The sequence below is a fragment of the Oncorhynchus nerka genome, linkage group LG17 (genome assembly GCF_034236695.1).
Source record: "Oncorhynchus nerka isolate Pitt River linkage group LG17, Oner_Uvic_2.0, whole genome shotgun sequence".
In the NCBI taxonomy this organism is placed as follows: domain Eukaryota; kingdom Metazoa; phylum Chordata; class Actinopteri; order Salmoniformes; family Salmonidae; genus Oncorhynchus; species Oncorhynchus nerka.
This window is the reverse complement of record NC_088412.1, coordinates 42,246,505-42,318,593: the sequence shown is the minus strand read 5'-3', so window position 1 is coordinate 42,318,593 and position 72,089 is coordinate 42,246,505. Positions and strand designations below refer to the sequence as shown.

General features: G+C 40.8%; 1 protein-coding gene and 2 long non-coding RNA genes across 3 annotated transcripts; all 3 read right to left on the bottom strand.

The window, feature by feature from the left end:
* Positions 1 to 13,893: 13,893 nt before the first annotated feature.
* On the bottom strand, positions 13,894 to 44,010 carry adgrl4 (adhesion G protein-coupled receptor L4). Its single transcript, XM_029686716.2, has 16 exons — positions 43,919 to 44,010; positions 43,248 to 43,397; positions 38,701 to 38,850; positions 33,868 to 34,017; positions 33,510 to 33,580; positions 33,015 to 33,194; positions 32,537 to 32,720; positions 19,448 to 19,561; positions 19,003 to 19,202; positions 18,469 to 18,648; positions 16,358 to 16,561; positions 15,925 to 16,145; positions 15,771 to 15,837; positions 15,413 to 15,504; positions 14,962 to 15,130; positions 13,894 to 14,692 (listed from the first exon to the last, which is right to left on the bottom strand). The coding sequence occupies exons 1-16, from the start codon at positions 43,962 to 43,964 to the stop codon at positions 14,630 to 14,632; spliced, it is 2,241 nt and encodes a 746-aa protein (XP_029542576.1). The 5' UTR covers positions 43,965 to 44,010; the 3' UTR covers positions 13,894 to 14,629.
* Positions 27,644 to 29,874, bottom strand: LOC115145276 (uncharacterized). The gene is made up of 2 exons (XR_003865939.2): positions 28,375 to 29,874; positions 27,644 to 27,944 (listed from the first exon to the last, which is right to left on the bottom strand). It is a non-coding gene; the product is annotated as an uncharacterized LOC115145276 (long non-coding RNA).
* A 17,171-nt stretch (positions 44,011 to 61,181) lies between the features above and the next one.
* On the bottom strand, positions 61,182 to 62,813 carry LOC135561331 (uncharacterized). The gene is made up of 2 exons (XR_010459378.1): positions 62,478 to 62,813; positions 61,182 to 62,376 (listed from the first exon to the last, which is right to left on the bottom strand). It is a non-coding gene; the product is annotated as an uncharacterized LOC135561331 (long non-coding RNA).
* Between the last annotated feature and the right edge of the window lie 9,276 nt (positions 62,814 to 72,089).

Here is a 72,089-nt window from a genome sequence, read left to right as displayed (position 1 = left end):
GGACAGGCTACGCTACTCAGTCAGGGCAGATCAGCCCCCTCACCAAGAGCCTATTCAGTAGGTTGGAATGTTTAGAAAGATGCCGATGGATAATATATGGTGGAAATAACAACTTTCTGTGTTGTGGAATAGAAAATTGTTTTTGTGCAATGGAAGACTATTATGCTAAGAAGACAAAACTTTGAAACTTTTTGGACTAATGACGTCACTGGTGAGCCTGGTGCTGAGGCTGCTCTGAGCATGTGATCCTGTCCAGGGATGTCTGTGAATTATATGTAAGTCAGGTGCACAGACGGTTGTTGTCGTCAGAGTTTTCCTGTAACGATGAATCGTCGAAGCAGAAGTAAGCCGGGATGACGACGTAGTAGAGGGTAGTGGTTTCTTGTCTTTGTATTAGTTGTAGCATTAGGCTTATGTAATTTTGTAACATTGAATGAAATCAAAGACAGCAGGAGTTGACATACATTGCATTCGGAAAGTATTCAGACCCCTTCCCTTTTTTCCACTTTTTGTTTTACGTTAAAGCCTTATTCCAAAATGGATTAAAAAAAAAATATTCCTCAGCAATCTACACACAGTACCCCATAATGACAAAACAGAAATATCTTATAAGTATTTAGACCCTTTGCTATGAGACTCGAAATTGAGCTTGGATGCATCCATCATTTCTATTGATCACCCTTGAGATGTTTCTACAACTTGATTGTCCACTTGTGGTAAATTCAATTGATTGGACATGATTTGGAAAGGCACACACCTGTCTACATAAGATCCCACATTTGACAGTGCATGTCAGGACTTGAACCCGATCGAACATCTCTGGAGAGACTTCAAAATAACTGCAGCGATGTTCCCTATCCAACCTGACAGAGCTTGAGAGGATCTGCAGAGAAGATTGTGAGAAACTCCCCAAATACCAGTGGTGTAAAGTACTTAAGTAAAAATCAGTTTTAGTACTACTTAAGTCATTTTTGGGATATCTACTTGACTTTACTATTCATATTTTTGACATTTACTTTTACTTCACTACATTCCTAAAGAATACAGATATATAGATAAGTGTGATGGTATTCATTGATTACAGTGGGTGAGGTTGTACTATCAGGTTCTCATTAAACCAGTTTTCAAACATGTCTCTAGCAAATTGAGTTACAAAACTAACTGTCATTCTGAAGAGTAAGATGTCTAGTTTTTGGCAAACTCTCTTACATTTCCAGCAGAATTTTTTACATTTTTCACCCCAAATTCTCATTACTGAAATGCATCCAGATTAAAGTCTCGGGTCATTTTACACAATTTTACTTTAGAAAAACCTAACTTATTCTACTGAAATATGATTTTGCTGTTTATCCATAAACAATTGTATACTAGTTGAAGTTGACATTAAATTATGATATTTATTACGTAAAAACAGTGTCTCATTACGTGATACTTTTTCAAACTCCAATCATTAAAAAACAAGTTTTATTCACCAATATGCATCACCTAGAGGAGTAGTCTTTCGATATCCACAAGTGAATGTATTTGCCTATATGCCTTCAGAAGGAGGTTCTTATTCTCAAACAACACCTTTACCCCACTTGGCCTTCTCATGAGAAGAAACGACTAAAAAGCTCAAATGTGAGTGGAAAAAGTCAGAGAACCATTTCAGTGATGTGGTCAATTGTTTGCCAACTCATAATGTCGGTCTTCTGTTATTTGCAGATTGAGCTAATTGCTTCTCATTAACAAAACAGACATTTCTCATCCCCACATAATTTTTTAGGTTTGTTTCGGTAATGAGATGTAATTTTGGTGATGATATTCACACTTCACATGACTTCTTCCACATGTAGTTGTGTTACAGCCTGACTTTAAAACGTATTAAATTGAGATCTTGTCACTGGCCTACACACAGTACCCCATAATATCAATGTGGAATTATGTTTTTAGAAATGTCTACAAATGTAATAAAATAATTAAAATTGAAATGTCTTGAGTCAATAAGTACAATTATCTGTAAGGTCCCTCAGTCGAGCAGTGAATTTAAAACAGATTCCACAACAAAGACCAGGGAGGTTTTCCAATGCCTCGCAAAGAAGGGCACCTATTGGTAGATGGGTAACAATTTAAAAGCAGGCATTGCATATCCCCTTGAACATGATGAAATTATTCATTACAATTTGGATGGTGTATCAATACACCCAGTCACTACAAAGACACAGGCGTCCTTCCTAACTCAGTTACCAGAGAGGAAGGAAACTTCGCAGGCATTTCACCATGAGGCCAATGGTGACTTTAAAACCGTTACAGAGTTTAATGGCTGTGATAAGAGAACTGAGAATAGATCAACAATAATTCATTAATTGTTAGTTGGTTAGCAGCTGAAAATACATTTGACTGGTCATCAGTTAATTTGCCTAATTTCATGGAATTAAATTGGTGTCATAAATGAACAAATCTTGTCAGTCATAAAACAAGAACAGTGGGTGTTTCTCTAAGCATTCTACCGTGCTCCACACTTATGCTCCGAGTGCATTCTCCGACGACGTTCTCTTGAGTACATTCCTTCTAGGATGAGAGTGTGGAGAATGCATAAAACATAACATTTGAGAAGCATTCACACTCCCCCTACTATATTACCTTACACTTCACCTCCCCATTCACTGAACCTTTTCCCAGCCAGGACAATGGAAACAATAGATGAAGCAAGATATACACAAAGCAAACGTTTTACGTCATCATTATCAGCTAAATATGTGAATCGTAATAATCTAGCTAGCCAGCTAGTTAAACAGGCAAAAATTACTTAACACTAATGTTAAGCAAGGTAGATGTAAATTTTTCATGGGTAGCTACCAATTATTTGTGGCTAGTTAGCTATCCAGTTAGCCCTATTGACTTGTGGACTTGGGACTTAGCCATTCACTGTACTGTCTTCCAGTCAGGACAATGGCAATAGAGACGAAACAAGATATACACAAAGCAACCGTTTTACTTCATAACTATCAGCTGTATGTGAATCGCAATAATGTAGCTAACCGGATTACCAGCAAAAATGACCTAAAACGAATATTATGCAAGATGTAATTTCTTCGTGGCTATCTGGCTAGCTAACATTAGTAGCTAGCCAGTTAGCCCTATTGATTGATTATGGGGCTAGGGTACGTAGGCAGATAAACATGCCAAAATTGACACAGCATGTATTTAATAACGTATCAAGATAAAATATTATAGTCAAGCAACATATGAGATGTGAATAGGCAACATTTTAATCCGAATTCTGAGTTGTTTTCTCTTGCTTCAGTTCAAATAATGTCCGCCACTGATTTCAATCAATTTGGCATTGTTTTTTACATTGGTGCGTCATATTTCTTTGCCTACTTTCCGTTGAAGCTTGCATCGATGCATTCGTCAAAATATTTACAAACTGAGTACACATTCGAGAAGTGCCTTCCATGCTCGCTTTTCGCATACTTTGATACTCCGACCTTCCCATGCTCCAATTTTGCATCCTCGGAGCACGGTAGTATGCATTTTGAGGAACACCCTTGGTTGACCAGAATTATTATTTTGCTAAAAATAATGTACAGTGAGTTTATAGTAGCTCTCTTAACTCAACTAATGGCTGTCTCTAGCAGGGTTGCCAGGTCAAGCTAAAACAAATTGCCCAATTTCTAGCCCACCTAAAGGCCTGAAAACAAGCCCTATTTTTTCCCCACGGTAAGAGAGGAGTTGCCATATTTATAGAATAAACTCTTTTTCCATAACGTTACCAAGCCAATTAAGAAGGAATATCATAGTAACTTGTAATGATGTTAGAAGCTAAATTTGGGTTTCCTCATAATTATTGCAAGCTATGACATGACGTAAAAAGGAATTTGAATATGTGGCAAGTGAAAATATTTTCCAATGAATGTAGATTGAACTTGTTTGACTGCTATGCTTAAGCAATAAGGCACAAGGGGTATGGTATTTGGCCAATAAATCACTGCTAAGGGCATTTCTTAAGCATGACGCAATGCGGAGTGCCTGGGTACAACCTTTAGCCGTGGTATATTGGCCATATACCACAAACCCCCAGGTTGCCTTATTGCTATTATAAGCCGGTTAATAATGTAATTAGAACAGTAAAAAGTAATGTTGTATCATATGTCATAGAAATATTGGTCCAATAATATTTCTCAGATACTTTATTACAAAGTAACAAGCCAAGCTGGTCCATGGAGCAACTGTCTTCCCAGTCTCGGCACACTCCTTTTATACAGTTTCATCCTTACATCACATACATAGTCACTCCTCTTTATGTTAATGATTATATCCTTTGGCATTCAGCCACCATTAACTCTTTGTCTTGCTTCTAACTTGTTGACTCCTATCTTAACTTGGTTTTCCCTCCTCTTATTGGCACCGACATTAGGGCATAGATTCTATTGGTGGCGTAACCATAATACAAAAACAAATATGCAGACACATACTCCTAATGCAGGTGCATGTCTAATGGTGCTTAAAAATACTTATATTCCACCATAATTTGCAAATAAATTCATAAAAAATCCTACAATGTGATTTTCTGGATTTTTTTTCTCATTTTGTCTGTCATAGTTGAAGTGTACCTATGATGAAAATTACAGGCCTCTCTCATCTTTTTAAGTGGGAGAACTTGCACAATTGGTGGCTGACTAAATACTTTTTTGCCCCACTGTATATCCACGTAAATGTTTGAATAAACAAAAATTGTTCAATTCCAGTACCCTTTAAAAAAAATAATAGATACAAGTCAGCGAGTGTTTTCTATTGAAAATCAAAGATAAGCCCCGCGAGTGGCGCAGCGGCGTCACTACAGCGCCGGGTTTGATCCCAGGCTGTGTTGCAGCCGACGCGACCGGGAGACCCATGAGGATTCGCACAATTGGCCCAGAGTCATCCGGGTTAGGGAATGTTTGGCTGGCCGGGATGTCCTTGTCCCATCGCGCTCTAGCGACTTCTTGTGGCGGGCCATTTGCATGCACGCTGACTTCAGTCACCAGCTGTACGGTGTTTCCTCTGACACATTAGTGCGACTGGCTTCTAGGTTAAGTGAGCAGTGTGTCAAAAAGAAGTACGGCTTGGCGGGGTCGTGTTTCGGAGGACGCATGGCTCTCGACCTTCGCCTCTCCCAAGTCCATATGGGAGTTGCAGCAATGTTGTATTAAAGACAGTAACCACCAATTGGATATCATCAAAGATAATTATTCAATTTTGCCTTTGATCCAAGACATTTAGATTACCAACAAGATATTCACAGTGGATTGGAATACATTCACATCGATGCTGTGGACACTTACGTTGGCCCGTCCAGAGGACAGAAGAATGGCGAAGTGTGTGAGGTCATTGCAGGAACATATGGTGGCAGTGCTGTTGTCTTGGAATTGCTCACAGCCCTCCATGCTGGCCGTATCGTACTCCCAGAACTCCCTGGGAGTTGGGTGATTTTCCCTGCCTCTGCATAGCACATGTAGTCTGTAACACCAGGGTCAGTGTTTGGTTTCAAGATGTCACCAACACTGTCCTACTGCAGGAAAACTATGGACTATTTCCTGATGTACATAAAAAATATTGAATTTGAATGAGGTAATATTGAAGTTTATATCAGGTGTTGATACAATATGTGCTAGTGTTTGGTTCTACATTTGAAAAATGTAGAGGTTCCTGAAAAGGAACAACATTTGTGTTGTTACTTTGATAAGATTCTTGTCACATTTAAATGCATCTGTAGATGACAAAATGCCTTAACACTAAAACCACTAAGCAGTCATATTGACTGATAATCGCCTCAACAATTGCCTAGAAACTGAACCTAAACTATACCGAAACTAATTTCACACATAACAGATTAAATCAATTAAAGTATGAGGGCAGGTCATTCTATTGTATTGATCCATTCTAATTATACGCCTAATCTTAAAATGGTATGTACCCTATATCAGTTCACCAAATCAAAGCAGGTTCATCAGTCTACTCTGGCCTACTTGGAATAGGCTACACAGTAAAAACGTTCGTAATTGTACATGCTGAATGGCTTTCAATCTCTGGGAAAATATCCACATCGGTTAGCAGGCGTGAAAGTTGGAGAATGTGGTGATGAGGCTTGTGGAACCTTATGTTGGCAAGGGGAGCAATGTCACCATGGACAATTTCTTCACTTCAATGTCATTGTCAAACAAGTTGCTTGCAAAGAAAATAAAGAAAACATGAACAAAGTGAGATGGGAACTCCCTCCCTCTGTGCAAGATAATGCACCTACCTATACATTGCGGACCACAATGTCTTGCTCCCAGACAAACTAAACAACTTCTTTGCTCGCTTTGAGGACAACACAGTGCCACTGACACAGCCCGCTACCAAAACCTGCGGACTCTCATTCACTGCAGCCAACTTGAGTAAAACATTTAAACGTTTTTACCCTCGCAAGGCTGCCGGCCCAGACGGCGTCATCAGATCATGCGCAGACCAGCTGGCTGGTGTGTTTAGGGACATTTACGGATTTCAATCAATCCTTATCCCAGTCTGCTGTTTCCACATGCTTCAAGAAGGCCACCATTGTTCCTGTTCCCAAGAAAGTGAAGGTAACTGAGCTAACAGGTCCTCTTCATCATGAAGTGCTTTGAGAGACTAGTCAAGGACCATATCACCTCCACCCTAACTGACACCCTAGACCCACTCCAATTTGCTTACCGCCCCAATAGGTCCACAGACGACGCAATCACACTGCACACTGCCCTAACCCATCTGGACAAGAGGAATACCTATGTAAGAATGCTGTTTATCGACGTACAGCTCAGCATTTAACACCATAGTACCCTCCAAACTCGTCATTAAGCTCGAGACCCTGGGTCTCGAACCCACCCTGTGCAACTGGGTCCTGGACTTCCTGATGGGCCGCCCCCAGGTGGTGAGGGTAGGTGACAACATCTCCACCCCACTGATCCTCAACACTGGGGCCCCACAACGGTGCGTTCTCAGCCCTCTCCTGTACTCCCTGTTCACCCATGACTGCGTGGCCATGCACGCCTCCAACTCAATCCTCAAGTTTGCAGACGACACTACAGTGGTAGGCTTGATTACCAACAACGACGCGACGGCCTACAGGGAGGAGGTGAGGGCCCTCGGAGTGTGGTATCAGGAAAATACCCTCACACTCAATGTCAACAAAACAAAGGAGATGATCGTGGACTTCAGGAAACAGCAGAGGGAGCAGCCCCCTATCCACATCGATGGGACAGTAGTGGAGAAGGTGGAAAGTTTTAAGTTCCTCGGCGTACACATCACGAACAAACAAAAATAGTCCACCCAAACTGACAGCGTGGTGAAGAAGGCGCAGCAGCGCCTCTTCAACATCAGGAGCCTGAAGAAATTCGGCTTGTAACCAAAAACACTCATAAACTTTTATAGATTCATCCTGTCGGGCTGCATCACCGCCTGGTACAGCAACTGCTCTGCCCACAACCGTAAGGCTCTCCAGAGGGTAGTGAGGTCCGCACAACGCATCACCGGGGGCAAACTACCTGCCCTCCAGGACATCTACACCACCCAATGTCACAGGAAGGCCAAAAAGATCATCAAGGACAACAACCACCCGAGCCACTGCCTGTTCACCCCGCTATCATCCAGAAGCGAGGTCAGTACAGGTGCATCAAAGCGGGGACCGAGAGACTGAATAACAGCTTCTCTCTCAAGGCCATCAGACTGTTAAACAGCCATCACTACACTAACATTGAGTGGCTGCTGCCAACATAATTGCTCATCTCTAGCCACTTTAATAATGAAAAATTGATGTAATAAATGTATCACTAGCCACTTTAAACAATGCCACTTTATATAATGTTTACATGCATAACTCATCTCATATGTATATACTGTACTCTATACCATCTACTGCATCTTGCCTATGCCGTTCGGCCATCGCTCGTTCATGTATTTTTATGTACATATTCTTATTCATTGCCTAATACTTATGTGTGTATAAGATAGTTGTTGCGAAATTGTTTGGTTAGATTTCTTGTTAGATATTACTGCATGGTCGGAACTAGAAGCACAAGCATTTCGCTACACTCGCATTAACATCTGCTAACCATGTGTATGTGACAAATACAATTTGATTTGATTTACAGCTGTTGTACTCAACAACAGTGCTGAATAAGGACAAAACAGGACACAATCAAGAGAAAACAGGATACTATTACACACTAAAACCAAACAAAGGCATGACAAAATGTGTCAAGCATGTGAAAGTTGTATCAACTGTTAGGACAAAGATAACAGAAAATGAAATCCAACTAACGCTACTCCGTGAAGATGCACACAAGCACGAGTTGACAATTTATTTTTGACTGCTGTCATATCGACACATACTGTATTCATTATAATGCCATTATTGCTTTTGTGCCGAGTTTCACAATTTGTTAAGGCCACTTCGCGCTTATAATGATGTTTAGGGTACTGATGTTTTCATAATTTGACCACGCGTCTGCTATTGTGTTACTTGAAAAAAATACAAATGGTTTTCTAATGTTACCCAAGGCCTTCATAAACAAAACAAAATGATTATTTTTGCTTTAGCATATATGAATTACACCAAGAATTTTGCAGTCAAAATGACTTCTCATTAGCTTGAAGGGCGGGGTGGGGGGGGCATCGGCACCCAACTGTTCTAGTGTTAATGTTATCATACATTTGACATTTTAGTAATTTAGCAGACGCTCTTATCCAGAGCGACTTACAGTAGTGACTGCATACATTTTCTGGTCCTCTGTGAGAATTGAACACACATCCCTGGCGTTGCCAGTGCCATGCTCTCCAAACCTTTCATTTGATGTCTTACCATTTTTGGATTTAAATTGATATGATCTCCTCCCATGGAGACAGAGAGCTTGGTTTTCTTTGTTTGATGGACATCTGGCTCTTACACCCAGTAAAAGAGCATGAAGGCCACAGACACAAATAACTACAGGAGGATGATGTCATCAAGCAGCAATCAACCATTTGAGTGGCGATTTTTTTTTTTTTAAGTATTTTCTTCTGGCAATGTTCCTGACCGTCTTTGTTGTGATTTTTGCTTGTAGCTCCTGTCTGGCCTTAGTTATGTAAATCTCTGTTGTAAAAACCAGAACCTGTATTCATAAAGCATCTCAGGGTAGGAGTGCTGATCTAGGATCAGGTCCTCTATCCCATGTGATCTTATTCATTGTGATTGAAGGAAGGAAAACCGGAATATGAAATGGTGAGAGCATTATTGGATAGAGGAAAGATATACATTATTTTATGAATATTATCCAATTGACAGAGCTCCAGTAGAGGAAACCAATCCCCCCTTACAGTCTCACGTATGCCCCTTCAGTTATTTTGCCAACTTTGTGAATTCTAGCAAAATACACATTTTCATGAAGTCAGGGCAATGGGGCATTGGTTAGTGTTGAATTATTGTGCACTTTAAATACCACTTTCAGACCATGTAAGGAACTCTACAATTAAATAGTGTTATGTGCAGTTATAGTGATAGTTTCTAGTAGATGGTGCAAAATAGCCTTTTTCAGAAACCACCAGTCAGTGTCATTTACAGTGCCTTGCGAAAGTATTCGACCCCCTTGAACTTTGCGACCTTTTGCCACATTTCAGGCTTCAAACATAAAGATATAAAACTGTATTTTTTTGTGAAGAATCAACAACAAGTGGGACACAATCATGAAGTGGAACGACATTTATTGGATATTTCAAACTTTTTTAACAAATCAAAAACTGAAAAATTGGGCGTGCAAAATTATTCAGCCCCTTTACTTTCAGTGCAGCAAACTCTCTCCAGAAGTTCAGTGAGGATCTCTGAATGATCCAATGTTGACCTAAATGACTAATGATGATAAATACAATCCACCTGTGTGTAATCAAGTCTCCGTATAAATGCACCTGCACTGTGATAGTCTCAGAGGTCCGTTAAAAGCGCAGAGAGCATCATGAAGAACAAGGAACACACCAGGCAGGTCCGAGATACTGTTGTGAAGAAGTTTAAAGCCGGATTTGGATACAAAAAGATTTCCCAAGCTTTAAACATCCCAAGGAGCACTGTGCATGCGATAATATTGAAATGGAAGGAGTATCAGACCACTGCAAATCTACCAAGACCTGGCCGTCCCTCTAAACTTTCAGCTCATACAAGGAGAAGACTGATCAGAGATGCAGCCAAGAGGCCCATGATCACTCTGTATGAACTGCAGAGATCTACAGCTGAGGTGGGAGACTCTGTCCATAGGACAACAATCAGTCGTATATTGCACAAATCTGGCCTTTATGGAAGAGTGGCAAGAAGAAAGCCATTTCTTAAAGATATCCATAAAAAGTGTCGTTTAAAGTTTGCCACAAGCCACCTGGGAGACACACCAAACATGTGGAAGAAGGTGCTCTGGTCAGATGAAACCAAAATTGAACTTTTGGCAACAATGCAAAACGTTATGTTTGGCGTAAAAGCAACACAGCTCATCACCCTGAACACACCATCCCCACTGTCAAACATGGTGGTGGCAGCATCATGGTTTGGGCCTGCTTTTCTTCAGCAGGGACAGGGAAGATGGTTAAAATTGATGGGAAGATGGATGGAGCCAAATACAGGACCATTCTGGAAGAAAACCTGATGGAGTCTGCAAAAGACCTGAGACTGGGACGGAGATTTGTCTTCCAACAAGACAATGATCCAAAACATAAAGCAAAATCTACAATGGAATGGTTCAAAAATAAACATATCCAGGTGTTAGAATGGCCAAGTCAAAGTCCAGACCTGAATCCAATCGAGAATCTGTGGAAAGAACTAAAAACTGCTGTTCACAAATGCTCTCCATCCAACCTCACTGAGCTCGAGCTGTTTTGCAGGGAGGAATGGGAAAAATGTTCAGTCTCTCGATGTGCAAAACTGATAGAGACATACCCCAAGCGACTTACAGCTGTAATCGCAGCAAAAGGTGGCGCTACAAAGTATTAACTTAAGGGGGCTGAATAATTTTGCACGCCCAATTTTTCAGTTTTTGATTTGTTAAAAAAGTTTGAAATATCCAATAAATGTCGTTCCACTTCATGATTGTGTCCCACTTGTTGTTGATTCTTCACAAAAAAATACAGTTTTATATCTTTATGTTTGAAGCCTGAAATGTGGCAAAAGTTCGCAAAGTTCAAGGGGGCCGAATACTTTCGCAAGGCACTGTACATATGTTCTATTATATTGACCAGATACTCCATTAGTTGCTTTATCAAAGAAAATAAATGTCTTAAAAAATGAAAGGCAGTCGGGAGCAGGCAAAATCTGGTGGGAAACATTCTAGCCAATGAGAGGGCAGATGCACGTGTGAACAGCCACAACAATCCTTTTTATTCGGAATCCTACTGACGTCCCTACCCCATTGAACTTGACATTTGAAATGGTTCAGGTTAGGGTTAGGTAAGGATTACAGTTATGGTTTAGGGCTTAGGGTATGGAGGTCCCAAGGATCCTGGATAGCAATAACTTATATTTCTGATCAAATAAACCTCATGTAGAAAATAAGCCATTATATTTGACCTCCATGCAAAAAGTCCTCAGTTGCTTATAAAAAAACACCACCTGCTGGAGAATTTCTTTTTTTGCGCCAAGTTATCCCTCTCAAAGCTCCTCACACTCAATAGGATTTATTTTCAAAATCGAATGTGACCGACTGGCTCAAATCGATCTTATGTAGCAAAATTTGAAATCCTGTTTTTTACATTGGATAAAAGTAGAGATTCAGAGCTACACAATGGTTCATCAAACACTACAGTTGAGGAACAATGGGAAAGTCATTTTGTTTTGAAAGTTGATAAACTTGTAAACTCACATTTGAGAAAATGGCCTTTGAATGTTTTGGTACTACTACTGGAGAACCTTCTTTGTCTACACCCATTCAGCATCGTTCACACCTGTAATATTCATATGTGTAAACATACAGAATTATAATTGGATGCATTTTACCGCCGTATCATACTGTGCTATGATTGGTTAAGACCACCTAGATGGTTAGGTAATGGGCATTGATCATGGTTGGAGATACGTGAACAAGCTAGCTAATAAAGATCTACGTTAAGAAATATCCTGTAGTACTGCATTTTATTATTTTGTACAAAGCGTGCAAAACTAGACAACACCTTCTTAAGCTTTAGCCCCACCTATCTCTTTAAGTGTTGAGCCGAGCGTTCTGTATTAACAGCAGTGAAGAACCCCTGTAAAATACTTATTATACTCTGATGTTGTGGTTGTGACCCAGAGACTCGTGACCATTTATTTTGGGACTGTTCTTATGTCAGAAAATGTTGGAGTGAGTTAGAAGATCTTATTTTAAAAGAAACTACTATTAATGTTAATTTGAAAGACTGATTTATTTTTATCCAAATTATATGGACCCTGATTTAACTTTCATGGTTAATTTGTTCGTTTTTCATGGCAGATTCTTTATCCATGAAATTAAGTGGGGGAAGAACAAATCCCTCTTCACATTGTTTAAGAGAGAATTTAAATACTATTTAGAAATGATCAGTAAGTGTAAAACAATACATACCATAAAACTTTGACAAATTAAAAACGTATCTTGATATGTACTTTTGTTTGTAGATTTCTTTTTTTGTATTTATTTTGCTCATATTTTTTAAAGCACTCAAGCACCCAAGGTAACTTTCTAGCTACTCTAGACACAAATGAGAGAACAGCTCACTGAATATTACTCGGCCCAGCAGAGCTGGTTAGGCTGTTACTTTATCCAGAGTGTTGGTGACTGCAACTTTGCTGTCAGATTGTCCGTTTGTAAATTCAGAGTGTTTTGCTCTCGGAGTGTTCAGAGATCACACTGGACGCTTTGGCTAAGGGTTGATTCAAACGTTTTAACCTCATAACAGCAGTCAAGCACCCAAGCTAATGGGCTAATTGGCTAGCTTGCTAGTTACTTCCAGACACATGATGAGAGAACAGATCACTCTGACCATTTAACACACCCTAGCAGAGCTGGTTAGGCTGTATGTTAACTTGCAACTGTGCTGCTGGCAACAATTTAATTACGCTTTTTTGCCGATGTTTACTGACACCGGCCCTATTCAATGGGTATTGAGTGTTCATAAATTCAGTTATTCTGCACTCTGACACACTCAGACGAGAGTCTTTTGTTAAGACATTTAACTAGGTAAACAATAAAACATAATCCAACTCATGACGCTACTACCCTGCATGTATCTGCAGGTAGCTAGCCAACCAGGTTCAATGTTAGGTAGCTAACATTAGGCTATAACTAGTCAAGCAAATGGCTCTGAGATACGAATAAAAAGATCATACATGTAATGTTAGCTAGCAAGCTAGCCAGCTAACGTTAGCTAGCTAGCTAACAGTACACTAACTTGAAATGAAAAGACTGTTAAAATTATAAATGTGTAATATCTGTAAATGTCGCTAGCTAGACTATCTTATACATCATGGATGGACGCATCCCCTGTCGGATGTCATGGTTGCCCTTATTTGAAGATGTAATCCAGAGACAGGCGTTTTCTCCATCTCCTTAACTATCATACTCGAACCCCACTCATTTTAAAACTCGGTCCTCCAGAAAGTGGAGAGCATATACGTAATGTTAGCTAGTGAGCCAGCCAAAAAACGCGTTTTGATTTATTTATTTTTTCGGTGCAAACGGCTCTCCTGTGAAGTAGTGACCCACGACATACGCCTAGTTTCCAGAAACAGGTCACAAATAACTACTGTTAAAGGGATGAGAAGATAATGAAAACACCTTTAGGTTTTACAAAGTGGAAAATGTTCAGAAGAGGTCATTATGTCTATATTTTAATGCATTTTTATTTGTTTTTGACTAACTTGAATCATTTACAAACTTATGACACACATACTGAAAAAGCAGAATCTTTATTAAAAGGAAATACTTAATAGGACATGCCGTGTTGGTGTACTACCCTTATCCTCCATCTGCTAACAATGAAGAGAGATTTTGATAGAAAACAGAAGTGCAAACTGGTGAGCACCAAGTTAATAAGGTATCTGAGAAACTGTTAAGTAATGTGAGAATGCTCAGTCATTAGATAAAAATAGAACAGAAGTAAGATTCTAGGTTTAAGATAAGACAGTGAAATGTTTAGTGATAAAAAACTAACCCTCCAAAAATCCTTACAAGTCAAAATGTAGAATATTTAAGGTCGACTCAGCGATGTGCCGTAGATGTAAAAAGCATAGTGGGTCAATTTCAGCAACAACTCAGCTGTTTTGGGCCCGTGGTGAAGCGAACCCGTGCACATGCGCAGATACTGCTATGTGTGAGAGAGAAGTCTTACATCTCACTTATCGCAAAGCTGTGGTGCTGCTTGTGGCAATGTCATTTCCCAGAGTCTACCTTTAAGTCAGTCTTACGAGAAGACAAAATAGATTTAAACACAAAACATTATTTGCTACATGAACAATTTACATCAGTTGAACAAGTCTGTTCTCATTATTATTCTCTTTGCCTGGTAAACAAAGCATACATTGGGGTAAAGATATTGCAGTGCTGTACTCTACTTTTAAAAAAAGACTCCAGAGTCCCCCAGTAACTTTTGCCGATGATGGGCCCTCTGGATTTCGCAGCCTTGTTCATCTCAGGCACTCAAAACAACATGGCACATTTTTGAACAGCCGGTAATACTCCTCTTGGATCTGGTAAAGTCAAATGGAATGGGGAATGTGTTACACGCATTAGTTAGCCTCAGTGTGTGGATGAGGTAAAATATTACAACATTTTTATAATAAAGAAATTAAATGAAGGAATGCTAAAGTAATTACAAATAGGGCCAGAAGTTGTTTATCTCTTGACCATATGATATGTCCAGGCAAAACTCTGGGCCCTGCGTTTCTCCTGGTCAGGTCATGTGGTCAGGAAAAACCCCTGGCCATAATTATGAACCTATTTTAGAGAAAGGTTTTACCTTTCTGGACAACACACAGAGGAAGATGAAGATGAACATCCCTTGGAAAGCGTTGGCAATGGTGAAGAGATAGGCTGTGAGGGTAGTCTCATTGAGAATGTGCAACACGCCAAATGTCCAGGTGGCGCCCAGGACGAACAGAAGGGCAAGGGCACCACGAGCACAGGACCTGGAAGGACCATATATGGTTTTGTCATTGTGAGCCATATTCTGACGTGATGTACTTAACTAAGGCTCATACAATCAGCTTAATGCTAACGTTTGTAGCTCAAGTTCTGCCCTAACGTAAAGTATCTGCTCAATATTCAATACTTCTGTGGGACAATTTTACTAACTGTAGTAATCTTTATTTTTTTAATTAATTTTTTTACACATGTTGAGTTTTCCTCAACAAACACTGGGTCTTTGGCATGAAGTCAATACATTCTTGGGATGTTTTTATCAAGCTTACCTTATGTTTTGGTAATGGCTAATCTCTGGCTTCTTCACAGCAGTGTGTCGGTACACTTTGTAAATGATCACTCCAAAAGCCAGGAGATTGACCTTAGCCCGGATAGACGCATACAAAACCATGAGAAACAACCTAGGACTACTGCAATATGTTCTTTGGAGTAAACAACTTTTTGATGTAATTGTGGAATGTCATAAACCTTATTACCCATTACTGACATGCAAAATGATAACATGTTGTAAATGATTTAATCAGTGTTTCCAGACATTTCTGAAAGAAAGGAAATTCTTGAATGTCAAATAAAATGTGTGAAAATGTATTGAAAATAATATGATGAAATTAAAATGTTGAACCTTACCAGGATAATCAAACACGCAGGCCCAATGAAACTCCAAATAAAGTTATTTTCTGTGCTCAGCCAACACCTTTGAAACATAAAACATTATTTAACCACATGCTGGTGTGTAGTGCTACAACAACACCTAACAAGCACACTCCCTTTTTCTACTTACACTTTATTGGTACCATAATACTTGGAGCCAAGTGTAGCCGAAATGGCCACCACCACTGCAGGGCTTCCATATCCAAAGATGTAAAAGTTGCGATGCAGGAATCCTTTGTTGTAGATGACACCAACCACTATCAGGTACAGATGGATCCCCTCAATGCACATCCAGGCAAAAGCCGCTAAGAAGAAATAATGGAGAAGCCCAGCAATGATAGAGCAGAATAGCTGAGGGCAGAGAAAGAGAAACAAATTAGACAGACTTACCATCTATGAAATCATATAAGGCAAGGGTGACTGCACATGTAAACAAATGCAAATGAGATACAGACGGAGGCACAAATACACACACAGGTTCCCTTTATTCAACATACTGTCTTTATATGTTCAAGAATATACTGTTCAATATTTACTGGAGTCGAAGTGCAGTCAGTGCTCACTTTATGGGTGTTCATATTGATCCCGACCAGAAAGATGAACTCAGCCATGAAGAGGCTGCAGCACAGGTTCTTGTGAATGGTGGTTCTGGTACTCTGTATCTCACTGAAGAACCAGAAGGTGAAGATGCACATGGACAGGCAGATGATTGAGATGATCATTCCCAGCTGAGTGATCCTGGTCAGAATGTTGTAGTGGGCCGCCATCTGAAAAGAAGAACCAACACAATGGAAAGGTGAATCATTTTTACAGCTCCCTGCTTCTCCCCTAGTTTTGTTGTTGTCAGAAAATAGAAAGTGACATATCATTCGAAAGCTTCAGCCCTTGTGGTTTTGGAAATCAAACTCGCATCTTACTGCTGGCAATGTCATAAGAATGCCCTGTGCTTTTCAAATGGGTGTGTTCCTATGGGAATTTGTACATGTATTTGTACATGTACAGCACTCCTTCCGTGGCCTCCAACTGCTCTTAAACGCGAGTAAAACCAAATGCATGCTTTTCAACCGATCGCTGCCTGCACCCGCATGCCCGACTAGCATCACCACCCTGGATGGTTCCGACCTTGAATATGTGGACATCTATAAGTACCTAGGTGTCTGGCTAGACTGCAAACTCTCCTTCCAGACTCACATCAAACATCTCCAATGAAAATCAAATCAAGAGTTTTCCGCAACAAAGCCTCCTTCACTCACGCCGGGCTTACCCTAGTAAAACTGACTATCCGATGTCATCTACAAAATGGCTTCCAAACTCAGCAAACTGGATGCAGTCTATCATAGTGCCATCCGTTTTGTCACCAAAGCACCTTATACCACCCACCACTGCGACTTGTATGCTCTAGTCGGCTTCGCAATATTCGTCGCCAGACCCACTGGCTCCAGGTCATCTACAAGTCCATGCTAGGTAAAGCTCCGCCTTATTCAGTTCACTGGTCGATGGCAACACCCATCCGTAGCACACGCTCCAGCAGGTGTATCTCACTGATCATCCCTAAAGCCAACACCTCATTTGGCCGCCTTTCGTTCCAGTACTCTGCTGCCTGTGACTGGAATGAACTGCAAAAATCGCTGAAGTTGGAGACTTTTATCTCCCTCACCAACTTCAAACATCAGCTATCCGAGCAGCTAACCGATCGCTGCAGCTGTACATAGTCTATTGGTAAATAGCCCACCCATTTTCACCTACCTCATCCCCATACTGTTTTTATACTGTTTTTTTTTATTTTTTTTATTTATTTATTTACTTTTCTGCTCTTTTGCACACCAATATCTCTACCTGTACATGACCATCTGATCTTTTATCACCCCAGTGTTAATCTGCAAAATTGTATTATTCGCCTACCTCCTCATGCCTTTTGCACACATTGTATATAGACTGCCCATTTTATTTCTACTGTGTTATTGACTTGTTAATTGCTTACTCCATGTGTAACTCTGTGTTGTCTGTTCACACTGCTATGCTTTATCTTGGCCAGGTCGCAGTTGCAAATGAGAACTTGTTCTCAACTAGCCTACCTGGTTAAATAAAGGTGAAATAAAAATAAAAAAAATGTTTAGAGCGACACCATTAGGTAAACAATTAACTGAATGTTTTTAAATATATTTTTTTATCCTTTTGGAACAGTAATTGGGGACATATTTTATTTCAAACCTAGACTTTCAAATCTTCTTTTCCTCAAACAAAAAAGCTGTACATTTCAGTTTTTTTGTTGGCCTGCTGTATCTCGGTACTTTATGAGGGTAGTTTACAATATTATGTGTTGTTTAGAAAAGGCGTCAGAGTTTGAGAGGTTAAACCTACAATCTAGTAGGTGTGGTTGAATGGTATAGCCGCCAATACTATGCATAGAGCCCAAAAGGTTGTGGGTTCAATCACCATTTTCTATTATCCTGCCCTATATCCCTCTATATTTATGTGCTGTCTGAATAAACAACAAAAAATATGAAAGAGGGTGCAATTCCACTCTCCTTTAAAAAAAAATCTAAATACAAGTTAGCTTGTCTTTTCTATTAAAAATCACTTCCATTTGGCCTTTCATGAAAGATGTTCAGATCACCAACAAGACAGCCACAGGGGATTGGAATACATTCATATGGATGGTATGGACACTTACGTTGGCCCGTCCAGAAGACATAAGAATGGCGAAGTGTGTGAGGTGATTGCAGGAGCATGTGGTGGTGGTGCTGTTGACGTGGGTTTGCTCACAGCCCTGTGTGGCCCAATGGCCCTGCATGCTGGCCGGATCGTACTCCCAAAAGGCACATTTGGTTACATCATCTTTAGTGTCAATAGGCTTCAAAAGAAAGGGAATGAAATAGGATAGGAATTGGATATGTTATGGCAAAATATGTTTTTGAAAAAGGTACAAAATAAATAAGGTGGTTTGTGTAAAACAAATGGCTACCTTTTGATTGTGGAAATACTGAACGACCATATCGTGCCTGCATGCACTTTTAAACTAACATATGGCCATACACATTAATCACAACTCTCCATAACTTCACTTAAATTGTACCACAAATCTCCCATTGACATCAAAACAGGATTTACAGGAGTGTTGTAATTTTGTGTGTGTGTCACAAGTTAGCGGTCTGCCACTGGAGAGCTAATGGATGAGTCTAGGCTGTCTGCGTGACTGCAAACATACCTCTGTGTGTCTGAGAGTGAAGGTCACATGGTCCAGCTGGTACATGTCAGCAGGTTTGATGGCAGCCGCTATCACCCGAGAGTTCACAGTGATTTCCCCTGTTTCTGCGTAGCTCGTGTAGTCTGTAACACCAGGGTCAGTGTTTGGTTTCAGGATGCCACCGACACTGTCATACCGCAGGAAAACTATGGACACACTTCCTGATGTACAGAAAAAAATAGATTGAATTCGAATGTAGTAATATTGAAGTTTATGTCAGGTGTTGATACAGTAAGTGCTAGTGTTTGGTTCTACATTTGACAAATGTAGAGGTTCCGCCAAAAACAATAACATTTGACTTGTTACTTTGATAAGATTCTCATCTCATTTAAATGCATCTTTAGCTGACAATAATGTCTTAATGTTGTCATAGTGAATGTTTTTTCCCTTTAATCTGATCTCTTACCATTTTTGTTTCCCTTCTGCCTTTTAGGATTTAAGTTGATACGATCTCCTCCCATGGAGACAGAGAGCTCTGTTTTCTTTGTTTGCTGGACATCAAAAGTGTAGAGTTTCATTTCTGTAAATGAAATAACAGAAATGATTCAGTTGAGTGGAATAATAATTATCTGATTAATACAGCATCTGCGTCAATAGAGAACGGATTTCCAATAAACCAAGATCTTAACACATATAAACACTTTTCAGCATAAAACTGACTTTAACTAAATACAGTGGGGAGAACAAGTATTTGATACACTGCCGATTTTGCAGTTTTTCCTACTTACAAAGCATGTAGAGGTCTGTAATTTTTATCATAGGTACACTTCAACTGTGAGACGGAATCAAAAAAAAATAATCCAGAAAAGTAATTCATTTGCATTTTATTGCATGACATAAGTATTTGATCACCTACCAACCAGTAAGAATTCCGGCTCTCACAGACCTGTGTACACACTCAATAAAACAGACTCCAACCTCTCCACAATAGCCAAGACCAGAGAGCTGTGTAAGGACGTCAGGGATAACATTGTAGACCTGCACAAGGCTGGGATGGGCTACAGGACAATAGGCAAGCAGCTTGGTGAGAAGGCAACAACTGTTGGCGCAATTATTAGAAAATGGAAGAAGTTCAAGATGACGGTCAGTCACCCTCGGTCTGGGGCTCCATGCAAGATCTCACCTTGTGGGGCATCAATGATAATGAGGAAGGTGAGGGATCAGCCCAGAACTACACGGCAGGACCTGGTCAATGACCTGAAGAGAGCTGGGACCACAGTCTCAAAGAAAACCATAAGTAACACACTACGCCGTCATGGAATAAAATCCTGCAGCGCACGCAAGGTCCCCCTGCTCAAGCCAGCGCATGTCCAGGCCCGTCTGAAGTTTGCCAATGACCATCTGGATGATCCAGAGGAGGAATGGGAGAAGGTCATGTGGTCTAATGAGACAAAAATAGAGCTTTTTGGTCTAAACTCCACTCGCCGTGTTTGGAGGAAAAAGAAGGATGAGTATAATCCCAAGAACACCATCCCAACTGTGAAGCATGGAGGTGGAAACATCATTCTTTGGGGTTGCTTTTCTGCAAAGGGGACAGGATGACTTATTGAGGGGAAGATGGATGGGCCATGTATCGCGAGATCTTGGCCAACAACCTCCTTCCCTCAATAAGAGCATTGAAGATGGGTCGTGGCTGGGTCTTCCAGCATGACAACAACCCAAAACACACAGCCAAGGCAACTAAGGAGTGGCTCCGTAAGAAGCATCTCAAGGTCCTGGAGTGGCCTAGCCAGTCTCCAGACCTGAACCCAATAGAACATTTTGGGAGGGAGCTGAAAGTCCGTATTGCCCAGCGACAGCCCCGAAACCTGAAGGATCTGGAGAAGGTCTGTATGGAGGAGTGGGCCAAAATCCCTGCTGCAGTGTGTGCAAACCTGGTCAAGAACTACAGGAAACATGATCTCTGTAATTGCAAACAAAGGCTTCTGTACCAAATATTAAGTTCTGCTTTTCTGATGTATCAAATACTTATGTCCTGCAATAAAATGCAAATGAATTACTTAAAAATCATACAATGTGATTTTCTCTCACAGTTGAAGTGTACCTATGATAAAAATTACAGACCTCTTCTCCCCACTGTAGCATCATCCCCGCCATCATCCCCATTTTTATACAATCAAAATGGATATGGTCAAAAGTAAGCATTGTGGACTCCAGAGTGGCGCAGCGGTCTAAGGCACTGCATCACCGTGCTTGAGGCGTCACTACAGACCCAGGTTCGATCCAAGGCTGTTTCACAGCCGGCCGTGACTAAGAGACCTGTGAGGCGGCACACAATTGGACCAGCGTCATCCGGGTTAGGGGAGGGTTTGGCTGGCCGAGATTTCCATGTCTCATCGCGCTCTAGCGACTCCTTGTGGCAGGCTGGGCGCCTGCAAGCTGACTTCGGACACCAACTGGACAGTGTTTCCTCTGACACATTGGTGCGGCTGGCTTCCGGGTTAAGCGAGCAGTGTGTCAAGAAGCTGTGCGGCTTGGCAGTTTTGGAGGACGCATGGTTTTTGACTTTTGCCTCCGTAGGGGAGTTGCAGCGATGGGACAAGACTAACTACCAATTGGAGAGAAAAAGGGGTAAAGTAAAAAATAAAATAAAAAGTAGGCATTGAATAGCTTTCGGTGTTAGAGTTGAATGTAAAGGAGAAAACACATTGCACCAAATGACGGTCTGCTGTTCATATGTCTTTTGTTCACCATTCGTTCAGCGCTGTGTGTTTTAGGGACCAACCGCCAGTAGGCATCTAACTGTCGACATTTTCTCAGGTTTCTACATGTAGAATCAATTTGCAAATTACGGTTGGCACTCTGTTCAGAGGTGCCAAGTACAATTGGCCATTAGGCCTGCATAAGACTTTTCAGTCAAGTCAACAGTAAATCACTGAATGAACAGAAAAAAATAAGTCAATCTGTTTTACACCATTATTGCTGTGGATTTCACTGATTTATGGGTAAAATTATGAAAATAGTGTTATTACCTGTAATTGGAAGCCTGGAGTAAAAAATAATCCAACATACTGTACTTTTTTACAGTAATATCTTTTTCCTACTGTAGATTCAAATGATCGGTTTCAGGTGCCAACCTCATACTGTCAGGTGAGATATAAAGCTAGACTATTTTAGTAAAATATCTTCTTGAAGCTGCTGTGAAGGTACCTTGACTTGTTTATCTTTATTGCTAACCAATGCTGAATTACTACATGTTTTCCTAGCTAGCTAGCTAGCTATAATAAGCTAGCTCAAGCTGACACAAGCCATTTCGGTCTGCCCTAAATTGCTCATAAATATATTTCTGTGATACCTAGTGAAAAAACAAATCACCCTGATAACGATTGTTGTGTTGATAGGCGTCGCTCTCCCTCAGCCTCTGAGTGCCATAGATCACAAACTGAGTGCAGATTCGTGACCATTATGTTTTCACCATTTACTACAGAGAAAATGGCTCGTTTCTAGCAGTTCAAAATATATTACCGGCACAACATTATGATTGAAAGGCCGCATTTAACACATAAATCAGCGAATGACCGGTGTTGTATCGAGGTGCTTTCCGATCTAAAGTGATTTCACTGGGGAGCTGTATCACAGTGTCACCATAGGTAGGTAGTAACGTGGCCAATAATTTTTCCTCCCAGGATTATATGTCAAGTAAGATAACAGCCTACAAAAGAAATGACTAATATTGGTAGCCATCTAGATGTCCAGTGATACAGTATGCTAAATGGGGAGAGCATGAACGGCAACAACCTGTCACTGTTCACTCGGCTCTCAGCCGTATTCATATATGCCCTCAAACTTTGTTGCATAATGTTACAGTATTAGCCAAAACTGTTCGCTTTACCAGTAGTATGTACACATTTGGTGGGAGAGAAAGAAAGGAAAATGTTGTGAGCCTGGTATATCAATGTTTTATTGGATTGAAATAGGTGAATCTAGTCGTCTTATTTGTATTTGTTCATTGCCTCAATTGATTTCATAAACTACACAGAAAATATAAATGCACATGCAACAATTTCAAATATTTTACTGAGTTCCAGTTCATTAGGAAATCTGCCAATTGAAATAAATAAACTAGGCCCTAATCTATGGATTTCACACATTTTCACTGGGAATACAGATATTCATCTGTTGGTCACAGATAACTTCAAAGAATAGTTAGTGGAGTGGATCAGAAAACCAGTCAGTATTACTACCATTTCCCTCATGCAGTGTGACACATCTCCTTCGCATAGAGTTGTTCAGGCTGTTGATTGTGGTCTGTGGAATGTTGTCCCACTCCTCTTTAATGGCTGTGCAAAGTTGCTGGATTTTGGCGGAAACTGGAACACGCTGTTGTACACGTCATCCAGAACATCCCAAACATGTTCAATGGGTGACATGTCGGGTGAGTATGCTGGTCATGGAAGAATTGGGACATTTTCAGCATTTTCAGCTAGGAATTGTGTACAGATCCTTGCGACATCGGGCCGTGCATTATCATGCTGAAACATGAGGTGAAGGCGGCGGATGAATGGCACGACAATGGGCCTCAGGATCTTGTCAAAGTATCTCTGTGCATTCAAATTGCCATCGATAAAATGTAATTGTGTTTGTTAACCATCGCTTATGCTTGCCCATACCATAACCTAACCGCCACAATGGGGCACTCTGTTCACAATATTGACATCAGCAAACCGCTCGAACACATGACGCCATCAGTTGAAACCGGGATTCATCCGTGAAGAGCACACTTCTCCAGTGTGCCAGTAGCCATCGAAGGTGAGCATTTACCCACTGAAGTTGGTTACAACGCCAAACTGCAGTTAGGTAAAGACCCTGGTGAGGATGATGAGCACACAGATGAGCTTCCCTGAGATGGTTTCTGACAGTTTGTGCAGAAATTCTTCAGTTGTGCAAACCCAAAGTTTCATCAGCTATCGGGGGGGCTGGTCTCAGACGATTCCGCAGGTGAAGAAGCCGGATGTGGAGGTCCTGGGCTGGTGTGGTTACACGTGGTCTGTAGTTGTGAGGCCGGTTGGACGTACTGCCAAATTCTCTAAAACGACGTTGGACGCGGCTTTTGGTACAGAAATTAGCATTCAATTCTCTGACAACAACTCTGGTGGGCATTCCTGCTGTCAGCATGCCAATTGCATGCACCCTCAAACTTAAGGCATCTGTGGCATTGTGATGTGTGACAAAATTGCACATTTTAAAGCTGCCTTTTATTGTCCCCCAGCACAAGGTGCACCTGTGTAATGATCGTGTTGTTTAATCAGCTTCTCCATATTTCACAACTGTCAGGTGGATGGGTTAGCTTGGCAAGGAAGAAATGCTCACTAACAGGGATTTAAACAAATATGTGGACAAAATTTGAGAGCTTTTTGTGCATATGGAAAACTCTGGGATCTTTTATTTCAGCTCAGGAAACATGAGGGCCAAACACATGTTTTTATTTAACTAGGCAAGTCAGTTAAGAACAAATTCTTATTTACAATGACAGCCTACCTGGGAGCAGTGGGTTAACTTCCTTGTTCAGAATGACAGATTTTTACCTTGTCAGCTCAGGGATTGGATCCAGCAACTTTTTGGTTACTGGCCCAACGCTCTAACCACTAGGCTTCCCGCCCGCCGTTCTCAACCCCTACAATAACCCATTCTTCCAAGAGTTCACTGAGTTTGAATGAAGCCCTCTAGTGTGGTAAGTACAGACACACACACATTCTTGATCTGTCCCTTGTCATCTTTCTTTTTACCCACAGAGTACCAGCCCTGGTGGGCTCTGTCTCTCATTATACTGTATTCTTTATTTTTCTATGGTTGTCCTAGGGGTGAGAAGAGCTAACAAATCAGAAATTAGGAGGATTGTTATTGCAACTCATGGGGAACGCTTGATGCTGCACTGACTTCTCTCTCCTGGATGCTCTCCTGCCCAAACTGCCCCGTTGTGTGTTTCACCACCTCTGAAACACCATACCCAGAATAGAGTTGCTCCTGATCATAGATCTAGGATTGTAGCCAATCCCAATTTTAACTCCATCTCTCTCTCTGTCTCTCTCTCCCCCACATCTCTAATGCACAGGCACACAATATAGTGTTCTAATGATGCTCTTATGTGTTAACTGTTGTTACCTCATTGTCAATTATGTTAATATGTTGTCACCAATTTGAATAAATGTATTTCATGTAAAAATGTACAGTTGAAGTCAGAAGTTTACATACACCTTAGCCCAATACATTTAAACTCAGTTTTTCACAATTCCTGACATTTAGTCCGAGTAAACATTCCCTGTCTTAGGTCAGTTAGGATCACCACTTCATTTTAAGAATGTGAAATATCAGAATAATAGTAGAGAGAATGATTTATTTCAGCTTTTATTTATTTTATCACATTCCCAGTGGGGCAGAAGTTTATGCATACTAAATTAGTATTTGGTAGCATTTCCTTCAAATTTTTTCACTTGGGTCAAACATTTTGGGTAGCCTTCAACAAGCTTCCCACAATAAGTTGGGTGAAATTTGGCCCATTCCTCCTGACAGAGCTGGTGTAATTGAGTCAGGTTTGTAGGCCTCCTTGCTCGCACACACTTTTCAGCTCTGCCCACAAATTTAAAGGATTGAGGTCAGGGCTTTGTGATGGCCACTCCAATACCTTGACTTTGTTGTCCTTAAGCCATTTTGTCACAACATTGGTCATTGTCCATTTGGAAGACCCATTTGCGACCAAGCTTTAACTTCCTGACTAATGTCTTGAGATGTTGCTTCAATATATCCACATAATTTTCCTCTCTCATGAAGCCATCTATTTTGTGAAGTGCAACAGTCACTCCTACAGCAAAGCACCCCCACAACATGATGCTACCACCCCCGTGCTTCATGGTTGGTGTTCTTCGGCTTGCAAGCCTCCGTCTTTTTCCTCCAAACATAACAATGGCCAAACAGTTCTATTTTTGTTTATCAAACCAGAGGACATTTCTCCAAAAAGTACAATCTTTGTCCCCATGTGCAGTTGCAATTCGTCATCTGGCTTTTTTATGGCAGTTTTGCAGCAGTGGCTTCTTCCTCGCTGAGCGGAATTTCAGGTTATGTCGATATAGGACTCGGTTTCCTGTGGATATAGATACTTTTGTACCTGTTTCCTCCAGCATCTTCACAAGGTCCTTTGCTGTTGTTCTGGAATTTGCACTTTTTGCACCAAAGTACATTCATCTCTAGGAGACAGAACGCATCTCCTTCCTGAGCGGTATGATGGCTGCGTGGTCCCATGGTGTTTATACTTTCGTACTATTGTTTGTAAAGATGAAATTGTTCCCAAGGATGAACCAGACTTGTAATGGTCTACCATTTTTTGGGCTTATTATTCTTGGCTTATTTCCCCATGATGTCAAGCAAAGAGGCACTGAGTTTTAAGGTAGGCCTTGAAATACATCCACAGGTACACCTCCAATTGACTCAAATTGACGTCAATTAGCCTATCAGAAGCTTCTAAAGCCATGACATCATTTTCTGGTATTTTCCAAGCTATTTAAAGGCACAGTCAACATAGTGCATGTAAACTTCTGACCCACTGGAATTGTGATACAGTGAATTAAACTATAGTTTTGGCGGTTGTGGAGCGGTTGAAAAACAACTTTTAGTGATTCCAACCTAAGTGTATGTATAAAACTTTCAACATCAACTGTATGTTTTTGTTTTACACATTTAGATTTCAGGGAGAATTACACTGTACATTTACAGCATTATACTGGCACTAGAATTTCCAGCTTAATACTGTAATGTTGCTTTATAACATATATTTCTACTGCAGTAATGTTTTACAATAAGGAAAATAGTATTGTAAAATATATTACAGCATCTCTGCTGTAAAGTTATATTGCAGTACTAAGCTGGCAACTCCGGAGCCAGCATAATGCTGTCAATTTAAAGGGAAAAGTTGTACAGTGTGGGCTTCTGGGACATCAACCCCATGTTTTTTACTCCAGCCCCAAACCTTTTGATGGTCGAATCATTTTTAAATTGCAAGTTGTACGTTAGCAAGCAGAGCCGACCAGCTGGCTTACAGACGCACTAGGGTCGGACAGGCTTCCTGTGTAGATTAAGACACTGTGGAGTTGGCATGAGAAATGCGTTGTACTCTGAATTATCCCATTATCCCAACTGTTACACTGAGAAGGCTGAACAACTGCTGTTTTTTAAACATGCTAGCTAGCAAGCAGTAGCCATTATGGAATGGCACGTCGCGTTGAACAACAACCCAGTTAGCAATGGGCATTCGGAAGGACGTCGTCAGGTGCCGTGTAACAGCTCTTTTTGCCCATCGTCCTCATTGACGGGAAACTCCTGATAGGTTGCATGAGTCACGCGGCAGCCATGTTCCTCCCGCTGACGTGACACTTTTCTCACATGACCCAGCCACCCTTCTCCCGACACTACAGCCGGGGGCAACAATTTTTTCAGTTTGATTATGTGTGTCCAAAACATATACGATAACTAAGGCCAGTCCTGGTTCCCTGGATCAAGAGGTGACGACAAATAAATAAATACAAATAAAATACATTTATTGACAGTGATAGGTTATACGATAACTAAGGCCAGTCCTGGTTCCCTGGATCAACAGGTGACGACAAATAAATAAATTAAAATACATTTATTGACAGTGCAATGGCAAAAAAAAGTGACAGTAATCAAAGTGATTCAGTAGAGCAATCAAATAAGTGACATTGTACATAAACAATATATAACAAATGATTACATTGCCCACATGGATATCCATAGTGGACATTGTTTTCCCATGTGCAAAGTGAGTTGGACAACATACTGTCCAGTAGCAGCATGCAATTATCCAGTTTGTGGCGATGGCAAGATGGTGCAAGATAGCATCCGCCACACCGTCGACTTCAGGTCCTTGGCACCCATTACAGCAGAAACCAAAGCTACAAAATGTAGGATTAGAAAGTATTAGAAATGGCACACTATGTTAACATATTTCCCTTCCCTACCACCCGTACCAGATTAGCTACATGAATAAAGGGGCTATTTTCTCCTCTGAATGTACATATCATGTTAGTTAACTAGCTAGCTAACAACATTGACTAACTAACATTAGCAAGCCATCTAACGTTAGTAAGCTAGCTAGCTAAGTAACTTGGCTAGCAAGGACACAATAAGATAGCAACTTAACAGCATTTAGCTAGCTAGCAACGGCCATTTGAATGTTTTTAGCTAGCTAACGTTAACAAGCTAGATAGCCAAGGAACGTTAATTAGATGGCTAAGGTTGGCTAGCTAGCTTGCATTATTGTCCTTGTTGACATTACACAAGTAAAACTACACAGAAATGAAGGAAAGTAGAAACGTTACTTACTTGAACAAAAAAGTTTCATTCCAATCTGGTGCATGAACAGCCGAGAAAGCTAAAAGCGAGAAACATTTTCAAACGTGTTGTTTTACTAGATAACTAACAAGGTCCAACGTCTTCGTTGAATGATCCACTTTTTCCATGCACGATTCAAAATCCAGGCTAGAAAATTTGTGCTGAAATCAAAATGAAGGAGTCTATGGTGTGAAATAGGCTTTTAGAAGTAGAATTTTACTTCTTATCATTAATGCCGTCTTTGGTGTGCTTATCAATGCATGAACACCTTTTTCACACCTATAGATAAAATACCATAATTATTATTTTATTTGTCATAAAAGTTAATGTGCGTTAAGTTTCAAATATATTCTGTCATTAAAGGTTGGGTAGCATAAATGTCACCCCACTTAACATATGGATTTGCACTAGTATGCACATGCAAAGACCCAATGCAAAGTTACACCTCACTTTTCTATTTTTCTATCAGAATTCTGAAGAATGCCAAAGTCACGTCTGAAAATGTTTTTCTGGGATGTGATGTAATATGAAGGACCTGGCAAGCAAGCCTATTCACCATAACATAAACTCCAACAGAAATAACTTCAAATGTAGAACTTCAAATTAAACCAAATATTTTGCACTCATTGCACCCATGCTGGTTCAATTACATTTTCAGCCAATTTAAAAAAAGCAAATGCCTTATGAATTTATTGTTAGAAATAAACTTGCAAGGTTACTAGCCAACTAGCCTGCTAACGTTAGCTCTATTAGTCAGCCTGCTGACGTTAGCACTGAATGAGTCAGCCAGTCACTATCAACACCTAGTTTACAGCTACATTAAAGTAATCCAGTTATCAAAGAATGGTAGCTATATCAAGTTATCTTAGCCAGCCAGCTAATGTTAGCTATTTCGCCAACTAGGTATTAGCCTAGCCAGCCTAGCAAATCCCCACGTTTATCGTCGGCAAGCTAGAGCACAACTTCTGGAAACCAGCTAGAACACAACATAACAGAACTAAAACATAAACGCAGATGAAAAGCAAAGAGAGAGCAGACTAATACCCTGACTACACAGCTCGCTTTGCAAAATAAATGTAGGAATCTATGTTATTCAATTATTGCACCCACACTGCTCGCGAGCGTCTGCGTTGCCAAAGGCTAAAATAGAACTCTATTCTATTTCTAAAGCAGATCGCACTGAAAGTCCTGCCTCTCCCATCTCCTCATTGGTTTATAGAAGCAGGTACCCACGTGCCATCTCCTCATTGATTATACCCAAGTGGGTGATCGTTGTTTAAATACTATGAAAATGTTGATGCCAATCAAATGCCAATGTCTGTAAAGAGCATGAGGTGTGGCTAATGTTAGCCAGCTTGAGCTAGCATACGAAGGATGGATGGTAACTTCCTGTTGAAGGCTTTTTGGCTTCTTCTGTGGGGTTGAAGAAGTTCTGCCACCTACTGTAACGTAGCGATAAACACTTTTCTTCAAGTGAGTGAGGTGGTTTAGGGAGTGGAATTTGTTAAAAGGAGCAGTTTGGATTGCCCCGAAAATATAGTATATTAAATCAATGGATTAAATGTAGGGTATCTTTTGGGCATAATCAATATAATCTACTTAAACTGTAAATTTAGGTGTATCCTTTTTGTGTCATCCTAGATGATTTTAAATTCATTATGTCCACGTGTAGTTGTGGCAAATAAATCGAATCAAATTAAAATCACAACAAATGTAAGGTACTTATAGAAACAACAAAAACAGCTTGCAGCCTCTGGTTGGCTGGGGTTAGCTTGAAGGCGGCAGGCCGAATTTGAGATGAGAGAAATTCCTTGCTATCTTCTTTCAAATTACTCAACCCCTACATAACCAATGTAACCCAATACAGTTTTGCTTTGACTGGTATAGGCCTAAAAACTCTGTGCATTACTTAGTGATTTCCCCCCCCACAAAGTTTCCTGTACAATTTGGGTGATGCAGAACGATTTGGAAAGGCAACTGTGTGTAGAGCCATAAGAAGAGTCTGCTTCGCATTGAATACTTTTTTGGCCATGAACCTGTCCATATAATCAAGGAGGACTTTTACAGAATTGCAGGCACTGTTGGCTGTGGTCAATTGACTGCCAGCGATGTTTTGCTAATCTCAAATGAACAACACTAGGCAACATGATAAAAAAAAGGTTTTACATTTCTGGTGTTAAAACTAAACGTAGAAGATATTGTTGCCCGTGTTGTCATGAAAAGCACTCTGAATTCAATAAATTCTTATTCCTCATACATAGGCTGTGGAATGGGCCTACCAATGCAATTGTGACATAGGCTACCACAATTTATATATTGGTATATAGCCTTCACATGTAATATCACCAACGTGGCAATAAAAGTGCTCTATAAAGTGAAAGCATTATTACTAATCACCCATGTGTAAATTAGGCCTATTAGATATTGGAATAGTGCCGGTTCACTTACACATTTACTCTGTTTGCAATTTTCTGTCAGGCTGTATTTTGCTGTGGCGGCTGTATTACTATTTTGGGGTAAATAAGTGAACATATTTGTTGTATGTTGTTACAAGTGTTTCTTGTTGTGGACTTATTGGGCTCTGTCTTTTGACTCCATATCTATGTACTTTTATGTCATCGACATGAGGACCTTTTTGAATGTTGTGTGCACACGCCAATTGTCAGATCGACCAATCTGCACTTCGGTTAGTCTAATTACTTCAAGGAGAGGCAGCCATTCTGGAACCAAGAAATCTCCCTCATCTGGTTAAGGTAAGCTGGATATGTTCAGGGAATCCTGAATTTGTTAAACCATCTTTTTGGAATTACCCCCCCAGGTAACTGGACAGGCACACATTTGGTTGAAGATGGCACATTGACAAAGAGATTGTGAACCCAGAAGTATATGTTTTGTCCTATGGGGGGAGTAGGGAAAATAGATAGACAGCCTAATTTGGGTGTAGCCCTGGGCAGATTTATGTTATGCCATGTTGTCTTCAGGAGATTGTCTGTTTCATATATTTATTTCACACTAGTTGATGTAAGTCAGTGGACCAATTCCCATTACTTATGATTGTCTTTCATATTATAGGATATGCTTGTCAGAAAGAACAGTAATGTTATTCCTTATACTTCTTTTATTATTACATTTCTTCCCAATTTGTCTGGTGCATCTTATTGCCTGCAATCTAATGTCTAAATCCAATATGCATACTTGTGTTTTTTAAAATGAATTACAAGAGGCTATGCCTTTTTGTAGGCATTCATGTAGGTAGGCTTGGTAAGATCAACTTTAAAACATTCAGGCTATCCTAACTTCAAATTCTTTAAGATCTTTATCAACTATAAGTATATAAATGAGCATAAAATAACTCACCGACAGTAACTCTTGAACCGTTAAAGCTAGAGACACCAAACCAACTTTCACATGTTCAGGCTATCCTAACGTTAAATTCAACTATACTTATGTAAATTAACTATAATTCTATACATTTGCACACATTTACATGAAATAATTCCCCAGCAGTAACTGTTGACACCAAAACAACTTTCACATGTTAAGGCTATCCTCACTTACGATTCATAAAAAACGTATCAACTGAAACTATAAAAATATGTATTAAATTAGCATAAAATAACTCACCAACAGTAACTCTTGAACTGTTCAAGCTAGAGACACCAAACCAACATTCAGATGTTAAGGCTATCCTGACTTCAAATTCTTAAACACTTTTATAAACTATAACTACATACATTTGCAAAGATTTGAATAAAATAACCCACCATTAGTAACTCTTGAAACGTTCACGCTAGAGACACCAAACCAACTTTCACATGTTCAGGCTATCCTATCCTCTCAATTAATCAATCCTTCACAAGCTAGCATGCACACCACATTTTCTTCAGGAAATGTACTTTTCTAGTTATTTTAATAATTTTTTTTTTTGTACAAATTCTTAATATATATCTAATCTCTCAATTTTCATCTCAAAGTGCACCAGATTTATGCATTTAGCTGTTCATTTATTTTTTATTTTTACCCTACTAGTGTTCCATCTCTGGCTTTGGGCTAAACCCCAATGTCCTTAAATCCTAGAAATGCCCCTGCTCTCGGCCGACAACTGCTACAGGTGTGTCCGTGCTAAGAGACATGGGTGTGGTGCTCTTCTTACCCATTTCTTTCTCTTTGATCTCAATCTCAGTTGTCACTTTATATTTCCTGGCCAGTGTCAAAGTACTCTCCTCCACTGTGTGTAAGAGTTTGGTTATGGTGTGGTCCCGGTGCTCCTCTTTGAGTCTGTTCCAGGCCACCAACTCATCCTTCTCAACCAAATTGTTCACCACATGTAAAAATGTCTGTGGAATAGAAAGGAAGGCAAACAAAAGCATTTATGAATATCAAGAAACAAGACAAATCATACTGTTTATTTTCATGGATTGAACAACCCTTTCTCTGTTTTAATGTAAACGCAGCAAAGTTTAAGTAGCCTTACAAATGATGACAGAAACCATATATATATATATATATATATATATATATATATATATATATATATATATATATATATATATATATACCCTTAGGCCAAGAACATTTAGTATCCTACTTCTAAAAAAAGCAATAACAATGCTAGTGGAAATAAAGATTACTCTGAGAGTTGCTTTGGTCACGGCTGGTTTGGCGGTTTGATTCTTCTCCCCAGAGCTCATCAGCGAGGCCGATTGAGAGAGGGCCTCCACATAGGAGATCACATCCACCGACGTCAGCTCTCCCGACGTCTGTTTTTCAATCTCCACCAGCAGGCTCTGAAGATCTGTAAGATTTCTGATCTACAAATGGAAGAGACAAGACTAAGTAAGCTCCAATGGATGCCTCCTCTCCAAATAGGATAACTAGGATGGTGAATTTAAAAATGTCTACTAAATCTTAAAGCAAATCAGACAATTAAACTAAGTTATTCCCACAAAAAGTGTTCAGACCTATGCACATTTCTACACATGGATATTAACATATTCCTAATAGGAGATCCTGATTGATAAACACATGTACCAATTAAATATCTATATAGTGACCAACAGAGGGCGGTGTCCTATTATATATTATAAGTGGTACTACCTTCTTAGTTCATTTGTTGGAATACTTACATATTCAAGTGTTCTGTTGACACTTTGTGTTAGGCACACAACGTTGTCATGACAATTTTTCTTGGGATGCTCTGGAATACAACATATGGAATCATCATATTAATTTAACAGTCTGCTAGAGTAACCTCAAAACTGCTTGTTTGTTTAACAATATTTCAATATTTACAATTATGATATCACCAGGACATACCAAAATTGTTACATATTTAATTTTTAAAAGATAATTAAGATAACACTGCTCACAATTTGTTTATTAAGATTTTATATAATATGGTAACCTCGCATAATTTTAATAATGTATCCTCCCAATTCCCTCAACTTTGGTTTCAAAATTTTGAGGGTGAATTGATAGGCTTACCTTGACATATTATCCCATTCTCTGTATGAAATCGCTTAGTGCCTGAAGTAGAAATGTAATCTCTTTGGCAGGTGCAAGAGAAAGATCCATTTGTGTTTGTGCAATGTGAGAATGGCCCACAGATTTGGTCGTTCTTGCATTCATCAATATCTAATAGTAAAAAGAACAACAGGGTATTTTTTTAAATGAAAGACATAAAATAGGCCCTGATGAATGACATTTTCAAACTGAGAAAAAAATCTTGAATATCAGTTTCTTAAATATGTATTGTAAATGTTGAGAGAAAAAACTGACATACAGTGCATTCGGAAGGTTTTCAGACCCCTTGACTTTTTCCACATTTTGTTACGTTACAGCCTTATTCTAAAATGGATTTTATTGTGTTTTTCCTCATCAATGTACACACAATACCCCATAATGACAAAGCAAAAACAGGTTTTTAGAAATGTTTGCACATTTTATTACAAATAAAAAACAGAAATACCTTATTCACATAAGTATTCAGACCCTTTGGTATGAAACTCGAAATTGAGCTCAGGTGCATCCTATTTCCATTGATCATTGTTAAGATGTTTCTACAACTTGATTGGAGTCCACCTGTGGTAAATTCAATTGATTGGACATGATTTGGAAAGGCACACACCTGTCTATCTATATAAGGTCCCACAGTTGACAGTGCATGTCAGAGCAAAAACAAAGCCATGAGGTTGAAGGAATTGTCTGTAGAGCGCCGAGACAGGATTGTGTCGAGGCACAGATCTGGGGAAGGGTACCAAAAAATTTCTGCAGCTTTGAAGGTCCCCAAGTGGCCTCCATCATTCTTAAATGGAAGAAGTTTGGAACCACCAAGGTTTGTCCTAGAGCTTGGCCAAACTGAGCAATCGGGGGAGAATGGCCTTGGTCAGGGAAGTGACCAAGAATCCAATGGTCACTCAGAGTTCCAGAGTGCCTCTGTGAAGATGGGAGAACCTTCCAGAAGGACAACCATCTCTGCAGCACTCCACCAATCAGGCCTTCATGGTAGAGTGGCCAGACGGAAGCTCTCCTCATTAAAAGGCACATGACAGCCCACTTGGAGTTTGCCAAATGGTACCTAAAGACTCTCAGACACGAGAAACAAGATTCTCTGGTCTGATGAAACCAAGATGAAACTCTTTGGCCTGAATGCCAAGCGTCATGTCTTGAAGAAACCTGGCACCATCCCTACGGTGAAGAATGGTGGTGGCAGCATCATGCTGTGTTGGTGTTTTTCAGTGGCAGGGACTGGGAGACTTGTCAGGAACAAGGGAAAGATGAATGGAGAAAAGCACAGAGAAATCCTTGATGAAAACCTGCTCAAGACTTCAGACTGGGCTAAAGGTTCACCTTCCAACAGGACAAGCACACAGCCAAGACAATGCAGGGGTGGCTTCGGCACAAGTCTCTGCATGTCCTTGAGTGGCCCAGCCAGAGCCCGAACTTGAACCTGAAAATAGCTGTGCAGCAACGCTCCCCATCCAAGCTAACAGAGCTTGAGAGGATCTGCAGAGAAGAATTGGACAAACTCCCCAAATACAGGTGGGCCATACTTGTAGTGTCATACCCAAGAAGACTCAAGGCTGTAATCGCTGCCAAAGGTGCTTCAACAAGTTATTGATTAAAGGGTCTGAAAACTCATGTAAATGTCATATTTCTGTATTTTTATATATTTTAAATTGCATAACAATTGTTGCTTTGTTATAATGGGGTGTTGTGTGTAGATTGATGAGAGGGGAAAAAAACAATTTAATAAATTTTAGAATAAGGCTGTAACGTAACAAAATTTGGAAAAAGTTAAGTGGTTTGAGTACTTTCCGAATGTACCAGTCAAAAGTTCGGACACCCCTACTCATTCCAGGGTTTTTCTTTATTTTTTTCTATTTTCTACATTGTAGAAATAACACATATGGAATCATGTGGTAACCAAAAAAGTGTTAAACAAATCAAAATATATTTTAGATTTTAGATTCTTCAAATTAGCCACCTTTGCCTTGATGACAGCTTTGCACACACTTGGCATTCTTTCAACCCGCTTCATGAGGTATTCACCTGGAATGCATTTAAATTAACAGGTGTGTCTTGTTAAAAGTTCATTTGTGGAATTTCTTTCCTACTTAATGCTTTTGAGCCAATCAGCTGTGATGCGACAAGGAATGGTTGGTATACAGAACATAGCTCTATTTGGTAAAATACTAAGTCCATATTATGGCAAGAACAGCTCAAATAAGCAAAGAGAAACGACAGACCATCAGTACTTAAAATTGAACTATTATAGTTTCTTCAAGTACAGTGGCAAAAACCATCAGGCGCTATAATGAAACTGTCTCTCAGGAGGACCGGCACAGGAAAAGAAGACCCAGAGTTACCTCTGATGCAGAGGATAAGTTAATTTGAGTGAACTGCACCTCAGATTGCAGCCCAAATAAATGCTTCACTGTTTCAAGTAATAGACACATCTCAACATGAACTGTTCAGAAGAGACTGCGTGAATCAGGCCTTCGTGGTTGAATTGCTTTAAAGAAACCACTGGTAAAGGACACCAATAACTACACTCGATCCCTCCGATGTCAACAACTACAGACCAGTATCCCTTCTTTCTTTTCTCTCCAAAACTCTTGAACGTGCCGTCCTTGGCCAGCTCTCCCGCTATCTCTCTCAGAATGACCTTCTTGATCCAAATCAGTCAGGTTTCAAAACTAGTCATTCAACTGAGACTGCTCTTCTCTGTATCACGGAGGCCCTCCGCACTGCTAAAGCTAACTCTCTCTCCTCTGCTCTCATCCTTCTAGACCTATCGGCTGCCTTCGATACTGTGAACCATCAGATCCTCCTCTCCACCCTCTCCGAGTTGGGCATCTCCGGCGCGGCCCATGCTTGGATTGCGTCCTACCTGACAGGTCGCTCCTGCCAGGTGGCGTGGCGAGAATCTGTCTCCTCACCACGCGCTCTCACCACTGGCGTCCCCCAGGGCTCTGTTCTAGGCCCTCTCCTATTCTCGCTATACACCAAGTCACTTGGCTCTGTCATAACCTCACATGGTCTCTCCTATCATTGCTATGCAGACGACACACAATTAATCTTCTCCTTTCCCCCTTCTGATGACCAGGTGGCGAATCGCATCTCTGCATGTCTGGCAGACATATCAGTGTGGATGACGGATCACCACCTCAAGCTGAACCTCGGCAAGACGGAGCTGCTCTTCCTCCCGGGAAGGACTGCCCATTCCATGATCTCGCCATCACGGTTGACAACTCCATTGTGTCCTCCTCCCAGAGCGCTAAAAACCTTGGCGTGATCCTGGACAACACCCTGTCGTTCTCAACTAACATCAAGGCGGTGGCCCGTTCTTGTAGGTTCATGCTCTACAACATCCGCAGAGTACGACCCTGCCTCACACAGGAAGCAGCGCAGGTCCTAATCCAGGCACTTGTCATCTCCCGTCTGGATTACTGCAACTCGCTGTTGGCTGGGCTCCCTGCCTGTGCCATTAAACCCCTACAACTCATCCAGAACGCCGCAGCCCGTCTGGTGTTCAACCTTCCCAAGTTCTCTCACGTCACCCCGCTCCTCCGCTCTCTCCACTGGCTTCCAGTTGAAGCTCGCATCCACTACAAGACCATGGTGCTTGCCTACGGAGCTGTGAGGGGAACGGCACCTCAGTACCTCCAGGCTCTGATCTGGCCCTACACCCAAACAAGGGCACTGCGTTCATCCACCTCTGGCCTGCTCGCCTCCCTACCACTGAGGAAGTACAGTTCCTGCGCAGCCCAGTCAAAACTGTTCGCTGCTCTGGCCCCCCAATGGTGGAACAAACTCCCTCACGACGCCAGGACAGCGGAGTCAATCACCACCTTCCGGAGACACCTGAAACCCCACCTCTTTCAGGAATACCTAGGATAGGATAAAGTAATCCTTCTCACCCCCCTTAAAAGATTTAGATGCACTATTGTAAAGTGGCTGTTCCACTGGATGTCTTAAGGTGAACGCACCAATTTGTAAGTTGCTCTGGATAAGAGCGTCTGCTAAATGACTTAAATGTAAATGTAATAACAAGAAGAGACTTGCTTGGGCCAAGAAACACGAGCAATGGACATTAGACCGGTGGAAATCTGTCCTTAGGTCTGATGAGTCCAAATTTGAGATTTTTGGTTCCAACCGCCGTGTCTTTGTGAGACGCAGAGTAGGTGAACGGATGATCTCCGTATGTGTGGTTCCCATCGTGAAGCATGGAAGAGGAGGTGTGATGGTGTGGGGGTGCTTTACTGGTGACACTGTTAGTGATTTATTTAGAATTCAAAGCACAGCATTCTGCATTGATACGCCATCCCATCTGGTTTGCGCTTAGTCGGACTATCATTTGTTTTTCAACAGGACAATGATCCAACACACTTCCAGGCTGTGTAAGAGCTATTTGACCAAGGAGAGTGATGGAGGGCTGGATCAGATGACATGGCCTCCACAATCACCAGACCTCAAGCAATTTTGAGATGGTTTGGGATAAATTGGAGCATATGTGGGAACTCCTTCAAGAATGTTGGAAAAGCATTCCTCATGAAGCTGGTTGAGAGAAGGCCAGGAGTGTGCAAAGCTTTCATCAAGACAAAGTGTGGCTACTTTGAAGAATCTAAAATATATTTTGATTTGTTTAACACTTTTTCTGGTTACTACATGATGCTATATGTGTTATTTCATAGTTTTGATGTCCTCACTATTATTATACAATGTAGAAAATAGCAAAATAAAGAAAATCCCTTGAATGAGTTGGTGTGTCCAAACTTTTGACTGGTACTATATAAATATATATATATATAATACCAGTGCATTCTGTCCCGTCATTTGGTTGAAAGTGATTCAGCCCGGTTGAAGTGTATCCTGAGGCACAGGTGCAGTAGTAGCTGCCCTCTGTATTGGTACAGTTGCTGTTGTTTCCACAGATATTAGTGACATTTTGGCATTCATTGTCATCTGTTATGATGGAAGAAGGACACAGAAACAAAATACATTTAAATTGTAGATGCTGCGTACACAGTTTAGCAGGTGTTATGGCGGGTGCAGCGAAATGCTTATGTTCCCTGAACCTATCAATCAATGTAGTAAATGTCAACAAGCACACGATAATACAAAATTAAAATATATATTTTTTTACAGCGGTAGGTATGGTAACGTGACCAGTGATCAATGACTATGTACATAGTGCACAGGTCCCTACGGTGCAGGGTAGAATACCCGTCGTAGCTGGCTAGTGATTGTTACTGAGGGGCAGAGTAGGGTACTGGGCAGAGGGAAGGGTGGTGGCTGTTTAACAATTTGATGGCCTTGGGATAGGAGCTGTTTATCAGTATTAACTGTATCAACAAGGGGTTATTATTCAAACATTACTGAGACAAGTCATAGTCAGATTTACAAGGAACGTTACTACGACCCCATACAAGTTAACTACATTGATATAGCTTGCTGTGCACACAGTTCATCCTGGTTGTAACTGGTTTGTAAAATCTGGCAACCGTCAGATATTCACCATGCCAGTTCACATCAAAACACACCTGCATGAGCTATTCACAGTGTTTATTGGAAGTGATGCGATAGGACTTTCAATTGTTGTGTTCATCTGTCTAGTTATGATGAATATACTGGTCTTCCTCCCCCACTGTACCTTGTGTACAAAGCCTGTCCGGGAAGGGATATCCTTAGTTCTGAGAAAGGGAGGTGACAATATTCAGGATGAAATATGACCTTAAGATTCCAGACCTCTGAACCGCCATTGTTAACACAAACACTGTGTAGGAAAGGGTTCCATAATGACAATGACTGGCTTCCATTTTCTCTGAGTAGCCTATGGGTAGCTCAATAGGATTTCACAGTACAATGGTAGCAAAATGAATATGCATTAGGAATATAAACAAAATGACGTACTCAAGTTGACTGTCTTAAAGGGATAGTTCCCCACTCATATCTATTCTCTAGAATCTAAGAACATTTCATTGATGGAGCAAAAATTATAATGTACCTTAAAATTATGGATTATCTTTAAATTTAGAGTAGGAATATTTTTTTTAATGGGGCCATCAATTCTGTTCTATATTAATGAAGTGATATATTGTTCAAATTTATTTTTTAAATTCTCAAAAACCCATATTTGTACTGTATTTCCGTGTGGAAGCCATTTACTGTATGTTTATATTACCACAGTTTCATTTACATCGGGCCCTTGAATATGTAAACCCCCATGATTATGATCAGATAAGGAAATATGACTACTAGGCAACAGTGCCCCACAAACCTAAATGCAACAATGTTGGCTGACAGACGAACTTGAGCAATAAAACAATTTGACCACTTTCAACAGGAGCAATAATTTTTCACATTTCAGTCCTTTTGTTATGATAAACACACTTTGATGTTTACAATTTCAATAGGGTAGATAGGTTGGGGGGGAAAAAACCACTAGGAATGATTCATGATTGAACCAGGTTTACAATAATTGTGCTAGATGCCTGAGAGAATGGTGCCCATAAGGTGCTAATTAACCTCTACGGGATCGGTGTTCACCCCATGGGACGGGTGAGCTAACATAGGCTAATGTGATTAGCATAGGTTGTAAGTAACAAGAACTTTTCCCAGGATGTAGACATATCTGATATGGGCAGAACGCTTACAATCTTGTTAATCTAACTGGACTGTCCAATTTACAGTAAAATAATACCGTGCTATTGTTTGAGGAGAGTGCAAAATTATGATCTTGAAAATGTATTAATAAACCAATTACGCACATTTGGGCAGTCTTGATACAACAGTTTAAACAGAAATACAATGGTTCATTGGTTCAGTCTAAAACTTTGCACATACACTGCTGCCTTCTAGTGGCCAAAATCTAAATTACGCCTGGGTTGGAATAATACATTATGACATTTCTCTTGCATTTCAAAGATGTCGGTACAAAAAACAATTCATGTTTTTTTCTTTGTATTATCTTTTACCAGATCTAATGTGTTATATTCTCCTACATTAATTCCACATTTCCAAAAACTTCAACGTGTTTCCTTTCAAATGGTATCAATAATATGCATATCCTTGCTTCAGGTCCTGAGCTACAGGCAGTTAGATTTGGGTATGTCATTTTAGGTGAAAATTGAAAAAAAGGGTCCTATCCTAAAAATGAACCTGTCTCCTCCCCTTCATCTACTCTAATTTAAGTGGATTTAACAGGTGACATCAATAAGGGATCATAGGTCAGTCTATGTCATGGAAAGAAGTGGTGTTCCTAATATTTTGTACAATCAGTGTATGTAATAAAGTTAAGTCAATATTGGAGCTAAACAAACTGGCCAAATTGTTTGTTACCCTAACAATATGTTAGCTGTCTAACCTTTCTTCAGCATGTCATTAAACCTTAATTTATTCAGGGAAGTTCCATTGAGACCAATGTCCCTTTTACAAGGAAGCCCTGATTCACAAAATGCAGCATAAAAATACTAAATACATAATAAGGAATTAGTGAGACAGTTATTTTTAGTGACACTGTTAAAAAGTTGTGTTCACTGCTGAGTACTTTATTATTTGTTAGCTAACTTCCTTTGCTAACATGTCTAGAATTTTTTTTTTGCCACAAAAACGGCTAAGATTGTTGATATACTTTTCTTCTCCCTTCTCAATTCTCAATCTGACCTTTTCTACCATGGGAATACATGTATGTCAAGTGTTGTTCTACTTAAAAGCGATGCTGTCGGAAAAATAAGCCCTTTTTGATTGAATTAATGTCCTAATATATTTTCACTGGGTGTGTAGCTAAAGAAGGAGTTTTAATCCTTGAGGCAATTGAGACATGGATTGTGTATGTGTGCCGTTGAGTGTGAAATGGCAAGACAAAGATGAAAGTGCCTTTGAATGGGGAATGGTAGTAGGTGCCAGGCACACCGGTTTGAGTGTGTAAAGAACTGCATCACTGTTGGGTGTTTCACGCCTAACAGTTTCCTGTGTGTATCAAGAATGGTCTACCACCCAAAGGATATCCAACCAACTTGACACAACAGTGCATTAGTCGCCATGGGCCAGCATCCCTGTGGAACGCTTTCGACACCTTGTAGTCCATGCCCCAACAAATTGAGGCTGTTCTGGGGGCAAAAGGGGGTGGAATTCAATATTAGGAATGTGTTTCTAATGTTTTGTATACTAAGTGTATATTTCCAATTAGATTTGGGTAACTTCCAGTCCACATGGACAGATGAACCCCGGGTTCAATTCAATTGAACCTGCATTGCTGTACTTACGCAAATTAAATTACAGATTGGTTTTGGCTCATTGGTTTTGGGTATACGTTGAATTACCACCAAGTGGACTCCTCTCACAGGTACTGTAGATTCTTCACATTTTAAGAATAGCAAGTGTTCTCAGGCAGTAATTTGTAAACAAAGACAGTGTGTAAATTAAATTCCAGCCTTAACATTGTTAAACAGGACAGAGAAAGTGTTCATTTTTGAAAACCTGCAGACCTGATGATGGTAGTACGCCTGCTGTTGAAAGATATAAGACAAATGGGTACCACCGGCTGAATGTTTTCCATATATGTGAAGCAGTACATACATGTATGCAGTAAGGATCCAAGTACAATCAGCTGATTATGATTCAAATTTACTCCTAGTGTTAAAAGGTAGTCAAATGTTGGAGTGTTTTTCACACTTTACACCAGTGTAGATTGAATGCAACAATAACCAGTGTTGGCCATGAATATTTTCACCTAGAGTTACAAAAACTCTGAGTGTTAAAAGCTAATACTTCTTGTGTTGGTGTTAAACGTGTTGATTTAAAAGTATATAATAATATATATGCTTGAATAATATAACTTCTAAATCCCAAATGAGCTTAGTACAACCGTTTTATCCCAACTTTTCCATTGTTATATTAATGGTGTCCATTTGAGTCTTTGTAAACAAACAAATAGCCTCAACATAACACTATGCAAAATCCTGTTGATCGTATGGACTCTCTCAGTCCTTGCATCCAGAGCATCCTCTATGAACTATGGTTAAAATCCTACATCCCCTCAGCTTTACAGCCAACCAGGTGGCTGTTGTTTGACTAAAACAAAAATATTGGATTGTGCCTTTAGCCGCAGACATCATTATGCAACTTTACTTTACAGACCAGTAATATACACCCTTTTAACCCTGAATTAATGCAAGGATAATCACCCAATATTGCCTAAAATAGAGCCTATTTTTTTTCCATTTATTTGGGGGTTGAGGCATTAAACCTAAACTCAGGTCTAAACCTGAGTGTAATGTCCCTTTAAGTGCTATGCATTCCATAGGCCTAATTAACCTTGTTCTGTATAGGTTTGTAAAAAATCTAGAACTTATATTTACCATTACAAAACTTGGTTCCATCGCCAGTGTATCCACGGTTGCAGTAACAGGCATTATTGGATCCATTCAGGGTTTTACACGAGGCAAGTTGATGGCATGTATGACAAATGTCATAAAATCTGCATGGGTCTATAACACTGGAAAGCCATGCTATGAGATAAAAATAGAATACATTTGCTTTGTGAATTGATTCAAATATGTGAAAAAAATGTACTACCAGATCAGCATTAACTCATCAATATGGAAGGAACAATGGTACCATGAACTATGGTATGTATTGAATGTTGCATACAATCATATTATGCTATTATGACTAAGAATGTTTACATTTTCAGCAAATGGTAATATAATAACAGAAAGACAAAAATCATATGTAAGCCTACTCAACATCAATAAACTACTCAGAAGTAATGTTAGACTGATATTGAAATGGACTCGCACAACTGCAAAGTTCCTAATTATATCTATGCAACTATGATCACTAAAAGGCCAGGAGACCTGGAATTTGGGATAAAAAATATCCCGCCATGCATCCTGATTATTTTCTCTGGTAAATCCCACATACACATAACGGAAATGGCAAAGAACATACGTGTATTTGTACCATGTTCAAGGGGTCTGCTATGCTACAGTGCATACTATATGACAGAAGAATGGATAGACTCACTTACCTGCTAAAAGTACAAGTTTCATCTGGGACTTGAGCAAAGACTCCATACTTGCTTTAGGACAGAACTACTTTTAGCTGAAACTCTGTGGCTGGTGACGTGGTCCATTTCCTTGCGTCAGTTTTCCTGTTTCCCTAAACCTGACCCTTCCTGTCCTGATCTTTAATCAGCTTTCACAAACATTAAACTGGGGACACGCCACCGTCCCATGACAATGGAGTCTAATAAACAGCATAAGATAATGCTTATTAACCAGTATAGTCTGGCTTCCTAATTAAAGTAATTGTAGCTGTAGTATAAGAGTATACATTCTTACAATTTATGATTTGCAATTTGGTGGCTTTTTCTCCAACTCCATCTCAATACTAAGTGTTCTTTAAGTAGTAATGTTATTGTGCATCTGGGGTGGCCATTTTACAAAACCACAAGGACATTGTTCTCAAAAGAAACAGAAACACTAGCTGAACAACATTGACTTCAGTGAGGGACAACACCCTCTTTTTCTAGGACACTGTACAAAAATTCCAGAGATGTCTTCCTACAAATGTAACACTGATTTCAATGCACTCGACTAACTTGCATCAGTAATTACGCATCTTTTCATTCATTTTATTCAGTTGATCTCCAGACTAGCACTCAAGAGGATGATAGCTACTAAGCCACTCTGAAGCTGCCAAGTAATTGAATTAAGGAATATGAATATCTTATACTGTAAATGTTTTAATATGGAAAATGAAAGTAATGATTTCCTGCATGCTATTAATTCACTCTTTATCCCTTTGATAAGTTCCCAGTGGTGGACCATTTCACTGGCTGAGTTGCATGGAAAGTCAAATTGGCCAAGTTGGACTGATTCATTGTTTTATATTCTCCTGTCACATTATCAGTTCATTTACATGCATGTAGAATTAAATGAGGACTTTTGGGGTATAGGGTCTTCCAAACAAATTTTATGGAAAATGTAAGTAAACGTACCCTACACTTTAGCCTGCAAAATTCGTTGTAGGTTCATTAAATGATGGGTGATATACAATTAAGGTTGGCAAAATTGTTTAGGAAAATGCTCAGAAAGATTGAAGGAAAAAAAACACACTGGTGCCAGTCCAAAATTAAAAGGATTATTGGTAACACTTTATATGTTGGACAAGGTATGACAGAAATCTATGCTTTGTTTTAGTTTCCCTGGCACTGTTTCCAAATGCTAAACTTTTATAATTTGTAGCACAACTCCCATGAAAGTTATGATACTTATATTCGTATTTTCCGTGCATCATGCCCAAATTGTCTATAAGTGACTTTGTTGAGATACACAATCAAATGTAAATACTTCAGGATGATTTGGACATTACGCACAAAACAATGCTAATAGAATAGGTACCATAACAAAGGTTACGCATGTAACCATGGTTATGTGAGCTATATGGATCACTCCAATAAATTGGTATCACTCCGCAGCTGAGGGATACATCCGAGGTGAGGATTTACAGATTTACTCCTGTGTACTCTCCTGCAAGGCCTTGCAGAACTCAGCAGAGATGGGGACAGATGGAGAGTCATCACTGTCCACCAGTTTGATGTCCAGTGCAGTGGCTACCTGAGTGAGTAGGCTCCTCATAACCTCTCAAGCCGCTGGGGGCAATGTCACGGTTTTCTTGCGGTGAAGGAGAGTCGGACCAAAATGCAGCGTGGTCATTTTGATACATGTTTAATAACCGAACAAACACGAACAATACAAAAACAATAAATGTAACATGAAAACCGAAACAGCCTATGCTGGTGCAAACTAACACAGAGACAGGAACAATCACCCACGAAACACTCAAAGAATATGTCTGCCTAAATATGGTTCCCAATCAGAGACAACGATAAAAACCTGCCTCTGATTGAGAACTACTCCAGACAGCCATAGACTATGCTAGATACCCCCACTAAGCCACAAACCCAATACCTAACAAAACCCCAAGACAAAACACACCACAATAAACGCATGTCACACCCTGGCCTGACCAAAATAATAAAGAAAACACAAAATACTAAGACCAGGGCGTGACAGGCAATGAAGCCCCGTTGCTGGATTCTGATGGCCTGTCAGCCTGGTAGCCCTGCTCACGGTGGTGAACAGTGCCAGCATCGTCCCCCAGGAACGGCCTATCACTGGCCAACAGGGAATAGCCATCGAAGCTATCAACCTCCTGATGCAGGGCAAACGCCCTCCATTCAAGGTGGTCTCAGCGGTCCGACTACTGCCCCCGTCCAGGACTGGTAGCAGATGGGCTCTGCCTGTGGTGGCTCCGGCCATGCTTCCTGGGAGGGACACTAGGCCCAGTAGAGGGACTAACAGCTTACTGTGGCTCAAACCCAGGCAGTGCATACAGAATTCATAAAGGGAAGCCATAAGCTCAGCCATGAGCTCAGCTAAGCCAACAAGGCCACGGAGCAGGGGTCCAACGCCCTGGGAGAGCTTATGTCGTGACCCGCTTGGGGGAATGGGAACCCGGTGAGGAATATATTGCCCAGTACCTCTGCAAAAAAAATGGGGAAGACCTGTGTAGGAAAAGCAGGCAGACAAAGAAACAGCAACCAGGTAATGGATTTGATTTAATATTTTTTTGTTTCACGCCAACTCTAATATTACCTAGTCGGTTTAATATCCAAGCAGTGAAAACAGCACCATATGATGGAGTAACTCCATTAAAGTTATGTATAGTAACCCTAGGTGTAAAATAGTAAATAATGGCTACATCTCAGAAAGTTTTAAACTCTCCAAAGGAGTAAAACAATGTTGTCCACTATCGGCATATCTATTTATTATTGCCATCGAAATGTTAGCTGTTAAAAGACTGTCTAGGACACACGTTCCGCTAACGGAACCCCCCCAACATTCTGCTGAAAATGCAGCGCGGGAAATTCAAAAATATTTCACTTTCACACATTAACAAGTCTAATACAGCAAATGAAAGATAAACATCTTGTTAAAACCTCTTGGTGTTAGGGGGCAGTATTTTCATTTTTGGAAAAAAAACATTCCCGTTTTAAACAGGATATTTTGTCAGGACAAGATGCTATAATAAGCATATAGTTGACAGCTTTAGATAGAAAACACTCTAACGTTTCCAAAACTGTAAAGATATTGTCTGTGAGTATAACAGAACTGATGTTGCATGCGAAAGCCTGAGAAAAATCCAATCCGGAAGTGCCCCAGGTTTTGAAAGCGCTGCGTTCCAATGACTCCCTATTCAGCTGTGAATGTACCATCAATGAGCTTACGCTTTCTACGTATTCCCCAAGTTGTCTACAGCATTGTGACGTAGTTTTACGCATTTCTTTTGAAGAATAGCCGTAGGCGGCCACATTGCGTAAGTGGTCACATGGTGGCTCCGAGAGAGATTCTCGCGTAAAATACAGAGGTAGCCATTACTCCAATCGGTCCTAGTGAAAAACGAATTGTCCCGACGGATATATTATCGAATAGATATTAGAAAAACACCTTGAGGATGGATTCTAAACAACGTTTGCCATGTTTCTGTCGATATTATGGAGCTAATTTGGAATATTTTTCGGCGTTGTGGTGACCGCAATTTCCAGGCGATTTCTCAGCCAAACGTGAAGAACAAACGGAGCTATTTCGCCTACAAAAATAATATTTTGGGAAAAAATGAACTTTGGCTGTCTACCTGGGAGTCTTGTGAGTGAAAACATCCGAAGTTCATCAAAGGTAAACAATTTAATTTGATTGCTTTTCTGAATTCCGTGACAAGGTTGCTTGCTACTAGCAAGGCATAATGCTATGCTAGGCTATGATAAACTTACACAAATGCTTGTCTAGCGTTGGCTGTAAAGCATATTTTGAAAATCTGAGATGACAGGGTGATTAACAAAAGGCTAAGCTGTGTTCCAATATATTTCACTTGTGATTTTCATGAATAGGAATATTTTCTAGGAAGATGTATATCCGTTGTGTTATGCTAATTAGTGTCAGATGATGACAACGGTCCCGTTGACGGGATGGGGTGTCACTACAGGTTAATCTACCCATCGTGTCTGATTTTTAAAAATGTTTTACAGCGAAAACACAACATATATTTATGTTAGATCACCACCAAATCCAAAAAACACTTTTCCCAGCCAAAGATAGTCACAAAAGTAGAAATAGAGATAAAATGCATCACTGACCTTTGATAATCTTCATCAGATGACACTCATAGGACATCATGTTACACAATACATTTATGTTTTGTTCGATAATATGCATATTTATATCCACAAATCTCAAATCAAATCAAATCAAATCAAATCAAATTGTATTTGTCACATACACATGGTTAGCAGATGTTAATGCGAGTGTAGCGAAATGCTTGTGCTTCTAGTTCCGACAATGCAGTGATAACCAACAAGTAATCTAACTAACAATTCTAAAACTACTGTCTTATACACAGTGTAAGGGGATAAAGAATATGTACATAAGGATATATGAGTGAGTGATGGTACAGAGCAGCATACAGTAGATGGTATCGAGTACAGTATATACATATGAGATGAGTATGTAGACAAAGTAAACAAAGTGGCATAGTTAAAGTGGCTAGTGATACATGTATTACATAAGGATGCAGTCGATGATGTAGAGTACAGTATATACGTATGCATATGAGATTAATAATGTAGGGTAAGTAACATTATATAAGGTAGCATTGTTTAAAGTGGCTAGTGATATATTTACATCATTTTCCCATCAATTCCCATTATTAAAGTGGCTGGAGTTGGGTCAGTGTCAATGACAGTGTGTTGGCAGCAGCCACTCAATGGTGGCTGTTTAACAGTCTGATAGCCTTGAGATAGAAGCTGTTTTCAGTCTCTCAGTCCCAGCTTTGATGCACCTGTACTGACCTCGCCTTCTGGATGATAGCGGGGTGAACAGGCAGTGGCTCGGGTGGTTGATGTCCTTGATGATCTTTATGGCCTTCCTGTAACATCGGGTGGTGTAGGTGTCCTGGAGGGCAGGTAGTTTGCCCCCGGTGATGCGTTGTGCAGACCTCACTACCCTCTGGAGAGCCTTACGGTTGAGGGCGGAGCAGTTGCCGTACCAGGCGGTGATACAGCCCGCCAGGATGCTCTCGATTGTGCATCTGTAGAAGTTTGTGAGTGCTTTTGGTGACAAGCCGAATTTCTTCAGCCTCCTGAGGTTGAAGAGGCGCTGCTGCGCCTTCTTCACGACGCTGTCAGTGTGAGTGGACCAATTCAGTTTGTCTGTGATGTGTATGCCGAGGAACTTAAAACTTGCTACCCTCTCCACTACTGTTCCATCGATGTGGATAGGGGGTGTTCCCTCTGCTGTTTCCTGAAGTCCACAATCATCTCCTTAGTTTTGTTGACGTTGAGTGTGAGGTTATTTTCCTGACACCACACTCCGAGGGCCCTCACCTCCTCCCTGTAGGCCGTCTCGTCGTTGTTGGTAATCAAACCTACCACTGTTGTGTCGTCCGCAAACTTGATGATTGAGTTGGAGGCGTGCGTGGCCACGCAGTCGTTGGTGAACAGGGAGTACAGGAGAGGGCTCAGAACGCACCCTTGTGGGGCCCCGTGTTGAAGATCAGCGGGGAGGAGATGTTGTTGCCTACCCTCACCACCTGGGGCGGCCCGTCAGGAAGTCCAGTACCCAGTTGCACAGGGCGGGGTCGAGACCCAGGGTCTCGAGCTTGATGACAAGCTTGGAGGGTACTATGGTGTTGAATGCCGAGCTGTAGTCGATGAACAGCATTCTCACATAGGTATTCCTCTTGTCCAGGTGGGTTAGGGCAGTGTGCAGTGTGGTTGAGATTGCATCGTCTGTGGACCTATTTGGGCGGTAAGCAAATTGGAGTGGGTCTAGGTGTCAGGTAGGGTGGAGGTGATATGGTCCTTGACTAGTCTCTCAAAGCACTTCATGATGACGGAAGTGAGTGCTACGGGGGCGGTAGTCGTTTAGCTCAGTTACCTTAGCTTTCTTGGGAACAGGAACAATGGTGGCCCTCTTGAAGCATGTGGGAACAGCAGACTGGTATAGGGATTGATTGAATATGTCCGTAAACACACCGGCCAGCTGGTCTGCGCATGCTCTGAGGGCGCGGCTGGGGATGCCGTCTGGGCCTGCAGCCTTGCGAGGGTTAACACGTTTAAATGTCTTACTCACCTCGGCTGCAGTGAAGGAGAGACCGCATGTTTTCGTTGCAGGCCGTGTCAGTGGCACTGTATTGTCCTCAAAGCGGGCAAAAAGTTATTTAGTCTGCCTGGGAGCAAGACATCCTGGTCCGTGACTGGGCTGGGTTTCTTCTTGTAGTCCGTGATTGACTGTAGACCCTGCCACATGCCTCTTGTGTCTGAGCCATTGAATTGAGATTCCACTTTGTCTCTGTACTGACGCTTAGCTTGTTTAATAGCCTTGCGGAGGGAATAGCTGCATTGTTTATATTCGGACATGTTACCAGACACCTTGCCCTGATTAAAAGCAGTGGTTCGCGCTTTCAGTTTCACGCGAATGCTGCCATCAATCCACGGTTTCTGGTTTGGGAATGTTTTTATCGTTGCTATGGGAACGACATCTTCGACGCACGTTCTAATGAACTCGCACACCGAATCAGCGTATTCATCAATATTTTCATCTGACGCAATACGAAACATGTCCCAGTCCACGTGATGGAAGCAGTCTTGGAGTGTGGAGTCAGCTTGGTCTGACCAGCGTTGGACAGACCTCAGCGTGGGAGCCTCTTGTTTAAGTTTCTGCCTGTAGGCAGGGATCAACAAAATGGAGTCGTGGTCAGCTTTTCCGAAAGGGGGCGGGGCAGGGCCTTATATGCGTCGCGGAAGTTAGAGTAACAATGATCCAAGGTTTTACCACCCCTGGTTGCGCAATCGATATGCTGATAAAATTTAGGGAGTCTTGTTTTCAGATTAGCTTTGTTAAAATCCCCAGCTACAATGAATGCAGCCTCCGGATAAATGGTTTCCAGTTTGCAAAGAGTTAAATAAAGTTCGTTCAGAGCCATCGATGTGTCTGCTTGGGGGATATATACGGCTGTGATTATAATCGAGGAGAATTCTCTTGGAAGATAATGCGGTCTACATTTGATTGTGAGGAATTCTAAATCAGGTGAACAGAAGGATTTGAGTTCCTGTATGTTTCCTTCATCACACCATGTCTCGTTAGTCATGAGGCATACGCCCCCGCCGCTCTTCTTACCAGAAAGATGTTTGTTTCTGTCGGCGCGATGCGTGGAGAAACCCGTTGGCTGCACCGCATCGGATAGCGTCTTCCCAGTAAGCCATGTTTCCGTGAAGCAGAGAACATTGCAGTCTCTGATGTCCCTCTGGAATGCTACCCTTGCTCGGATTTCATCTACCTTGTTGTCGAGAGACTGGACATTGGCAAGAAGAATGCTGGGGAGTGGTGCGCGATGTGCCCTTGTCCGGAGTCTGACCAGAAGACCGCTACGTTTCCCTCTTTTTCGGAGTCGTTTTCTTGGGTCGCTGCATGCGATCCATTCCGTTGTCCTGTTTGTAAGGCAGAACACAGGATCCGCGTCGCGGAATCTCTGTTTACATTGGCGCCATGTTCAGAAATGCCTCCAAAATATCCGGAGTAATTACAGAGAGGTACGTCAAATAACAGAAATACTCATCATAAACTTTGACGAAAGATACATGTTTGACATATAATTACACTTGTTCTTAATGCAACCGCTGTGTCAGATTTTTTTTTAACTTTACGAAAAAAGCATACCATGCAATAATCTGAGACGCGGTCAGAAATACACAACATTTGTCCGCCATGTTGGAGTAAACAGAAATATGAAATTACATCATAAATATTCCATTACATTTGATTATCTTTCATCCGAATGCAGTGCCAGGAATCCTAGTTCCGTAATAAATCGTTGTTTTGTTCGATAATGTCCATTACTAGTGTCCAATGAACTACTTTTGCTAGCACGTTTAGCTCACATGTCCAAAAGCTGGCGCCGGCCCGGACGAAAACTTCAAAAAGTTATATTTCAGGTCGAATAAACTGGTCAAACTAAGTAGAGAATCAATCTTCAGGATGTTATTATTATATATATCCATTAACGTTCCAACCGGAGCATTCGTTTTTGTCTACAGAGTAATGGAACGCATGGCGATATCAAGAGTAATGTGCGTAACCAGGAACTGCCAGACCACTGACTCATTCCCTTCCCATCCGGTCCCACATCACCCTAGAGGCTTCATTCCACGTTCTACTGACTGTTGACATCTAGTGGAAGGCGTAGGAAGTGCGAACAGATCCATATCTTACTGGGATGTGAATAGGCGATGAGTGGAAAATCAACCAGCCCCAGAATTTCCACTTCCTGTTTGGAAGTTTACCTGTCCTATGAGTTCTGTTATACTAATATAATAACTACAAATACAAACACAAATATCATAGTGTTACATGCATTTGTTATTCCATTTATGTTTTGAGGTTTGACGTTAGCACGTTAGTCAATATGTGTTACAACTGTGCCGGCACATAGCACATATTATATTTAAGACGGACTGACCCTTGAGAGATGTAGAGGGTTAACAGCTTAAGTTTGCTCTCCCTATGTGATTTTTTAAAACTATCCTTTATTTAGTGGGCACTCATGGTGGGTGTCTTTTAGGTCCCAGTTGTTGTTGGTAGTCAACTTTCAGTGGACACTCCCATGAGTGTGTTTCATAACCCCTTCTAGAGCCACAACTGTTTCATTTAGGTCGTTGTTAATGACTCCTTGTTAGTTCTCCCTTCTGTTTGAGCGACAATTTTTGGTTTCTTCCTGGGGAATGTAACACTCAGAACAGTAAAGAAGTATTTTTGTGTCATACCCATGGTGTATTGTCTGAGATACACACGGCAGGAATGCAGTATCCAAACTACCCAGTTTATAAACACAGGCAAAACACCTTCATACATAATGCTCATAACTATTTATAAAGCAGACATTGACTAGGATTTTAGCATATATACTTTTGAGTACTCATGAGTAATAACAGTATATTCGCTAATTAGCATTGTATAGGCTTAATTCCAAACCAAACAATACAACAGGATAGAGTGGCCGCAACACAAACAAAATAAACATTATGAAAATGTATTTAGATGGAAAGAAATCAAGAAAACAAGGAAGGGCTTTGAGTGAAATGTCTGCTGGGGGTAGACCGTCTAAACCGTTGTAATGACGGGTGAGTGAAATGAGTGAGGAGTCAGATGCAGAGAGCGAAATGAACGGGAAATCGCTTTAATGTCCTTCAAATCGTAACAGGTCCAAAACATGGGTGAAGGCCCAAAACACTGGCGCTTAAACCAACCCAAAACCTAGATACAAACACTGGACAGCGAAAACCCAAAACAAAAACACGATACATCACCAAACCTAACAACCAACAAGCCCGCACAAACACCAGCTGGCAAAACTAACTTAAATAACACCCATCCCAAAACCCCAACAAGGAACAGGTGAAAACAATTAGACAAAAACAAACGAAAAGGAAAAAGGGATCGGTGGCAGCTAATAGACCGGCGACGACGACCGCCGAGCGCCACCCGAACAGGAAGGGGAGCCACCTTCGGTGGTATTCGTGACAACCGTCTCCATAACACCACATTTTCTAATGATACCAAATTTCATTGTATGGAATGGTGTTTCACTGTTTCTTGTCAGACATTACACACATCACAATGCACTGTCATAATGAATAGCCATGTGCTATGTGTTGAAATATCGGTCAATTTGCCATTGTTAAAAATAAATATGCCACCGCTATGCCCTAGAATGATAGGGTGATCATATTTCTATCAACAGAGTCTAGTTGTGTTTAAAAACAGCCATACATGCAAAATGATAAAGCCTTTTGTCTCATGTTTCTATACCAAGTGTGCATTTGAAGATAAGGCATGAAATAACACTCAGCTGGTGGTTTTATTTATTGTTATTTGACACTGTTAATGTCAAAATTACCCAATTCTTTGTGTGGGAAACAGACAGAAACAGATTATGGGCGGTGAGGAGAAAGTCTCATGCCAAACATCTGAGTCACACATAACAAAATGAAGAGATAAGGAATATGAACTGGTGACTTAAATGTGGGACCAAAATCTATTGCGTTTACCAGAGAAAATGTCATTTAGTGGTACAACAACTACCTCTACGTAGATATGATTCTTAATATAGCATATAGCCGAATATGAAATAAATTAGGGACATGGAATCACTGAAACATTAGAGTAGACCACTTTTGCAGCTTCAAAATGACTAAGAAATGTATTTTCATAATGAGTAATACAGTAACACTTGACATCAAGTTCTTATACATGTGTAGTAAATGTGTGATTATTACAATAGCAACATTGTTGTTACATAGGACTTTGGAAATGGCTTTTTAATGGCATAATAATGGAGTTATTACAATTGGAATAAGGAACAGCCAACATTCCTCTTGTGTGCAGTAGTTACGCAAACTCTCAGCTCATTGCTATGCAATTACCAAAGTATTATGTATGCTAATGAAATGTTGCTCCAGAAGTAATTACAGTTGTATTACACAGGCACAATGACAGTTGAATGTTAAGAGTTGTTGAGAATACTAACAGTAACAAGATATGGCTATTATGTGTCTAAAGGAAACTAAATATCCCATCACTGCCTTCTTCAATCAACTACAGCCAAGTTAGGTGGGCAATCATGTTAGTTTGTATTCTGAATAAAACTATCCCTTTAAAATGGTATAGTGTGTGTTTAAACAAGAACACTTACCCTCAAATGGACAAAGAGTTTCAAAGTTGTTTTTGCTAAGCATTCAACTTGCTATTTGCAATGTTTGCAAATGGCTTTGAATTACTCTGCTGTATTTTCAGGTATCATAAAATGAGTTGCAGCTTTCAACCTTTTCAATGGCATGTTGAAAGAGTCATACAGTAGTTGAGCGTCACAACTTATTTATACTAATGCGTACAACATATCATTGGTTTGATTTGATTATGTACACCTGAGGCAATGGACATTCAGGAATATTGACATTCACAAAAATTGAAATGTATTGTGTAGTTCAAATATAACGTTCAGATAGATTGGAATAGTGTAGGAGGTTGTGTGTGCTCTATTCATTATATTTCTATCTTCAACATGCAGTTCCAGAGACAGCCAATCCAATAGTTTCAGAAAAGTTGTCACTTCCTGAGAACTGTATTCAAATAGTTTTCAGAAGTAGTCATTTTTTGGGGATCTGTTTTCAAATAGTTGTAGTCACCCCTAAAGTAACTATTTGTTCCCCTGGAAAAATAGTTAATTTCCACAAAGCATAGTTAAAACTATAGTTATCCCAGGTCTGGTTCTGGGTCAAATGTTTGAAGGAAAAAACATCTGAATGTCTCACTCTGACACTTTTCTAACGGAGAGGAAGGAAGAGATGTTGTCTAGAACAAACCAATGTTGTTTGCTCCCTTCCTCTGCAGTCCTTTGAAGTCAGGAAAGCTCTCATTAATTGTAAATGCTAAAACCTCTTGTAGGTGCTTGATACACAATGACATTGTAAAAACTAATTGGAAAATAAAGCTCTGAAATGTTTTGCTTCTTTCCATTTCTCCACATGGATATGATGAAATCATTAAAAGCATCAAAGTGTCACAATTGACAAAAATATAAGCTTCACAAGACATTAAACATTGCATTCAATGGGGGTGAGAGTAGCAACACAATATGGATTCTTAGAGAAAGGCATCATGTGCATAATTTACATGCATGAGATTGAGAGATAGAGAGGAGGGAGAAAGGGTGAGATGGAGGGCAGGAGGGAGGCAGGAAGTGAGAGAGGGGTTAGAGGTTGAAGGGGTGAAAGAAGGGGGAGGGAGAGAGAAGAGAAGGAGGGGGGATAAAGAGGTAGAGAGACAGAGGGAGGCAAAGGGAGGGAGAGAAAGAAGAAAGAGAGGAGATTGTGGGATTAGTTTGTCTGTCTCCACAGTGCAGTGATTATTTCCTCCCATTGAATGCAATGTACTCACTTATGCATCATATCCTTGATGCATTTCTCTAGACATCAATAGTGTGAGGTTAATCTTCCCCTCAGTTGAATGCAATGTATTCACTGAGGCATCATGTATTGTGAGGCATATCTTTTTGCAAAATCATACCAGATTGATACTCTGCTGATACCAGGATGCCCCCACTTCTATCATACTGTTACGGGGCTGTTGTTGATTAATTTAGGAGTGGTTTATTTAATTTTAGATGTAGGCCTTACTTGGCCTAATTGTGGTACACAACACATACAAGTATAATTTTTTTCTTAAATCGCTTGAAAAGTAAATTTTACAAGCATCAAGTCTCTAGCTTTCAGAGGATGCCTGCGCTTGGTGAAGAACTCTACCGGTTTCCTATGGCAGCCGAGTTTGATAGTTGCGGAGTTAGTTGGTAGGGACAGGTTTGATGATGGTATTGTTGGTGGTGAAGGAGTTGGCTCGCTGGACTTGTCCTCAGACTTTGTTCTCATTCCTCAGCTCAGTCATTTTCACTACGAGGGAGCCCTCGGCCATCTCTGCACTGCAGTCTTCTCACATTTTGGGTGGTGAAACAAGAAGCTGTGTCCAGAAAGCATCTTTTGAAGCAAACATGTACAGTTGAAGTCGTAAGTTTACATACACCTTAGCCAAATACATTTAAACTCAGTTTTTCACATTTCCTGACATTTAATTCTAGTAACAATTCCGTCTTAGGTCAGTTAGGATCACCACTTTATTTTAAGAATGTGAAATGTCAGAATAATAGTAGAGAGAATGATTTATTTCAGCTTTTATTTATTTCATCCCATTCCCAGTGGGTCAGAGGTTTACGTACACTTAATTAGTATTTGGTAGCATTGCCTTTAAATTGTTTAATGTCTCTAGGGTAGGGGACAGCATTGGGAATTTTGGATGAAAAGCGTGCCCAAATGAAACTGCCTGCTAATCAGCCATAAAATAATATGCATATAATTAGTAGATTTGGATAGAAAACGCTATGAAGTTTCTAAAACGGTTTGAATGATGTCTGTGAGTATAACAGAACTCATATGACAGGCAAAAACCTGAAAAAAAATCAAACCAGGAAATGGGAAATCTGAGATTTGTAGTTTTTCAACTCATTCCCTATTGAATGCACAGTGTCTATGGGGTCAAATTGCACTTCCCAAGGCTCCCACTAGATGTCAACAGTCTTTAGAACCTTGTTTGACGCTTCTACTGTGAAGTGGGGGCGAATGAGAGGGGAATGAGTCAGAGGTCTGCCAGAGAGCCACGCGCGTTCACATGATAGTTAGCTTGAGTTCCATTGCATTTCTGAAAGGAATTCTCCAGTTGGAACATTATTGAAGATTTAAGTTAAAACATCATAAAGATTGATTCTATACATCGTTTGACATGTTTCTATGGACTGTAACGGAAGTTTTTGACTTTTCGTCTGCTCCTAGTGATCGCGCGTCACAAATTTGAATTACTGGGCTGAACGCGCGAACAAAAAGTAGGTATTTGGACATAAATGATGGACATAATCGAACAAAACAAACATTTATTGTGGAACTGGGATTCCTGGGAGTACATTCTGATGAAGATCATCAAAGGTAAGTGAATATTTATAAGGCTATTTCTGACTTCTGTTGACTACACAACATGGCGGATATCTGTTTGGGTTGTTTTGGTCTCTGAGTGCTGTACTCAGATTATTGCATGGTGTGCTTTTTCCGTAAAGGTTTTTTGAAATCCTACACAGCGGTTGCATTAAGGAGAAGTGGATCTAACATTCCATGCATAACAGTTGTATCGTTTAGCAATGTTTATTATGAGTATTTCTGTAAATTGATGTGGCTCTCTGCAAAATCACCGCATGTGTTGGAACTACTGAACATAACGCGCCAATGTAAACTCAGATTTTTGGATATAAATATGAACTTTATCGAACAAAACATACATGTACTGTGTAACATGAAGTTCTATGAGTGTCATCTGATGAAGTTCATCAAAGGTTAGTGCTAAATTTTATCTCTATTTGTGCTTTTTGCGACTTCTCTCTTTGGCTGGAAAAATGGCTGTGTTTTTCGGTGACTTGGCTCTGACCTAACATAATCGTTTGGTGTGCTTTCGTCATAAAGCCTTTTTGAAATTGGACACTGTGGCTGGATTTACAACAAGTGTATCTTTAAAATGGTGTAAAATGGTGTTGTTTTGAATTTTGCGCCCTGCACTTTCACTGGCTGTTGACGAGGTGTCAATCTTGGGTCAAACGTTTCGGGCAGCCTTCCACAAACTTCCCACAATAAGTTGGGTGAATTTTGGCCCATTCTGCCTAACAGAGCTGATGTAACTGAGTCAGGTTTGTAGGCCTCCTTGCTCGCACACACTTTTCAGTTCTGCCCACAAATTATCTATAGGATTGAGGTCAGGGCTTTGTGATGGCCACTCCAATACCTTGACTTTGTTGTCCTTAAGCCATTTTCCACAACTGTGGAAGTATGCTTGGGGTCATTGTCCATTTGGAAGACCCATTTGCGGCCAAGCTTTAACTCACTCCCTCATGATGCCATCTATTTTGTGAAGTGCACCAGTCCCTCTTGCAGCAAAGCACCCTCACAACATGGTTCTGCCACCCCCGTGCTTCACGGTTGGGATGGTGTTCTTCGGCTTGCAAGTCTCCCCCAAATATAACGATGGTCATTATGGCCAAACAGTTCTATTTTTGTTTCATCAGACCAGAGGACATTTCTCCAGAAAGTACTATCTTTGTCCCCATGTGCAGTTGCAAACCATAGTCTGGCTTTTTTATGGCAGTTTTGGAGCAGTTGCTTCTTCCTTAGTGGCCTTTCAGGTTATGTCGATATAGGACTCGTTTTACTGTGGATATAGACACATTTGTACCTGTTTCCTCCAGCCTCTTCGAAGGTCCTTTACTGTTGTTCTGGGATTGATTTGCGCCAAAGTACGTTAATCCCGTGGAGACAGAACACGTCTCCTTCCTGACCAGTATGACAGCTGCATGGTCATGGTGTTTATACTTGCATACTATTGTTTGTACAGATGAAGGTGTTACCTTCAGGCATTTGGAAATTTCTCCCAATGATGAACCAGACTTGTGGAGGTCTACAATTTGTTTTGAGGTTTTAGCTGATTTCTTTAGATTTTCATCCATTATTTTACCAGGTAAATTGACCGAGAACACATTCTCATTTGCAGCAACAACCTGGGGAATAGTTACAGGGAGAGGAGGGGGATGAATGAGCCAATTGTAAACTGGGGATTATTAGGTTACCGTGATGGTTTGAGGGCCAGATTGGGAATTTAGCCAGGACACCGGGGTAAACACTCCTACGATAAGTGCCATGGGATCTTTAATGACCTCAGAGAGTCAGGACACCCGTTTAACGTCCCATCCAAAAGACATCACCCTACACAGTGTCCCCAATCACTGCCCGGGGGAATTGGGATATTTTTTTTAGACCAGAGGAAAGAGCACCTCCTACTGGCCCTCCAACACCACTTCCAGCAGCATCTGGTCTCCCATCCAGGACCAACCCTGCTTAGCTTCAGAAGCAAGCCAGCAGTGGTATACAGGGTGGTATGCTGCTGATGTCAAGCAAAGAGGCACTGAGTTTGAAGGTCGGCCTTGAAATACATCAACAGGTACACCTCCAATTGACTCAAATTATGGCATTTAGCCTATCAGAAGCTTCTAAAGCCAAGACATAATGTTCTGGAATTTTCCAAGCTGTTTAAAGGCACAGTCAACTTAGTGTATATAACCTTCTGACCCACTGGAATTGTGATACAATGAATTATAAGTGAAATAATCTCTCTGTAAACAATTGTTGGGAAAAGTGCTTGTGTCATGAACACAGTAGATGTCCTAACCGACTTGCTAAAACTATAGTTTGTTGACAAAAAATTTGTGGAGTGGTTGAAAAATGAGTTTCAATTACTCCAACCTAAGTGTATGTAAACTTCCGACTTCAACTATAATTGGCCCACATTATGTTTCTGTGTTACAAGAAATGTAACACCTTATTTGGTCTGTTCCAATGTTTTACAGAGAAACAAAATGGCCTTGATTTGGTCTGTCCCAATGTTTTACAGAGAAACAGAATGGCCTTGAATGTGTTATGCATGACTCAAATTTTCTGTTGAGAGAAATACAGCATGAGGTCTGACTACAACAAAACGAGCAAAATGACTCATGAAATATAATTACATTTTGCCAACAGTTTTCCTTCGCCACCCACACTACATTGTCCCTACTGGTTCAGTGGTACTATGGAAAAAGGAAAGATTGGCTCTGTGCTTCGCAGTTGGCTCATCTCATGACCTATTAAAAATGGTCAGGCGTTAGGGCAGGGACTGCTTCCTTGAGGCTCCAGACAATGGGAGGGGAACAGTTGGGACTCACATTTCCTATCTGGCCCGAAAGAGTGTCACGCTGTGGCCATAAACCAATAACTAGTTCTGTATCAAATCAATGAAATGAAATTGTATTTGTCACATTTGCCGAATACAACTGGTGTAGACTTCACAGTGAAATGCTTGCTTACAAGCCCTTCCCAACAAGGCAGAGTTTAATAATAAAATAGTAACACAAGAAATATACAAGAATGGAGCTATTTACAGAGAGACTAGTACCATATCAATATGCAGAGGTACAAGGTATTTGAGGTATGTACACTAAGGCAGGGTAAAGTGGCTAGGCATCAGGATAGATAATAATATGAGTAAATAACAAACAGAGCAGCAAATTATGAGTGGAAAAGTGCGTTTGTGTCAGAATATGTGAGCAGAGCTGAGCGAGGAGCAGAGCATGCCCAATTTGACTGGGGTGTGGAGCGAGATTCCTTTAGCAACTGTAATGGAGTTCGCTAAATATTTTCATAAAGAAACTTACAAAACACGCAGGTGCTAAATCAAGGTGACTTGATTTAGAAGGAGTCCGGTGATGTAAAAAACATTGTGAAATCTGAAAAGATACGTATCCCAAAAGCATGATGGTATGCTTACTACGTGCACATGCTAAATTAAAGGAATGAGGTGGGTAGATACTGTAACTAAGTGTGTCATTGTAGCAAAGTATTTATAAACAAAAAATCTGATCTCTTATCTATACAATAGGCCATTTTTTGTTTAATTTGTATTTAATTCTAACTAAGTCACAGCCTATATGCACAATTTATAGACTATAATGATTTATAGTGAATAAATATATATATGCTATTTAATGAGTTGGACAAATTTCCTGTCAAAATGTTTATAATTTTTTTTTCACCTTTAATAAAAACAGGTAGGCTAGTTGAGAACAAGTTCTCATTTACAACTGCGACCTGGACAAGATAAAGCAAAGCAGTGCAACACAAACAACACAGAGTTACACATGGAATAAACAAAGGTACAGTCAATAACACAATAGAAGAAATCTAAAAACAGTGTGTGCAAACAAGTGTAACAAGTCATTTTGGGTGTTGGGGAAAACGTATGGAGAATAAAGTACATTATTTTCTTTCGGAATGTAGTGAAGTAAAAGTAAAAGTTGGCAAAAATATAATTAGTTAAGTAATGGACATATACCCCCCCCAAAAAAAACTTAAGTTGTACTTGAAAGTATTTTTACTGAAGTACTTTACACCACTGCCCAAATACCATCACACCAGTACATTAGCATACTTTATATACACAGTTACATACGCATGTATCACATAGTATTCCATACATAAGTTAAGGCCATGCAACCTGAGTTGAAAGTGAGTGAGGTGCACATGTACAGTACATAAACAGATGCATTCACCATATATTTACGTGGTGGACACTTGATACGGTCACATGATATTGTTGTGGTATGTCACAAAATCATGTTACGACCACACATATCAATATTCATTTTATGTATTAATATTTAGCTAAGTGGATGGGTCTCTACGGAAGGTGTAAACGGCACAGCAAAATGGTTACTTGCATAGTAGCAATATCAGAAGTAGATAGTGTCAATATAAATAAAATATATAGCATGTACATGAACAATATCAATATCAATGACGAGGTAGTTATATGCATACAATCAGGGGTAAAGTGGCTGAGCAGCAAGATACATAAAACAATTGTAGTAGCAACGTATGGCGTTTGTGTTAGGAGAGAGTCATTTGAATAGAGGCACTGCCGATAGTGCTGATGAGAGGTCTGTCCGAACCACGCATGAACAAGGGAATCTACATTCGGAGAGCCTGTTTCTGTCCTGCCCTTGACTTTGGTGCGGGGCATGTGATGTCCACAGACTCTTCATCGCAAAACTCCCTGATCTTCTCAAAAAGATACGTTTGTCAAGCTGTGTCCAGTCCAGGTGGTGCTTGTACAGGCAGACCATCAATTGGAGGAAGGATGTCAGCAGTCCGAATGCTCCTTGGCGACAACAACACCAGGCTCCAGAACATCGAAGCTATAAAACAGGGAATAACAACAACAAAAATCAGAAGACATTACAATTTTGCACAACAACAATTCACCTCCCAAGTTTATATAAGAAAAATAACCTCATACAATGCAAGGAAAATTATTTTCAACTGAAGTGCTGGTACTGCTTGATCTGTGGTAGCGGCCTGAAATACGGAGTCAGGTGTTGTTGCCAGCCATAGCTTTCCACCAGCACCGTATCGTCCTCCAGTCCAACCAACTGTGGAATGTTGACCCCTGTCACAGTGCTGACCTCCGTAACACCAGCAATCTCAGACAAAGTGTTAATTCTGGGTTTTTTCGGCCGAAGCACCAATTGGGGGCAAACTTGGTGTGGTCTGTGATCAAGAATTGAAGATCCAGAATGTGGTGGAGCTTGTGCATGGTCCGCCAGGCTTTAACTTCCTGACTGATGTCTTTAGATGTTGCTTCAATATATTGTGGTATCCCAGGAGGTTTACCAAGGGGGATGGTAATAGAGGGGAGGTACGTGAGGAGACGTTGGCTCCCTCTGCTGGGAATACGGGAGCTGGGCACCCCGACACAGACAGCTCTAAGTGGAGGTAATTAGAGGAAAGTGCCAACCAGCCGTGGAGGTCAAATGAAAGGAGCACGGTGGCACACCGCAAGAGAGAACGGGGAGAGACCGACACCAAGCGAAAGGAGAGAAGAAGGACCAAGCCAAACCTCAGTGATTTTCTTGTTATGTTTTTTTTCTGTCTTAGTAAAGTTGTTTTTGCGGACTAAAGCCTCCCTGTCTCTGTGTCAGTTTCTGCACGCTCAACCCAACGCCCCACGGTTTACCACAATATCCACATGATTTTCCTGCCTCAGGATGTCATCTATTTTGTGAAGTGCACTAGTCTCTCCTGCAGCAAAGCACCCCCACTTCATAATGCTGCCACCCCCGTGCTTCACGGTTGGGATGGTGTTCTTCGGCTTGCAAGCCTCCCCCTTTTTCATCCAAACATAACGATGGTCATTATGGCCAAACATTTCTATTTTTGTTTCATCAGACAGGGTGGACATTTCTCCAAAAAGTACTATTTTTGTCACCATGTGCAGTTGCAAACCGTAGTCAGGCTTTTTATGGCGGTTTTGGAGCAGTGGTTTCTTCCTTGCTGAACGGCCTTTCAGGTTATGTCGTGTTAGAGCCGATTTGGACATATTTGTATAAAAGACCGAACATATGGAGCTCCATGTACATTTGTGTAAATATATTAAATATTAATGTAAATTATGAAATATTAGGTACGTACCTTTATGATTTATATTTACCTGATTGAGATATATTCATTTGTTGTTAGTGTAACTCAGTTTTTGGCCCCCCCTCTTGCCTATTCATTGTATTGTGGTAAGTGTGTTAGGATAAAGGCAGGAAGTTGGGCCTTCGGGAGAGGGAGTCCTTGCTAGATGCGGGAGCGGTATAGTTTTTTGACCATACAGACAGGTCATAATATGTATTTTCCATATCAAGTATTCTATGCTTTAAGTTGATTGGAGAATCATTTATTTGTTTGATATAAGAAGAATAAACATTTTTGTTGCACCATATCCTTGGATGTCATTGAATGTTTGGCCGTTTGGAAACCTTGAGAGTGGACTGTATGTGTACCAAACAACCCCGCTTCAGGCTTGGGCAGTGGCTATGGTAAAGATGAAAGGAAGCCACTACATGTCGATATAGGACTCGTTTTACTGTGGATATAGATACTCTTGTACCTGTTCCTCCAGCATCGTCACAAAGTCCTTTGCTGTTGTTCTGGGATTCATTTTCACTTTTTGCACAAGTACATTCATCTCTAGGAGACAGAACGCGTCTCCTTCCTGAGCAGTATGACGGCTGCGTGGTCCCATGGTGTTTATACTCGCGTACTATTGTTTGTACAGATGAAGGTGTTACCTTCAGGCGTTTGGAAATTGCTCCCAAGGATGAACCAGACTTATGGAGGTCTAAAAAAACAATACTGAGGTCTTGGCTGATTTCTTTTGATTTTCCCAATGATGTCAAAACAAAGAGGCACTGAGTTTGAAGGTAGGCCTTGAAATACATCCACAGGTGCACCTCCAATGGACTCAAATGATGTCATGATTTTTTCATGCACAAAGTAGATGTTCTAACCGACTATCCAAAACTATAGTTTGTTAACAAGAAATTTGTGGAGTGGTTGAAAAACAAGTTTTATTGACTCCAACCTAAGTGTATGTAAACTTCAGACTTCAACTGTATATCCTTCATCTGGGGTTACCTGTTGCCACCCATGTAAGCAGGTAAGCACCACATTCGAAATGCAAAGATTAATGAAAGAATAATTAAGCAGATCACTGGCAGGAGTCATCCAGCTTGACCCAGGGCGAGCCTCCATGGGAGTTACTTTAATTTCGGGCCCTGCTTAGCATAAATGCAAATACTATTACCCGCATTTTCCTGCTCATCTGAAATGAATTATCGTCCTTCAAGAAGTGATTAAGTGGATTTGTGTGTTTTATTCAAGGATCTAAGAGATGTTTATCGATTAGTATACCTAAGTCGTGAGGTGCTGGGAAAACCTTGATAGTGGTGCTCAAATTTGATTTCTGAAAAGGTGTAGGAACCCGGAATTGTGATATTAATAATAATAATAATAATAAAAAATGTACTCATTCATTCATAATTCACTGTAATGATTAATTCATTTAATAATTAATTGTGCTTTTAATATACCAATGACAGCCACTAAGGCAAGCTAGCAATGACTAGCATTAGCATTCAGTGGGGCGAATAAGCATGCACAACCTTGAAAAAGTGCACAGTCATTAACTGACATTTATGGGAGAGAATTTGGCGGACGTGGACGGAGATGTAATGCAACTGATGTCAAACGTGCACTGGAATTTCAAGATGTGTCTTGGTACGTGGGTGGTAGTTTCAGGGGATTTACTGAACCATTTCTGCACATATACACACCCGTACACGTCCGTGCACAAAAGTGGTCCGTTATCGGAGATATAAGGGACTTGTGCAGGGCCATACACGTCTGGACACTGGCCCGCAAATTTCCTGAATTGTGAATTGTAAACTGGAGTGTTCAACCCGTAAATGTACATTTTCATGCAGTGTAGCCTAGTAGCCATGTGCAAATGGGGAATATTGTGGATCTTAATGTTTTTCCTCATAATCCTGGACTATCGGACCACCATTTTATTACATTTGCAATCGCAACAAAGAATCTGCTCAGACCCCAACCAAGGATCATCAAAAGCAGCCATGCTATAAATTCTCGGACAACCCAAAGATTCCTAGATGCCCTTCCAGACTCTCTCCACCTACCCAAGGACGTCAGAGTACAAAAATCAGTTAACCACCTAACTGAGGAACCACCCTAGATGCAGTCACACCCATAATAACAAAAATAATTTGTCATAAGAAACTTGCTCCCTGGTATACAAAAAATACCTGAGCTCTGAAGCAAGCTTCCAGAAAATTCTAACGGAAATGGCGCTACACCAAACTGGAAGTCTTCCGACTAGCTTGGAAAGACAGTACCGTGCAGTATCGAAGAGCCCTCACTGCTGCTTGATCATCCTATTTTTCCAACTTAATTGAGGAAAATAAGAACAATCCAAAATTTATTTTTTTATACTGTCACGAAGCTAACTTAAAAGCAGCATTCCCAAAGAGAGGACGGCTTTCACTTCAGCAGAGATAAATTCATGAACTTCTTTGAGGAAAAGATCATGATCATTAGAAAGAAAATGATGGACTCCTCTTTAAATCTGCGTCTTTCTCCAAAGCTTGGATGCCCCGAGTCTGCACAACTCCGCCAGGACCTAGGATCAAGGGAGAGACTCAAGTTTTTTTATTTAATACTATATCTCTTGACACATTGATGAAAATAATCATGGCCTCTAAACCTTCAAGCTGCATACTGGACCCTATTCCAACTAAACTACTGAAAGAGCTGCTTCCTGTGCTTGGCCCTCCTATGTTGAACATAATAAACGACTCTCTATCCACCGGATGTGTACCAAACTCACTAAAAGTGGCAGTAATAAAGTCTCTCTTGAAAAAGCCAAACTGGACCCAGAAAATATAAAAAACTATCGGCCTATATCGAATCTCTCATTCCTCTCAATTTTTTTGAAAAAGCTGTTGCTCGGCAACTCAAATCAAATCAAAGTTTATTTGTCACGTGCGCCGAATACAACAGGTAGACCTTACATTGAAATGCTTACTTACAGGCTCTAACCAATAGTGCAAAAAAGGTTTTAGGTGAACAATAGGTAAGTAAAGAAGTAAAAAACAACAGTAAAAAGACAGTGAAAAATAACAGTAGCTAGGCTATAATACAGTAGAGAGGCTACATACAGACACCGGTTAGTCGGGCTGATTGAGGTAGTATGTACATGTAGATCTGGTTAAAATGAGTATGCATATACTGTATGATGAACAGAGAGTAGCAGTAGCATAAAAGAGGGGTTGGCGGGTGGTGGGTGGCGGGACACAATTCAGATAGCCCGGTTACCCAATATGCGGGAGCACTGGTTGGTCGGGCCAATTGAGGTAGTATGTACATGAATGTATAGTTAAAGTGACTATGCATATATGATTAACAAAGAGTAGCAGCAGTGTAAAAGAGGGGTTCAGGGGGGGCACATAGTGCAAATAGTCCGAGTAGCAATTTGATTACATGTTCAGGAGTCTTATAGCTTGGGGGTAAAAACTGTTGCGAAGCCTTTTTGTCCTAGACTTGGAACTCCAGTACCGCTTGCCATGCGGTAGTAGAGAGAACAGTCTATGACTGGGGTGGCTGGGGTCTTTGACAATTTTCAGGGCCTTCCTCTGACACCGCCTGGTGTAGAGGTCCTGGATGGCAGGCAGCTTAGCCCCAGTGATGTACTGGGCCGTACGCACTACCCTCTGTAGTGCCTTGCGGTCGGAGGCCGAGCAATTGCGTACCAGGCAGTGATGCGGTGCTAACTTTGTGTTAGTGCTAACTCACTGCCTTCCTGAAGACAAACAATGTATACGAAACACTTCAGTCAGGTTTTAGACCCCATCATAGCACTGAGACTGCACTTGTGGTAAATTACCGAGGCTCTGCATCTGTCCTCATGCTCCTAGGCCTTAGTGCTGCTTTTGATACCATCGATCACCACATTCTTTTGGAGAGATTGGAAACCCAAATCGGTCTACACGGACAAGTTCTGGCCTGGTTTAGATCTTATCTATCGGAAAGATATCAGTTTGTCTCTGTGGAGGGTTTGTCCTCTGACAAATCAACTGTACATTTCAGTGTTCCTCAAGGCTCCGTTTTAGGACCACTATTGTTTTCACTATATATTTTACCTCTTGGTGATGTCATTCGGAAACATAATGTTAACTTTCACTGTAATGTATACGACACACAGCTGTACATTTCGATGAAACATGGTGAAGCCCCAAAATTGCCCTCCCTGGAAGTCTGTTTTTCAGACATAAGGAAGTGGGTGGCGGAAAATGTTCTACTTTTAAACTCGGACAAAACAGAGATGCTAGTTCTAGGTCCCAAGAAACAAAGAAATCTTCTATTGAATCTGACAATTAACCTTGATGGTTGTACAGTCGTCTCAAATAAAACTATGAAGGACCTCGGCGGTTACTCTGGACCCTGATCTCTCTTTTGACGAACATATCAAGACTGTTTCAAGAACAGCTTTTCTTCCATCTACGTAACATTGCAAAAATCAGAAACGTTCTGTCCAAAAATTATGCAGAAAAATTAATCCATGCTTTTGTCACTTCCAGGTTAGACTACTGCAATGCTCTACTGTCCGACTACCCCTGATAAAGCACTAAACTAACCTCACTTAGAGCTAAACACGGCTGCTAGAATCAGGACTTGAACCAAAAAAATGTATCATACTACTCCAGTGCTAGCCTCCTGCTTCCTCTTAAGGCAATGGCTGATTTCAAGGTTTTACTGCTAACCTACAAAGCATTACATGGGCTTCCTCCTACCTATCTTTCCGATTTAGTCCTGCCGTACATACCTACACGTACGCTACGGTCACAAGACCCAGGCCTCCTTACTGTCCCTAGAATTTCTAAGCAAACAGCTGGATGCAGGGCTTTCTCCTATAGAGCTAAATTTTTATGGAATGGTCTACCTATCCATGTGAGAGACGCAGATTCGGTCTCAACCTTTGTCTTTATTGAAGAAGATCTCTTCAGTAGGTCCTATGATTGAGTGTAGTCTGACCCAGGAGTGTGAAGGTGAACGGAGAGGCACTGGAGCAACGATCCACCCTTGCTGTCTCTGCCTGGCCGGTTCCCCTCTCTCCACTGGGATTCTCTGTCTCAAACCCTATTACAGGGGCTGAGTCACTAGCTTACTGGTTTTCATCTATACCATCCCTAGGATGGGTGCGTCACTTCAGTAGGTTGAGTCACTGACGTGGTCTTCCTGTTAGGGTAGGCGCACCCCCCTTGGGTTGTGCCGTGGGGGAGATCTTCGTGGGCTATACTCGGCCTTGTCTCCGGATGGTAAGTTGCTGGTTGAAGATCTCCCTCTAGTGGTGTGGGGGCTGTGCTTTGGCAAAGTGGTGGGGTTATATCCTGCCTGTTTGGCCCTGTGTTAGGGGGCTAGGGTCAATCTGTTAGACAGGAGAAATACTCCAGATATATCTGGTGACCTGTGTGAATTTAAGTATGCTCTCTCTAATTCATTCTTTCTTTCTTTCTCTCTCTCATCTCTCTCAGAGGACCTGAGCCCTAGGACCATGCCTCAGGACTACCTGGCCTGATGACTCCTTGCTGTCTCCAGTCCACCTGGCGATGCTGCTGCTCCAGTTTCAACTGTTCTGCCTGCGGCTATGGAACCCTGATGTAATGGACGTCGTCGGTGGAATAAGGTGAGGACCAATGCGCAGCGTTGTACGTGTTCATCTTTTTAATAAAGTAAACTGAACACTGAATAACAAAACAACAAAGAAACAACCGGAACAGTTCTGTCTGGTGTAGACACTCAAAGACTGAAAACAACCACCCACAAAACACAATTGAAAACAGGCTACCTAAATATGGTTCTCAATCAGGGACAATGATTGACAGCTGCCTCTGATTGAGAACCATATCAGGCCAAACACAGAAATAGAAAATCATAGAAAAACTAACATGGACAACCCACCCAACTCACGCCCTGACCATACTAAAACAAAAGACAAAACAAAGGAACTAAGGTCAGAACTTGAGACCTGACCTGTTCACTGGACGTGCTACCTGTCCCAGATCTGCTGTTTTCAACTCTCTAGAGACAGCAGGAGTGGTAGAGATACTCTGAAAGATCTGCTATGAAAAGCCAACTGACATTTACTCCTGAGGTGCTGACCTGTTGCACCCTCGACAACTACTGTGATTATTATTATTTGACCATGCTGGTCATCTATTAACATCTGAACATCTTGGCCATGTTCTGTTATACTCTCCACCTGGCACAGCCAGAAGAGGACTGGCCACCCCTCATAGCCTGGTTAATCTCTAGGTTTCTTCCTAGGTTCTGGCCTTTCTAGGGAGTTTTCCCTAGCCACCGTGCTTCTACACCTGCATTGGTTGCTGTTTGGGGTTTTAGGCTGGGTTTCTGTACAGCACTTTGTGACATCAGCTGATGTAAGAAGAGCATTCTAAATAAATTGGATTGATATACGATGACTTATTCATAACAAAAAAACAGGTAGCTAAATATTATAACAAAATGCAATCATTGGCTGTTAGTGAGAAAAGCGAAAATCAATTAATTTTTATCTTCATTCAATTTATTTTCGATTATTTTTTTTCCCATGATATATATTTCTCAACTTTTCTGACTGTGATGGTTTCATACTCACTAAATAGCCTATAGGCCTACAAGTTAGGATCGGCTGCCATTTTCACAACTCTCATTGAATTGGACTCACTTCACAATAGTAAATAGATAAACTACCGGTATTAAAAGTATTTGCTCTGTGATCTGATCCGAAGCGCAGTGTAAATGTAGAACATGCAGTTCACCTTATCCACTGACGTTTGTAGGCTACGTCTGAATAGCCTACTGTCGTCTAATGTCAAATGTCTCGAGTAGCCCAGACAATATTTCATTTGTAAACATCATACATACACTACATGATCAAAAGTATATGGGCACCTGCCCGTCGAACATCTCCATTCTTCTTGGAAGTCTTTCTACTAGATGTTGGAACAATGCTGCGGGGACTACACGCTTCAGCACTCGGCGGTCCCGTTCTGTGAGCTTGTGTGGCCTACCACTTCGTGGCTGGGCCGTTGTTGCTCATAGACGTTTCCACTTCACAATAACAGCACTTACAGCTCTAGCAGAGAATACATTTTTGTTGGAAAGGTGACATCCTCTGACGGTACAATGTTGAAAGTCACTGAGCTCTTCAGTAAGGCCATTCTACTGCCAATGTTTGTCTATGGAGATTGCATGGCGGTGTGCTTGATTTTATACACCTGTCAGCAACGGGTGTCGCTGAAATAGCTGAATCCACTAATTTGAAGGGGTGCCCACATACACTATAAATACAAAAGTATCGTAACCACCTTTTCTGGCCATGATGAGTAGCCATACAACAAATTGCCATGCACATCTCTTGTTTAATTGGGCCTATTAGATAGGCTATTATAATTCACGTATTCTCTCTATGCAATGGCTCCCAAGTGGCGCGGTGGTCTTAGTGCAAGAGGTGTCACTACAGCCCCTGGTTTGAATCCAGGCTGTATCACATCTGGCCATGATTGGGAGTCCCATAGGGCGGTGAACAATTTGCCCAGCGTTGTCTGGGTTTGGCCCGGGGGAGGCGGTCATTTTAAATAAGAATTTGTTCTTAACTGACTTGCCTAGTTAAATAAAAACTTAGAGGCTACCACTGCTACTGTTGTTTTCATTTTTTTCAGAGTAGACAATGTTTCAGAATTCGCGGGCAGTGCAGCATATTTAGGTTAGGGAGAAATAAATGTAAAATTGAATTCAAACGATCTGTCACCAGTTCCACAAAAACTTGGAATTGGTTTTGTATTTCAGGAACAATCAGATACAGCAAATGTCACTGCAAAAAAAAAACATCTGCCAACATCTCCAGACATTTGATCAACTGCCATTGATATTTCCTTCAGATATATTGTCTTAGCCTAATTCCAATACTTGCGAACAATATAGTAAATAAGGGCGTTATCGTCACCATAAAAGGTGAATGATGGGTGTTATTCAGGCACAGTTTTAATGCACGTTCACACGTGCACAGCATAGCGAAATGTTTTTGTGCGAGTAGTCTTTTCAGAAATTTTCAACGCAGATATTTACTTAAAAATTTAAGCCATGGTTATAAATGAGATCCAACTGCCTAAACAGGAAGAGGATATGGCATTACACAGGGTGAAAAGATGGCAGCATCAATGGTGCCCTGTAAGTCAAGGGTTTCTCTAGTGTAGGCCGGGTTACTGTAAAAGCACTTTGTGACAACTCCAGGTGTAAAAAAAGGCCATGTATAATTTTGCCTGATGTATTGTAACATTCGCCGAATACAACAAGTGTAGACCTTACCGTGAAATGCTTACTTACAAGACCTTGAAACCTAATAAGGATCCGCCCTTTTTTTCCAATTTTCGCCTAAAATGACGTACCCAAATTTAACTGCCTGTAGCTCAAGCACTGAAGCAAGGATATGCATATTCTTGGTACCATT

What these genes read in the sequence shown, in the direction of transcription:
- adgrl4 (XM_029686716.2), bottom strand. Translation starts at nt 43,964, where the DNA reads ATGGAGTCTTTGCTCAAGTCCCAGATGAAACTTGTACTTTTAGCAG. An exon ending in GATCAAAGAGAAAGAAATGG is followed by an intron (nt 19,562 to 32,536) that starts GTAAGAAGAGCA and finishes TTTCATTTACAG; the next exon opens with AAATGAAACTCTACACTTTT. An exon ending in TCTGTGTGTTGTCCAGAAAG is followed by an intron (nt 14,693 to 14,961) that starts GTAAAACCTTTC and finishes TGACTTTACCAG; the next exon opens with ATCCAAGAGGAGTATTACCG.